Source organism: Oncorhynchus kisutch, linkage group LG2 (assembly GCF_002021735.2).
Source record: "Oncorhynchus kisutch isolate 150728-3 linkage group LG2, Okis_V2, whole genome shotgun sequence".
NCBI classification, from domain to species: Eukaryota; Metazoa; Chordata; class Actinopteri; order Salmoniformes; family Salmonidae; genus Oncorhynchus; species Oncorhynchus kisutch.
The window spans coordinates 28,948,422-29,020,510 of NC_034175.2; the positions used below are offsets into that span (position 1 = coordinate 28,948,422).

Below are 72,089 nucleotides of genomic sequence, written 5' to 3' on the forward strand. Positions count from 1 at the left end.
ACACACGATCCATGGGGTCTGTGACCCTCTCCAGTAAGAACTGTCCGCCCCGTTTGAAAATCCTGCAGTTTCATAGCTGTCAGGCTGCATGTTGTGGCAGATAGGAACATCGTTGAGACAAGTCCAATGGCTCTATTGAACAAGGACAACCATATTTACGCACTGCTAGTGTGATTGTGTAATCGGTGACACACAATCGGCCTCCATAATTGCTACAAAAACATGACTCCATTCAATTTGCGATCATACTGCTATGGTGGACAATTATGTATGAAACACCTCTCATCACTAAAGTTATGTAGGTAGACTGAAAAAAAACCCATTCCAAATAGTTTTGTTTAGCGGTGAGGTTTCCGTTTAGCCCCTAACCCACGAGGGAAAATGTCCCTTGTTTTACTATCCTTGTGGGGACTTTTGGGGATTTCCAGTACCCATACCCGGCCAGGTCGCAATTGTAAATGAGAACTTGTTCTCAACTGGCCTACCTGGTTAAATAATAAAGGTGACAAAATAAATAAAAAATTAGGGTAGCAATACAAGCACACACATGCGCGCGCACGAACACGTGCAAGCACGCATGCACACACACGCACACACAAACTGTCAACAGACATACATTTTCTGACAAGTAGCCTGAGATTTTCTCTGTGATAATCAGGGCCTGTGCATTGCTTCATGCTGATGTCACCGTTCAGAGTGCCTCTCTCTGATTTCATATTATTGTGTGCCGCCAGCTGCGGCTGAATCACCAAATCGCTTTACTCCCTCAGGAGGAGGAGCCCTTTCACCCCAAAACCCCTCGCTCTGATCTGCTGGATACTCTCAGCCTTTCACTCTGTGTGTGTGCATGAATGCCAAGGAGGGAGAACACTTCTGAGGTATTGCAGACATCTAAAAGTGTGTGGTGTGTGCAGTATGGGTGTTTGCAGTATGGGTGTTTACAGTATGGGTGTGTGTGTAAGAAAGACAAATAATGCATGTGTGTATACGTGTGTGTGAGAAAGATTGAATGTGTACGTGTATGTGCATATGCATGCGTGTGTGTTTAGAGCAGAAAAGTGTGCATGTGTGTGTGTACGCTTGTTTATGTGTGTGTCAGCGGGGGGGAACGTGAGAAGCAGATAAGACATTAAAAGGTGTCTCAGAATTGCATGTGATATCTCCAGCATTCCCCCTATGTTACAAACCCTGAGAGAGAGAGAGAGAGAGAGAGAGAGAGCGAGAGAGAGAGAGAGAGAGAGAGGCCACACCTGGACACAGTAAGACGCGATGTGGAGAATCAAAGAACAAAGAAGAAAATGACAACCCAGTTAGACTCTGCTGTTCACTGCTCGTCCTGCCGCCACAGCTGGTCAATGTCTAAAGCCCAAGAGCACTATACTCACTGAGCTGTGTGTTAGTGTTTCTCAGTTGAATCCCATAGCCCTGCACCTGTCAACCATTGGTAATCTTGTGCTGTTGTTCATCATGTTTATGACTGCCTATAACAGATGTCATAATGTCTTATGTAGCTATTATAAAGACTTTATGAATGCATACATATGGGAAGATGCATTAAAGTGGTCCCAACCCTAACAGGTTAGAAGTTCTTAGCTACTGTAGGTCTGGCAATGATCGAAATGCTATCTACTACTTTAGAAGAAAAATTATTATTTCTAATGGTTTCAACGGTTAGTCACTCGGTTGTCCTCCGTTTGACAATAATTCCTGAGTAATTATGATGCCATCTTGATGCTTAGGAATGATTAGGGTGGGCAGGGAGGGACTGCTGGAATAAACTCAGTACTGTTCAGTGATTTTTGCACTGCTGTGACCTGTGACATCATCAGTTAGTGGAGCATTTATCTTTCCAAGCACAACTCTGTCTCAATCCCAGGAAGTTCCCGTTTAGCTTCAAAACATGTTATTCTCTACAGCCTATGTTCTCCATAAAGACCATAACACTACTATGGATGGTATCCTATACACGTGCCTAAGAATTGGTTTGTAAATATTTGACTATGAGTGATAAGGTTGTTGTGTACTGTAGTTGGTGATATATTGTTGCATATTATATCTAAATAGTTGTAAATAGTTAATTGAATAACCCATGTTGCAATTTATTTGTTTCAAGTTTTAATGTTACTTGCACAAGTGCAGTGAAATGTCTTTCTTGCAAACCAATAACCCAACTATGCAATAATCAATAACAACGTATTACTAGAAAAAAAACACGAGAAATAAGAATAAGAAATATGAAATACACAATAAAGTAAGTAAGCATACTAAACTCAGCAAAAAAAGAAACGTCCTCTGCGTTTATTTTCAGCAAATTTAGCATGTGTAAATATTTGTATGAACATAACAAGATTCAACAACTGAGACAAAAACTGAACAAGTTCCACAGACATGTGACTAACAGAAATTTAATAATGTGTCCCTGAACAAAGGGGGGTCAAAATCAAAAGTAACAGTCAGTATCTGGTGTGGCCACCATCTGCATTTAGTTACCGCAGTGCATCTCCTCTTCATGGACTGCACCAGATTTGCCAGTTATTGCTGTGAGATGTTACCCCACTCTTCCACCAAGCACCCGCATGTTCCCAGACATTTCTGGGGGAATGGCCCTAGCCCTCACCCTCCGATACAACAGGTCCCAGACGTGCTCAATGGAATTGAGATCCGGGCTCTTCACTGGCCATGGCAGAACACTGACATTCCTGTCTTGCAGGAAATCACTCACAGAATGAGCAGTATGGCTGGTGGCATTGTCATGCTGGAGGGTCATGTCAGGATGAGCCTGCAGGAAGTGTACCACATGAGGAAGGAGGATGTCTTCCCTGTAAGCACAGCGTTGAGATTACCTGCAATGACAACAAGCTCAGTCCGATAATGCTGTGACACACCGCTCCAGACCATGACGCACCCTCCACCTCCAAATCAATCCAGAGTACAGGCCTCAGTGTAACGCTCATTCCTTCGACAATAAACGCGAATCCAACCATCACCCCTGGTGAGACAAAGCTGCGACTCGTCAGTGAAGAGCACTTTTTGTCAGTTCACTCCTGTGTTCCAATGGCACGTTATGTTAACGAATCCAAGTTTATAATTTTAAAAGGCTAATTGATCATTAGAAAACCCTTTTGCAATTTTGTTAGCACAGCTGAAAACTGTTGTTCTGATTAAAGAAGCAATAAAACTGGCCTTCTTTAGACTAATTGAGTATCTGGAGCATTAGCATTTGTGGGTTCGATTACAGGCTCAAAATGTCCAGAGACAAAGAACTTTGCGAGAAATTGCCAAGAAACTGAAGAGGTGACTCCGGGATACTGGCCTTCTAGGCGAAGTTGCAAAGAAAAAGCCAAATCTCAGACTGGCCAATGAAAATAAAACATTAAGGTGTGGCAAAAGATCACAGACACTGGACAGAGGAAATCTGCCTAGAAGTTCAGCATCCTGGAGTCGCCTCTTCACTGTTGACGTTGAGACTGGTGTTTTGTGGGTACTATTTAATGAAGCTGCCAGTTGAGGACTTGTGAGGTGACTGTTTCTCAAACTAGACACTCTAATGTACTTGTCGTCTTGCTCAGTTGTGCACCGGGGCCTCCCACTCCTCTTTCTATTCGGGTTAGAGACAGTTTGCGCTGTTCTATGAAGGGAGTAATACACAGCGTTGTACGAGATCTTCAGTTTCTTGGCAATTTTAAAGCAATATCAGTGGGTTTTGTGACAAAGGAACCATCTGATTCAATGAATGATGGAGCGGAGTTTGCCTTTTTGCCCAAAATTTAAGTTAAGGTGCTCCAAAGCTTTTTACTATCATTCTTTATGTAATTTATCTTTGTTTCATAGTGTATTCCTTCCTCTTATCTAAGTGGGTGAGGGCACCGTGGAGAGCAATTGAAATTGCGTCATCTATGGATCTGTTGGGGTGTATGCAAATTGGAGTGGGTCTAGGGTGGCTGGGATGGTGGAGTTAATGCGTGCCATAACTAGCCTCTCAAAGCACCTCATGATTACAGAAGTGAGTGCTACAGGGCGGTAGTCATTGTGGAATGAAGCCTTAGAGTTCTTAAGAACAGGGATGACTGTGATCATCTTAAAACGGGTGGGGATTTACAGACAGGGAGAGGTTTAAAATTACTGTGAATATATATGCCTCCCAGCTGTTCTGCGCATATGCCTCCCAGCTGGAACGCGCCCTGGAATACTGCCGGGGTCCGCGGCCTTGCGGGTGTTGACCTGATTAAAGACCTTTCTCACGTCGTCCTTGGAGAGCGAGATCACCCAGTCCTCTGGGTCGGTGACGGCCCTCACACCCGGCTCGATGTTGTGGTTTTCAAAGCGTGAATAAAATGCATTGAGAACGATGTTTTGAACATTGCAGTCGTATCCAACTTGATCATTTGAGAATATAACTGTCCCCCCCCATTGGTTCAGGCTCAGATGATGCCAGAGTCTCGTTGGGTCCAGCAGAGATGTTGAGACATGTTTTATGAGGGGCCAGATGTCTTTAGAGTGGAGCCAGGCACTAGGTTGGTCTAGAGGGTGTGTGCGTGTGTGTCTTCCTGAGTTACCATACAGAAAGTCCAGCTCTGCCTAGGACCACACTGTCTTTATTTATCTCAGCGGTTACTTAGATATCTGCCATGTCATATTTCTACCTGGGCAGCCTGCCTGTCTCCCTTTCACTCTCAAGGTGAGAAGCGTCATACCAGAACGGACTGACTCAAACCTCCCACGTCCTATTAATACTGTTCATACTCCTTCCATCTCTCTTTCCTTTCCTGCACCCTATCTGTGCACACACTCCCTATTTTCTCCTCATCTGCAGACTCCCTTTCGTTCCCTTCTGAGTCCATCTCTGGTAGTTACCCTTCTGGAGAGTTATTCAATTCTGACAGACACTGTAAATGTACATTCGTGGAGTACTAACAACGTGCCATTCTAGCTTAACTCCGTAGCTTTTCACAGTAAGAAATAGAGAGAGATGCATTCGGTGCTTGTGTTGGAGATGTAAATGACAGCCCACTCATGCAGCATAAGAAAATCATACGGTTATTGTTTTGCTCAATGGGAGTGGCAAATTCATCTGTTTTTGAAACTTCTCTCTCAAGGTTTGATAACATTTATGTAATATCCTGCTTTGATTAACACAGATTAACAGCAAAAAGGAAAGGCGAATTGCGTTATTCCCTTGTAATTTAAATAATTTATTTACCACTAGAGTACAACAACAATAATGTGTTACAATACATCATAGTGGGTCAACAACAACAAAAACATAATCATCGTAAACAACAACAATGAAAAATAATAGCTCTATCATGACAATATTGGTGCCTCGCTCCTCTTCCTGGTTTTCCAGGAAGTCCTCTGGCGCGGGTGCACAAAGGGGGGTGGGGTTAGGGGCGGGGTAGTGTCACCTACACTTCCTGCTCTAAGTCACATCATCAACACTCCTCATTTAATAAGGGGGAAGTAACGACTATTAAAAAATACAAAAATAAAAAACAGAATCAAAATAGCGTCAGTGCAATTCTTTGTATGCAAAAATATTTTTATTCCACAAAAGGACAAAAACCTATGACTGAATAATGGCTTTACACTATGAGGGAGGCGGGCGAGACAAAGCTTTTCGGATACAAATGAGCAGATACAATGCTGGTGTCCATAACAACTACTGCACACCTGTAAATATGACCTTTTGACCTCTGACCTAAAGTAATCTCAGACCTAATTGAATGGTCTCAAAGGGACATGGATAATCTCTGAACCAGGTCACATCTACTGTCCATTCTCACCTATTGTATCCCTTCTCTCTAATTGTCACGACAACACTAGTATACCTCCCTAACTAACATACTTCCACATTCCCATACCACTGCATCATATAGACAACGACAACCCGGTTCTACTCAGAACAATCCAACATATCCACAGAAATCTTAAACCTGTGTTTATGATGACATACCTTGTGTAGTTGATGGAATCACTGTTGGGCTTCCTAAAGCATTCAAGATTCAATGCACAAGGTAAACAGAGTTCAACATTACTTTGGGACACTTTTCTTGTTTAGTTGTTTTGTTATCAAAATGTCAGAACTGTTCATTCCAGCAGAGTTTGAATATGTTGCCTGCTGCAGTGTTTGGGATGGGTGTGTGTGTGTGTTTTCTGAGTATGCCTGTGTGAGGATGAGTCTCTGTTGAAAAGGTAGGCATGCTAGGTGTGCTTATTTTCTTTTGTTCTCTGTCTCTCTCTTACAGTCTCCCTCTTACAGTCTCCTAGCCTCTTTCTGCCTAAAGTGGCTGTTACAGCACATATAAACAGCATATGGGATGAGATTATAACATTACTATGTTATAACATATTAGTAAACTGACATTGGGAAGTGGATTCATCCACCACTTCTCGAGAGAGTTGAAAACGTGTTGGGGGCTAACCATAAAACACTGGATATTAAATAGGCAATACAATTATCAAAAATCTAAACAAAATATAAAATTACAATAGTTTCAAAAGGATGCAAAACGAGACAAACAAAATCAAGGAGATGGCTTGCTTTGAATGTTGAAACCGGGGGGGTCGTCTTTGTTTCTCAGACGTATTATTTCACATATAGACACATATACTTTTTTCCAGTGTTTGCCGTACTCTTGTGTCTTTGTGTGACAAGTGTGTGAGGTGAGGCATGTTATCAGGGCCTTTCTAAACACAAAAACACAGGCACACCTGTACAAAAGCCACAGCTGTGTGTGTGTGTGTGTGTGTGTGCGCATGGATGTTTCGGGAGACATGTTTTCTGTACCTAGATCTGCTCAGCACCTTTTCCACTTGTGCTTGTAGGAGATCAAATATGTCTGTACAATAGTGCAGGAGACTAATAGTGCAGGAGACTAATAGTGTGACTGACTGTGTGAATGTACAGTATGTGTTTGTTGATGAATGTGTGTATGTGTATATGTACAGTATGTGTATTTATATGTGTGGGTGGGTGGGTGCATACACGCGTGTGTGCATGTGTGTGTGACTGAATGTGTGTGTATCCAAGTGTGTGTGTGTGTGTGTGTGTGTGACTGAATATGCACAGTTCCTAGCTGCACTTGCAGGACTTGACGATCATGTTGGAGAGCTGCTCTATCTTGGGGGTCTTGCCGATGTAGTAGAGGATGGTGAGAGGTTCCAGATCCTGAGACACACAGCAGGGCGATGCTGACGCCTCCGGGTTGATGGTGTTGTACAGGCCTAGCACCTGAAGCGAAGAATCACACACAGAGGTATGAGTATGAGGCTTGATGTTGACAAAGGCAATGGTCTTTGACCAGTGCTGCTTTGAAACTATGAAAAAACTCAAACGAGGAATGAGACGATCTACAGAAGAACTCCACTGCACAATGCTGCCACAATGACCACTACTCCACACTGCTACTCTCACCACTTCTCTACTACCACTCAGACCTCTGCTGGCTCTAAACCAATCCCTTTGGATTATTTAACCTTTGACCCTTGACTTCTCACCTTGGAATGCTGGGTGTCAGCACTCCATAGATAGGGACAGGCCCCGGCGCAGAAATTAGCATTGTAGCCCTTGGGCTCATGGATCCACCTCCAGCCCAGATCTTTCTTGAAGTCGATGTAGAGCGACCGCAAGCAGCAGTTATCCTGGACATTTCTGTGCGTAGGAAGACAGAGAGAGTTAGGAGTGAGGGATGGATACGGTTCTGTGGGAGCCACACGTGTGTTTGTTTGTATGTGTGTGTGTATGTGTGTGTGTGTGTGTGTGTGTGTGTAAGAGAGAGTGAATACATGCATAGCTGTGAGCAGAGAGAGTTCTGCAATAAGAACAACTGCCAAGTGTGTGTGTGTGTCACTGAGGGTGAGCTGCTGACAGAGAAGGTAACAATTTACTCGGTGTGTACAGTATCTATTAGCTGTGAGTGTGCATGCGCACATGCTTGTGTGTGTGTGTTGAGTTCCCGCCAGCAGAGTGGTGTCGAGGTCAGGTGAGGATCAGTGGGGTCATTATGGGTCACTACCTGGAGCAGAAGGCAGCATCCAGGGCTCGTTTGGAGCGGTGGCTCTTGTGCTGGGACTCTAGGCGGTAGGAGGGCAGCAGCATCATGAGCAGGTGTGGAGCCTGGGCGCTGTGGCGCCGCTTCCGATACACCTTCAGGTCTCCGCTGTGGTGGAAGCTGTCATCTATACCTGTCAATCACACATACATATCATCAAAATCCATCATGTTCATACAATGTCAAATCAAGTTAGGGGAAATCAAGTGTGACATTTTAAAGTGGAAATGACACTTTTTAAAAGCTTTTTAAAACCTTTGGAATATACTACAATTTGCATTTCCTGCTGTGCAGGAAAATTCTCTGCGACAACAGAGTGATCAAATTAAGATAGAACATTTGTGTAGGACCCATAGGGCTCTGGTCAAAAGTAGTACACTATATAGTGACTAGTGTGCCATTTTGGACATACTCCAAATCATCTGTACCAGTGAATCACACAAACTGCATATCTGCTTCTTATTTACACTTGCCAAACACATTGCTGCATAAGTATTCATGTCAGTTAGTTACATATGAAGGAAAGTAAAATACAATGTACTTATCTCTCAATGTACAGATATTCTATCTTTATTTGATCACTCTGTTGTCGCAGAAAATGGAAATGCAAATGGTAGTGTTCAAGGCTTCTAAAGTTTTTAATTTCCACTTAAAAATTTCAGACTTGATTTTCACGAATGAAAAATGTATCATCCCCTTCAAAAATGTCCAGAATAATTCACATTTCCTTTAACTGCATTTCCCCTGCCGTGAGAAATTAGTCGAATTAAGACAGCATCTGTATGCCTGTAGAGTAACACACATATACTGTGCAATACATACCTGCAAAGCGGGTTTCCAGCTCCTCACTCTTATTGGGGATGATGTAGTTGTTTGAGGGCACAAACGTACAGCATGGACAGTGCAAGCTGATCTTGAATCCACTGTTTCTGTCTGGGGGGAAAAATAGACAGGATTGTTCATATACAACAGGCCAATGAGATTTCAGCATCATGTATGATCAGTGATTCAGCTGTAGTATAGGAGGTCAAAACCTCTGCATCCTACCTCTATGAAGCAACCATTCACTGACTGCCTCTGTCACGTCAAAAGACAGCCACTCTCCCTCCGTGCGCGTGCGCACCACCTTGCTGTCAATGTAGCGCTGCGTCGGGGACGCCAGGTCCTTGTGACTCAAAATCTGTGGAAACAACACGTGTCCTATGTATGAGAACAACCTGGAGGGAAATTCTGGCAAGAGTCCCAGAAGTCGCTCCTGGTTCAGTTACTCGGGTCTAGTAGTGGTCCCCCCAGTCTCCAAGACTGCTCTCTCCCTGATCGATTGAGCAGGTCTAGGAGGAGCTGAGCTGGGCCGGAAACAGATGCCGGACAGAGCGTTGTTATTCTGCTGTCCTTCATAACCATGTATTTATGTTGGCCATGCTCTCCTTAATGTTAGAAACACTGCTTCTCTACTCTACCACTGTCTGCTACACCACTGTGATCTACTGCTGCTACAGGGAAGCCTAACGAGAGAGGGAGGGAGAAGAGATAGGGGAAAGGCAAGAGAGAGGCAGAGAGAGATAGAGTGAGAGAAAAAGAAAAGAGAGGTTGAGACTAGTCAAAATCTCTGAAAAGTAAGCTTACAGAGACTGGGGCCAATTGCTTACAAACCCTTGAGATGAGAGACCGACAAGGGGGCCCATCTACCTGGATGGTCACTTACTTCAACATATATAGGCCCTAGCTATCTTTCCTCTAGGCCCTGGCTAGTTTTCACTAGGCCCTGGCGAGTGAACCATCTCAGGGCCCGATCACTCCTCAACAGTCAAGGCAAAGAGAGAACCTTCCTAGTAGTTAATGTATAGTAACACTGTATCTCTGAGACACACATCATCGTGTATCGGCTCAATTCCACTCTGTATCTGAATGTGTGTGGAACTACACACGTCCGTGTAATGTTTTGGGTGTCCAGTTCATGTACAGCACGACTTGAATGTATTACTGAAGGTTATCAGTTCATCTCCTTGGAGAAACTCTCCCTGGTTGCACCGGCTCTATCTGTCCTCCCTCACACGCTTTCAACCGCCTGTGTTGGCGTGAGAAAGTCCTCCATGTTGAGCTGTGTTTAGGTCACCTGTCATTCCCCTGGCTGGACATAAACACCACCACGCCCTGGGAATGGGCTGGTGCCGACGGTCCTACACCGTGTGGAGGCAGGAGACGCTGGGCCGGAGCGCAGCCCCCGGAGACTCAGCACCGGCTCTAAATCACCTCTCTGCATTCCACACTCCTCTCTCCACTCACAAATAACGCTGGACTGATCCATGCGCCGCCCGGCTCCCGACACTACTGACCCACACTGAACTTCATAATGTGTGTGTGTGTGTGCACGCATGTACACTCAAGTATGGCATATACTCATTTAGTGGTAAGCATTTAGTCATCTATTTCATACTGGTCTCAAGTGGTAAAACTTAAAAAACAAAAGTAGTATATTTGTGGAATACACCATATTATCATTCATCCTGTGTCAGGTGTGCTAATAGTGCTAATTGTTTTTATTTGTCAAATGGCAGCCAAGCATCGATGATCATGTCACCAGAATAAGACCCTCAATGTTTATTGGAAAGGAGCATCAAGCTCATCACATTGCACTTTCACAAACCTGTGAAGTTCATCATCATTTATTTAATCTGTAACCTAATGACTCCGGTTCTATTTTGTGGGTTTTTCTTCTGAACTGGGGCCATGATTGAGAAGGACGGCCGGGGGCATATGTATTGTGCAGCTCGAGGTGAAATTCTTGGACCTGCGCTAGACAGACGAAAGCATTTGCCAAGAATGTTTTCATTAATCAAGAACGAAAGTCGGAGGTTTGAAGACGATCAGATGCCGTCGTAGTTCCGACCATAAACGATGCCAACTAGTGATCCGGCGGCGTTATTCCCATGACACGCCGGGCAGCGTCCGGGAAACCAAAGTCTTTGGGTTCCGGGGGGAGTATGGTTGCAAAGCTGAAACTTAAGGAATTGACGGAAGGGAACCACCAGGAGTGGAGCCTGTGGCTTAATTTGACTCAACACGGAAACCTCACCCGGCAGGGACACGGAAAGTATTGACAGATTAATAGCTTTCTCGATTCTGTGGGTGGTGGTGCATGGCTGTTCTTAGTTGTTGGAGCGCATTTGTCTGGTTCATCCTGATAACGAACGAGACTCCGGCATGCTAACTAGTTATGCGGCCCAGAGCGGTCGGCGTCCAACTCCTTCGAGGAACAAGTGACGTTCAGCCACACGAGATTGAGCAATAACAGGTCTGTGATGCCCTTAGATGTCCGGGGCTGCACACGCGCCACACTCAGCGGATCAGCGTGTGTCTCCCCTTCGCCGAGAGGCGTGGGTAACCCGCTGAACCCCACTCGTGATATGGATTGGGGATTGCAATTTTTTCCCATGAACGAGGAATTCCCAGCGCGGGTCATAAACTCTGGTTGATTAAGTCCCTGCCCTTTGTACACACAGCCCGTCGCTACTACCGATTGGATGGTTTAGTGAGGTCCTCGGATCAGCCCCGCTGAGGTCGGTCACGGCCCTGGTGGAGCGCCGAGAAGACGATCAAAAACAAAGTTTTCCGGATCATTAACGGATTGCCAGCCGCAGGCGTGGGGCTGTGCTCCAAGAACAAAACTGCTGTCGGTTGGGTAGGGTGCTCACGACCCCTGGCTCTTCCTTCCCTCGGCATGGGGCTCTTGACCTGGAGGGTGGCTTCGGCCCCAGCCTGAGCCCGGTTCCCCGCATCACCATTTCGCCTGGGTTGCACCCGACCGGCTCCATCCCCCCTTTCCCCGTTAGGCACGGCCACATGGCGCACCTCGGTCACGTCCGAAGGGGATTGGGGGTTGCCGGTGAACCAGGTCTTCATGACTCGGTCTCCATATTTAAACTGCTTGGGTCTCACCCAGGGCCCTCGCGAGGCTCTGGGAACCTAGCCAACCGCTCTGCGCCCCGGTGCAGGTTTATTGTCTCCCCTCCCGGATGTTTTTCGTTCAACCTCAAACCTTTTTGCTCCGTAAACTGTGGCCTTTTTCTCTGGCGGAGGGCAATCTCCTCAACACTGCCTAGCCACTAGCCTCTGCGTAAAACAAGAGTACAACTCTCAGCGATGGATCACTCGGCTTGTGCGTCGCTGAAGAACGTAGCTAACTGTGAGAAAAAATGTGAATTGCAGGACACATTGATCATCGACACTTCGAACGCACCTTGGTCCTCAGGTTCCTCCTGGGGCTACGCCTGTTTGAGGGTCGCTTTGCCATCAATAGGAACTCCCAGGTTTCCGCGGCTGGGGCAGTCGCAGGCCGCCCCCGGGCCTCGGCTGTCTCCTCTCCCCCGTGCTCTCTTCCTTTCCCTTCCCACCTTGGCGGGAGGCGCCCACGTTCCCAGCATGGTCGGGCGTGGCTGCCGGTGGACTCTGTCTTTCTGTGCTGCCCACATTACGCATGCAGTTCCCGGGGTAGCGCTCGGGGTTAGGTTTGGACCGTGGAGCTCCGACCGCCGACCTGATCTGGATTGAGAAGGTGACCCCGGAAGCCCGGCCACACTCCATTCACTTTGACTACGACCGAAGATCAGATGAGACAACCCGCTGAATTTATACATATTACTAAGTGGAGGAAAATAAACTAACCAGGATTCCCTCAGTAGCAGCGGGGGAAGAGCCCAGTGCCGAATCCTCGTCCATCCGGCATGCGCGGGAAATGTGCATGCTTTTCCGGACAAGTCGTAGTGGGAGTACCACACAAGTTTACTTCGATATGATGGTTATTATATCAATATTTGTGAATAAAAGCATTTCCACTGACAGTTCTCGCATAATTAATTATACTGACACAAAAAGATGCCAACTTGTCTAGCATATTTTGTTTAGTCTACATCTGGAAAGTTTACCGACAAATTTTCTGTTTACATCAGGCTGGTCGTAAAAAAAATTATCCAACATGTACTTCACTCACGTCAAAAGGTTGGATTGGCCTCCCGAGTGGCGTTACTACAGACCTAGGTTTGATCCCAGGCTGTATCACAACCTGCCTTGATCGGGAGTCCAATAGGGCGGCACATAGTATCCGGGTTTGGCCGGGGGGGGGCTTTACTTGGCTGATCGCGCTCTAGCGACTGCTTGTTGCGGGCCGGGCGCCTGCAGGCTGACTTCGGATGTCATTTGAACGGTGTTTCCCCCCCCCGACACATTGGTGCAGCTGGTTTACAGGTTAAGCGGACGGGTGTTACGAAGCGCGGTTTGGCGGGTCATGTTTCGGGGGACGCATGACTGGACCTTTGTACTTCCGAGCCCGTTGGGGAGTTGCAGCGATGAGACAAGATCAAAATTGGGGAGAAAAAGGGGGTTAAAAATGTTTTTACTAAGAAAATAAAAAAAGGTTGGATGGAAACCTGGTTAGAGATGAGGACAGAAGGGAGGTTTACCTGGTACAGTTCAATCCTCTGTTCAGACACGCGGGCCTTGGGGTTCTGGAGGCGGAAGACTCGTAGCTCAGCCTTGACCAGGTTAGAGGCATTCTTCTCCATGGAGGTCACGTCGAAGGTGAGCCGTCTGTAGTACGGGTTGTAGTGCGTGGGAGAGATAACATCTGAAACAAAGGAAGGAGGACGGAGTTTAGCAACACGACTGACGATTTTGTTTATGTGTGTGTAAAGACAGACCAATCCAAATGTAATGGCTGACAGGGTGGAAATTCTTCCCTACTTATACCCTTCCCCACTCACTGTGTTCAGTTGAGAGGTTATAAAAAGGCAAAGAATGGTCAAATTCTCATAGTTTCACAGCAGTTATCAAAATGGCTCACACACCAGATTAGAATTTGATGCCATTCGCTCACTAGCAATTTTAACACACACATCTCCCTGTCTCCCGCGTCGGTCACTTGGGGGTAATGCTGCAGTTCACATGGTTCCTATAGGAACCCGGTACCATGGTAACGCTCACTGAATACTCCCGAACATGTGCGTAAGTATCTGATACGGGACCTGCACAGTAGTACTGTAACGCTCACACAACTCAAAACCATGTGTGGTGGAAGCGTGTGTTTGACAGAAGCTTACACAGTAGAACCGGGTGACACGCTTAGCACTGACAACCTTGTGTGTAGTGGTGAGCCTGACAGTCGTGTGCTTGGGCGCAGAAAGTAATGCAACACACGTAATGCTGGGAACCATGTGTGCGGTGATGTGTGCTTGACAGTTCCCTACACCACGGTGTATTAGGAGGCCCGTAGCCTTAAATTGATGGCTGCAACGTTAGGCAGAAGCCCAGGATTAGCCAGCCACCATGGTTTGTTTAAAGAGAGTATACAACCGCAACGACCATCAGGACAGGATGGAGAGAAGGGGGAGAGAAACTGCTAAGCAGTTGTACTTGGAGCCAGACCTTAAAGGACAACGACAGCCAAAATACCATTTACTTTACTCAACACTGAGATAAATTAGTTGAATTATAATAGCTTGCTTGTGTGCGGTTTGTGTGCGTGTTAAACACAAAGCTGTGACAATGCTCTAGTGTCAGAGGGAGCATGTGTGAGGTGACTGTGTCTAATGTGACCTTTGACCTTCTTAGTGAGAGACCCATTCAGGTCTCTCACAGGCACCTACCAAATACCCGTCCCAGGGTCATGTTTCAGAGCAGATCCTGTCTTTTTTTTATCAGTCTATCAATCTTTTTTCTCTCTCTCATTTTCTCTCTCTCTGTGTTGCACCAGTGACCAATGGACTGGGCGCGCCAACACTAACCCTTCTCTGTGTGACCAGAGAGTCAGATGAGCCAAGACTAACTACGCTCTTGCTCGCTTCCTTCCCATCTGTCAACAGAGAAAGTCACACTTCCAAGTCCCAATGGGCCAGCTTAAGGCAGTGTGTAACTTCTACACAGCGGCGCTGCCTCATGAATGATGCCGCTGTGCTTAACACAACACTGGCCGCATTGACTGAGGGCACAGGAAATAGGGCAGCTGGACTAACCACAATGAACATACACTCACCTAATGTACAGGTCTGGATATCCATTCGCACACATATAATCTATTTGCATACACTTCAAACAGACATATACTACAAGTCAAAAGTTTTAGACCACCTACTCGTTCAAGGGTTTTCCTTTATTTTGACTATTTTCTATATTGTAGAATAATAGTGAAGACTTCAAAACTATGAAATAACACATATGGAATCATGTAGTAACTAAAAAAGTGTTAAACAAATCAAAATATACTTTATATTTGAGATTCTTCAAATAGCCACCCCTTTGCCTTGATGACAGCTTTGCACACTCTTGGCATTATCTCAACCAGATCATGAGGTAGTCACCTGGAATGCATTTCATTTAACAGGTGTGCCTTCTTAGAATTTAATTTGTGGAATTTCTTTCCATCTTAATGTGTTTGAGCCAATCAGTTGTGTTGTGACAAGGTAGGGGGTATACAGAAGATAGCCCTATTTGGTAAAAGACCAAGTCCATATTATGGCAAGAACAGCTCAAATAAGCAAAGAGAAACGACAGTCCATCATTACTGTATGACATGAAGGTCAGTCAATAAGGAACATTTCAAGAACTTTGAAAGTTTCTTCAAGTGCAGTCGCAAAAACCATCAAGCGCTATGATGAAACTGGTTCTTATGAGGACCACCACAGGAATGGAAGACCCAGAGTTACCTCCGCTGCAGAGGATAAGTTCATTAGAGTTAAAAACCTCAGAAATTGCAGCCCAAATAAATGCTTCACAGAGTTCAAGTAACAGACACATCTCAACATCAATTGTTCAGAGGAGCCTGTGTGAATCAGACCTTCATGGTTGAATTGTTGCAAAGAAACCACTACTAAAAGACACCGATAAGAAGAAGAAACTTGCTTGGTCCAAGAAACACCAGAAATGGACATTAGACCGGTGGAAATTTGTTCTTTGGTCTGGAGTCCAAATTTGTGATTTTTGGTTCCAACCGCCGTGTCTTTGTGAGACGCGATGTGGGTGAATGGATGATGTGTATTTCCCACCGTAAAGCATGGAGGAGGAGGTGTTATGATGTGGGGGTGCTTTGCTGGTGACACTTCAAGGCACACTTAACCAGCATGGCACAGCATTCTGCAGCGATACGCCATACCATCTGGTTTGGGCTTAGTGGGAGTATCATTTGTTTTTCAATAGGACAATGACCCAAAACACCTCCAGGCTGTGTAAGGGCTATTTGACCAAGAAGGAGAGTGATGGAGTGCTGCATCAGATGATCTGGCCCCCACAATCACCCGACCTCAACCAAATTGAGATGGTTTGGGATGAATCGGACCACAGAGTGAGGGAAAAGTGCTCAGCATATGTGGGAACTCCTTCAAGACTGTTGAATAAGCATTCCAGGTGAATGCTTATTCACCTGGAATGCTTATTCCAGGTGAATAAGCAGCTGGTTGAGAGAATACCAAGTGTGTGCAAAGCTGTCATCAAGGAAAAGGGTGGCTATTTGAAGAATTTAAAATCTAAAATGTATTTTGATTTGTTTAACACTTTTTTGGTTACTACTTGATTCCATGTGTGTTATTTCATAGTTTTGATGTCTCCACTATTATTCTACAATGTAGAAAATAGGAAAAATAAAGGAAAACCCTTGAATGATGGGTAGGTGGTCTAAAACATTTGACTGGTAGAGTACATACCTCACCAGACACGCCACAACGGGTTTCTTCACGGTACACAAACCAAAAACAGATTTAATGCATTGCTCATTTATGTATGGAGCCATGTCATCGTGAAATGCTCTGCCACCAGATGTTACTCAAGCAAAACGCCAATTAAGCTTTAAAAAAACGGATAAAAAATACATGGTGTATCACAGCACCTCCTCTTTCTAAAGATGTAATTTAACTGTACTGTATATAAGAATATGAATATGTATATATGAATTGTGTGTAAATAGTATTTTTTGTTGTCTCCATGTGTCTTTCCTATATAACATGTATTTAATATTTTTTTATATATAATTTCATATATCTCATGTTGTTCTTGTCTATAACTGTTCTGTACTTCGTTACGTATTTGTACGTTTTATATGACCCCAGGAATAGTACCTGCTGCATGTACAGTAACTAATGGGGATCGTAATAAACTAAACACCACACGCAAGCACGCACACACACAAAGCTACTGTATATCCGTTATATACATTTGGAATGCTCTCTCACACACAACTACTGCACAATAGGTCATTTTACTCAACAAAACGTAAACAGTCAAGCAGACACACACACACACACACACACACACACACACACACACACACACACACACACACACACACACACACACACAATACAGTAATACATCCTCCCTCAAGTCAACTGGGGAATTCTGGGTGACTCAATAAGCCAACCACTGGTTGACATGAGGTTCAGTGGCAGAGAGAGCGAGAACGAGGGTCAGTCAGACCACGGTAACACTGATTTATACAAACGTGACACCAAAATGATCCACCACAACTGGCGCCGCTGTGGTCTGTCTTTGTGCACTGCACCCGGGCTCATTTAGGGAATTGAGAAGCGAGGAGGCAGTGGTGATGTCACACACGGGAACGGAACACACCAAGCGCAGGCTCATTGGGAGGGGGTGAGTAGGTTGGTTAGAGGGATGGCACTATACTTTCATTAACCAGACCAAGGCCTCCGTTCCCTCTTTCCTCCCAGAGCAGCCTGATGTCACATGAGAGCTGTCACACACAGCGTATAGACAGCCCCCTGATCCCTCTAATCATTCCCTTCATTCATTACTCATCACTTCCATGACATCACAGGCCAATGGCAAAATAGTCAGGCATGTGCTGCTGGGAGAAAAAGACTATACTGCCCCCATGTATATTCAGAAGCCAAGCAATGATTGTCACAGACTTTTCAAAAATAAACAACAAGCACATACTCTTTACATATTATCAAATTTTTCAACCAGGCAAGTCAGTTAAGAACAAATTCTTATTTTCAATGTTCGCCAGTGGGTTAACTGCCTGTTCAGGGGCAGAACGACAGATTTGTACCTTGTCAGCTCGGGGATTTGAACTTGCAACCTTCCGGTTACTAGTCCAACACTCTAACCACTAGGCTACCCTGCCACCCTGGCAAGTGGCAAGTCACACAAGCAACTGAGGGAGGAAAAAAAACTAGGCCCACCTTTCAGGGATCATACTGTTTCATAATAATACAGCAGGAATGTCTTCCTGCGCGGGGAGGAAGAAACTTGTCCTAGGATACTTCAAACATCAGCTTCCTTCCTGAGAGGAAAGAGAGGGCAGTGTGCTGGGCATGGCTGGACTCTCTCTCCACCTTGTGCTGCCGACACAGAGTATTGCCATGGCAGGTTAAAGCAACACCAGTGGGCTGGTGTGGTTACAATGGCTGAGTTAGCTAGAAGAGGGTGCCTGTGACACCAGGGTTGTGGGGTGGGTTCTTGTATATTAGGCCACATCCAAGACTTAGACAATTTAATGTGCCCTGTTATAACATGTATTGATTCCAACCTATATACGGTGCCTTCAGAAAGTATTCAGACCCCTCGACTTTTTCCACAGGAATTGTAGAGCTCCAAGAATGGATTGTGTCGAGGCACAAACAAATGTCTGCAGCATTAAAGGTCCCCAAGAACACAGTGGCCTCAATCATTCTCAAATGTAAGAAGTTTGGAAACACTGAGACTCTTCCTAGAGCTGGCCGCCTGGCCAAACTGAGCAATCAGGGGAGAAGGGCCTTGGTCAGGTAGATGACCAAGAACCTGATGGTGACAGAGCTCTAGAGTTCCTCTGTGGAGATGGGAGAACCTTCCAGAAGGACAACCATCCCTGCAGCACTCCACCAATCAGGCCTTTATGTTAGAGTGGCCAGACGGAAGCCACTTCTCAGTAAAAGGCACATGACAGCACGCTTGGAGTTTGCCAAAAAGGCACCTAAAGACTCTCAGACCATGAGAAACAAGATTCTCTGGTCTGATGAAACCAAGATTCTGAATTTAGTCCTGAATTCCAAGCGTCACGTCTGGAGGAAACTTGGCACCATCCCTACAGTGAAGCATGATGGTGGCACCATCATGTTGTGATGGTGTTTTTCAGCGTCAACGACTGCGAGACTAGTCCGATCGGGGCAAATATGAACGGAGCAAAGTAGAGAGATCCTTTATGAAAGTTTGCTCCAGAGCGCTCAGGACCTCAGACTGGGGCGGAGGTTCACCTTCCAACAGGACAACGACCCTAAGCACACAGACAAAACAAAGCAGGAGTGGCTTCGGGACAAGTCTCTGAATGTCCTTGAGTGGCCCAGCCTGGACTTGAATCCGATAGAACATCTCTGGAGAGACCTGAAAATAGCTGTGCACTGAGCAAAGGGTCTGAATACTTATGTAAATGTGATATTTCCGTTTTTGTTATTTATCTAAAAACCTGTTTTTACTTTGTCATTATGTGATATTGTGTGCAGATTGAGGGAAAAAAACTATTCAATACATTTTTGAATAAGGCTGTAACTTAATTTTAAAAAGTCTAAAACCCATTAAAAACCGAATAAAAGTCAAGGGGTCTGAATACTTTCCGAAGGCACTGTATATACTTGCTCACCAAAAATCTAATTCCAAAATTATGGGCATTAATATGGAGTTGGTCCCCCCTTTGCTGCTATAACAGCCTCTTCTGGGAAGGCTTTCCACTAGATGTTGGAGCATTGCTGTGGGGACTTGATTCCATTCAGCCACAAGAGCATTAGTGACGTCGGGTACTGATGTTGGGCGATTAGGCCTAGCATGCAGTAGGCGTTCCAATTCATCCCAAAGGTGTTCAATGGGGCTGATGTCAGGGCTTTGTGCAGGCCAGTCAAGTTCTTCCACAACAATCTTGAATAACCATTTCTGTGTGGACCTCGCTTTGTGCACAGGGGCATTGTCATGCTGAAACAGGAAAAGGCCTTCCCCAAACTGCTGCCACAAAGTTGGAAGCACAGAATCAACTAGAACATCATTGTATGCTGTAGCATTAAGATTTCCCTTCACTGGAACTAAGGGGCCTAGCCGAGCCATGAAAAACAGCCCCAGACTATTATTCTTCCTCCGCCAAACTTTACAGTTGGCACTATGCATTCGGGCAGGTAGCGTTCTCCTGGCATCCGCCAAACCTATATTTGTCCGTCGGACTGCCAGATGGTGAAGCATGATTCATCACTCGCGTTTCCACTGCTCCAGAGTCCAATGGCAGTGAGCTTTACACCACTCCAGCTGAAGCATGGCATTGCGCATGGTGATCTTAGGATTGTGTGTGGCTGCTCAGCCATGGAAACCCATTACATGATACAACAGTTATTGTGCTGACGTTGCTTCCAGCTACACCATGGTGCTACCCTAGAAGGTGCTGTTGAGTCTTCTGTAGACATTCATTGCAAAACAGTGAGTTGTATCAGTTATTTGGTGATGTGATTATATTTAGTATAGTTTTATCTAATAAGGATAACTTGTTATTCAGCCACACTATTTAAATTTCTATGAAATTCACTGAATATGATGGTGCCCCCCTTTCTCCTTTGAAGAGCCTCCAGGAGCGTTAATCTTGGGGGAATTACATTAAATATGCATCTTTCCCACGGCTCCAGAGCCGGGAGGCCTGTGAGCTGCTCAATGTCTGCCGTGCAGTTATCAAAACAGCAGAGTCACAGGTTCCTGTGCCAATCAATGCAACCCCTCCCAGCGTCCTTCACTCCTCACACTGTCACTGACCTCCACTGACCCTACACACACTTCCTGCGCCCTGGCTCCACCCACTTGCTTCCTGTCCCCGGAGCGGTTCCAGAATTGCAGCCAGCATCATCTTTGTCCTTTAATGCACTCCAGACATGCAGGTTTTATACAGTACACCGTGTGTGTGTGTGTGTGTGTGTGTGTGTGTGTGTGTGTGTGTGTGTGTGTGTGTGTGTGTGTGTGTGTGTGTGTGTGTGTGTGTGTGTGTGTGTGTGTGAGAGAGAGAGAGAAGAAGTTAGACTAGCCTCCAGCTGTCAAAACTCTCTCAGTTTATATTGAAATGACACTAAAACTGGCCTTAAGACCGACATTAAGGAGATTTTGTTTTACATGAAAGGGACTTCACGGTGCTTGGCACAGCTCAGTGAAACACCTGCAGTGGGCAAACATTTGACCTTCGAGAAAGAAAAAAGCAATTTAAGGCCAAACTGTTTCATTTGGAGTTGGTCTGTGCTGGTTTCGGCTGAGCCCACTGCTCCAGCAGTACTAGACTCCTTTTGCTAATGGTTAGCCAATAAATATGTCTGCACCGTTTTTTACTTAGGATCTACACACTATATTAAAATCTCATTCAACAAGCTCTTTGAATGAAAGATTTTTCCTGCCCTTACTCCCTGATAATAAACAGTGCAAATCAGTGAAAAACAGCTGAAGAGTGCCTACAAAAGTTAAAATACCTAACTCACAAGGTTCTGCTCCGGAGAAAACTTGCCTGGTCCCAGATATGTGTGTGTTGTCTTGCCAATTCCTATGATCATTGTCATGCTAAACATTTAGCATGACAACAACCAGAAGTTAGCTATACAGCACAAGCAGATCTGGTACCAGGCTAAAAACTGCGGTTTCAATAAAATCCTGTGATATTAGCACAGGCTATTAGGATTTCATAACAACACCTGCAAGTGTTTTAGCAGATAAATTGGCATGGCGCATGCAAACACAGTCACACACACACACTGGGGGATATTACAGGGTGTTTTGTGTAATATTAAAACATTTGAGTTGCCTGGAGACCTTTATGGCATAACATATGGCTTTAATAAAATATGACATTAAGTGGTATATATTTTACGAGGAGACATTCATTTTCTTCATTGTTGGAATGGTCCTACAAGCCATGAATTACGAGGAAAATATCAAAATGTTTGTTCAAATTCCCCAAAAGTCTGCTTTATGACTTTTGTCAAATTACCGGATGCAACTGTTTGCTACCTCAGAGTCATTTTTACCATTTGAAAATGGAAATTGAGACCAAATATTGGTTTGCAGGGCTGAGATATCCCAGGACAGACCGAAGGGGAAATTATTTGACCTACTTTGGAGCATTTCTCACTTCTATAAGACATGCTCTCAGATTCCCCAGGTTTCCTCTATGCACGGACAGTCTGTTCTCTCTCTCACACACTCTGGACCGGCAAGTGGTACCGATGCACCGAGTCTGGAACCAACAGGACCCTGAACAGCTTCTACCGGGAGTAAGCCATAAGACGACTTAATAGTTAACTAAAGAGCTACCCGGACAATCTCAGGACTTTACAGTGCGACCATTTTACTCACACATGTGCCTAAACATTTTCCTGTGCAACCTGGAATTTTTATTTTAGGAGCACCAGTGCGCCTCGAAAAATGAAGGAATCTAGCGTTATTACCTTAAATATTTATCATTGTGCTCCAACATTTCTTTGTGCCAGTCTACCTTTTCCCACTTAGGCACACACATGTTCCTTGTAAAAGAAAAGTCAGTATAGAGCCCTGTATCTGCATTTGACTCTCTTCGCACTAACTCTTTTGACTCATCACATACACTGCTGCAGTTACTGTTTATTATCTATCCTGTTGCCTAGTCACTACCTATATGTACATAAAGTGCATTCAGAAAGTATTCAGACCACTTGACGTTTTCCACATTTTGTTACGTCACAGCCTTATTCTAAAATTGATTAATGTTTTTTCCCCTCATCAATCTACACACAATGCCCCAAATGTATTACAAAGAAAAAACTGAAATATCACATTTACATAAGTATTCAGAACCTTTACTCAGTACTTTGTTGAAGAATCTTTGACAGCAATTTCAGCCTCGAGTCTTCTTGGGTATGACGCTACAAGCGTGGCACTCCTGTAATTGGGGAGTTTCTCCTATTCTTCTCTGCAGATCCTCTCAAGCTTTGTCAGGTTGGATGGGGAGCGTCGCTGAACAGAAATGTTAGATCGGGTTCAAGTCTGGGCTCTGACTGGGCCACTCAAGGACATTCAGAGACTTGTCCCGAAGCCACTCCTGTCGTTGTCCAGTTGGAAGGTGAACCTTCACCCCAGTCTGAGGTCCTAAGCGCTCTGGAGCAGATTTATTTCATTTCTGTTTATTCAGTTTTACACACAAGACAATATAAATAATATACTCAACTAGAACAAATACAAATAAAAAAGAATAGCTTTAAAGATACCGTACCGACAAGTTAACCACACCGGGCAGAAGGCTACAAAGGTTAAAGGGCAGTAGTACAGGGACAGAGCAGACACCTCACCATTGTTCCTGTAAGCAGGCAAGGGATAGGGGTGGAGAAATGCAGTCACTCACAGACAGTCATGGCCACAGACTGACCATCCACTGGAACGAAAACAAAGTTGACAATGCTTTAAAAAAAAAAAGTTATTATAATTTTTAAAATGTCTAAGCGTGAACAAAAATAAAAATAGAGAAAAACAAGCTCACATTTTAGTCTCTGACCGGGCAAGATGAACAAGGCATCCGCAGGTCACAAGCTCATCATCAACCTTAATGCCCCCCCCCCCCTCACAGGGGACTCAAATACAGTCTTATTTTGTTTTAATATGAATGCCATCAGAGGATGGACTGTTTAAAGTAAGACCGGAATGGAGCCCAAGCCTCATAAAACAGTTTGGGGTTCCCACGTGTAGTGAATTGAATTTTTTCTAGTTTCAGAGAGCACAACACATCTCTCACCCAATATTTATAAGATGGGGGAGCTGCCATCTTCCAGTTCTGTAGTATTAGCCGTCTAGCTAAAAGAGTTGTATAAGCAACAGTGTCCGATGGATTCTTGACAGGGGGGTACCTATGGGCAGTACTCCAAAAAGGGCTGTAAGGGGAGACGGATCTATAACAGTGTCATATATATCAGAGAAACATTTAAATATTAATTCCCAGAAACCTGACAGTTTGTGTCAGCCCCAAAACGTATGATACAGTGTGGCTGGTTCCGTTTTACATCGGACACAGGTAGGATCAAAATCTGAGAATATTCTTCCTAGTTTGGCCCAGGACCAGTGGATACGGTGAACCACATTGAATTGAATGAGGCTGTGTCTAGTGCTTAAAAAGGACGAATGCACCCTGTGCAGCACAGATTCCCAGGTGACTTCCCCAAGTTCCTCCCCTAAAATCCTTTTCCCATCGGGTCTTTAAAGGCACCAAACGGGGGTTCTGTAAGTCATTAATCATTGCATATACATCTGATATTGCGCCCCTAGGAAGCTTGTTCAGCTCCAAGATGCTCTCTGTAGCTGTATTCGCAGGCCTATGGGGAAATTCAGGTGTGTTAGCTCTAATAAAGTTCCTAGTCTGGAGATAGCGGAAAAAAGTGGGATTGGGGAGGTTGAACTTTTCCTGTAGCTGAGCAAAAGAGGCAAATGTATCATCAAAGAATAATTGGGCGGGCGAGGAGAGGCCTAGTGAGTGCCGGATGCCAAAAGCCACATCATTTAAAGATGGAGGAAATAAAATGTTCTGATTGATTGGGCCTGATAGAGAAAAGCTTCAGAGGCTGAAGGCTAAAAGGAACTGATACCAAATTTTAAGAGACTGCTTTACAATTGGGTTGACACACCTTTTGCCTGGGGACACTGGGAGAGACGAGCACAACACAGAAGAAAGTGCAGCAGGTTTTTACACGATTCAGACTCCATCTGGACCCAGAGTGGTCTAGGGCCAGTAGGCTCAGTCTGCAGCCAGTACAAAAGGGCTCTGAAATTTGCAGCCCAATAGTATGTCTGAAGATTTGGTAGAGCTAAACCACCCAATGCCTTAGGCTTCTGTAAATGTTTTCTACCAATCTGGAGCAGATTTTCATCAACGACCTCTCTGTGCTCCATCCATCTTTCCCTCGATCCTGACTAGTCTCCCAGTCCCTGCTGCTGAAAAATCCCCACAGCATGATGCTGCCACCACCATGCTTCACCGTAGGGATGGTTCCAGGTTTCCTCCAGACATGACGCTTGGCATTCAGGCCAAAGAATTCAATCTTGGTTTTATCAGACCAGAGAATCTGGTTTCTCATGGTCTGCGGGGCCTTTAGGTGCCTTTTCGCAAACTCCAAGCGGGCTGTGCCTTTTACTGAGGAGTGGCTTCTGTTTCTCCCAACTCCACAGAGGAACTCTGGAGTTATGTCAGAGTGACCATCGGGTTCTTGGTCACCTCCCTGACCAAGGCCCTTCTCCCCCGATTGCTCAGTTTGGCTGGGCGGCCAGCTCTAGGAAGAGTCTTGGTGCTTCCAAACTACTTCAATTTAAGAATGATGGAGGCCACTTTGTTCTTGGGGACCTTCAATGCTGCAATGCTGCATTTGGTACCCTTCCCCAGATCTGTGCCTCAACACAATCCTGTCTCGGAGCTCTACGGACAATTCCTTCGACCTCTTGGCTTGGTTACAAAAATGATCTAAAAACCATCATTATGGGCTATGGTGTATAGATTGATGAGGAAAATGTTTTATTTAATCCATTTTAGAATAAGGCTGTAACATAACAAAATGTGGAAAAAGGGAAATGGTGTAAATACTTTCAGAATGCACTGTGTCTTCCGCAATTACCTCGTACCCCTGCGGATCAACTCCAAAAAGTTCTGGGACACCGTGAAGTCCATGGAGAACAAGAGCACCTCCTCCCAGCTGCCCACTGCACTGAGGCTAGGTAACACGGTCACCACTGATAAATCCATGATTATCGAAAACTTCAATAAGCATTTCTCAACGGCTGGCCATGCCTTCCGCCTGGCTACTTCAACCTCGGCCAACAGCTCCGCCCCCCCCCGCAGCTCCTCGCCCAAGCCTCTCCAGGTTCTCCTTTAACCAAATCCAGATAGCAGATGTTCTGAAAGAGCTGCAAAACCTGGACCCGTACAAATCAGCTGGGCTTGACAATCTGGACCCTCTATTTCTGAAACTATCTGCCACCATTGTCGCAACCCCTATTACCAGCCTGTTCAACCTCTCTTTCATATCGTCTGAGATCCCCAAGGATTGGAAAGCTGCCGCAGTCATCCCCCTCTTCAAAGGGGGAGACACCCTGGACCCAAACTGTCACAGACCTATATCCATCCTGCCCTGCCTATCTAAGGTCTTCGAAAGCCAAGTCAACAAACAGGTCACTGACCATCTCGAATCCCACCGTACCTTCTCCGCTGTGCAATCTGGTTTCCGAGCCGGTCATGGGTGCACCTCAGCCACACTCAAGGTACTCAACAATATCATAACCGCCATCGATAAAAGACAGTACTGTGCAGCCGTCTTCATCGACCTTGCCAAGGCTTTCGACTCTGTCAATCACCATATTCTTATCGGCAGACTCAGGAGCCTCGGTTTTTCGGATGACTGCCTTGCCTGGTTCACCAATTACTTTGCAGACAGAGTTCAGTGCGTCAAATCGGAGGGCATGCTGTCCGGTCCTCTGGCAGTCTCTATGGGGGTGCCACAGGGTTCAATTCTCGGGCCGACTCTTTTCTCTGTGTATATCAATGATGTTGCTCTTGCTGCGGGCGATTCCCTGATCCACCTCTACGCAGACGACACCATTCTATATACTTTCGGCCCGTCTTTGGACACTGTGCTATCTAACCTCCAAACAAGCTTCAATGCCATACAACACTCCTTCCGTGGCCTCCAACTGCTCTTAAACGCTAGTAAAACCAAATGCATGCTTTTCAACCGGTCGCTGCCTGCAGCCGCATGCCCGACTAGCATCACCACCCTGGATGGTTCCGACCTAGAATATGTGGACGTCTATAAGTACCTAGGTGTCTGGCTAGACTGCAAACTCTCCTTCCAGACTCATATCAAACATCTCCAATCGAAAATCAAATCAAGAGTCGGCTTTCTATTCCGCAACAAAGCCTCCTTCACTCACGCCGCCAAGCTTACCCTAGTAAAACTGACTATCCTACCGATCCTCGACTTCGGCGATGTCATCTACAAAATGGCTTCCAACACTCTACTCAGCAAACTGGATGCAGTTTATCACAGTGCCATCCGTTTTGTCACTAAAGCACCTTATACCACCCACCACTGCGACTTGTATGCTCTAGTCGGCTGGCCCTCGCTACATATTCGTCGCCAGACCCACTGGCTCCAGGTCATCTACAAGTCCATGCTAGGTAAAGCTCCGCCTTATCTCAGCTCACTGGTCATGATGGCAACACCCATCCGTAGCACGCGCTCCAGCAGGTGTATCTCACTGATCATCCCTAAAGCCAACACCTCATTTGGCCGCCTTTCGTTCCAGTACTCTGCTGCCTGTGACTGGAACGAATTGCAAAAATCGCTGAAGTTGGAGACTTTTATCTCCCTCACCAACTTCAAACATCAGCTATCTGAGCAGCTAACCGATCGCTGCAGCTGTACATAGTCTATTGGTAAATAGCCCACCCTTTTTCACCTACCTCATCCCCATACTGTTTTTATTTATTTACTTTTCTGCTCTTTTGCACACCAATATCTCCACCTGTACATGACCATCTGATCATTCATCACTCCAGTGTTAATCTGCAAAATTGTAATTATTTGCCTACCTCCTCATGCCTTTTGCACACATTGTATATAGACTCCCCCTTTGTTTTCTACTGTGTTATTGACTTGTTAATTGTTTACTCCATGTGTAACTCTTTGTTGTCTGCTCACACTGCTATGCTTTATCTTGGCCAGGTCGCAGTTGCAAATGAGAACTTGTTCTCAACTAGCCTACCTGGTTAAATAAAGGTTAAATGAAAAAAAAAATGAAATGAAAAAACTGGTACCCTGTGTATATAGCCAAGTTACTGTTACACATTGTGTATTTATCCCTTATTATTTCTTCTATATTTTTCTCTGCATTGTTGGGAAGGGCCCATAAGTAAGCATTTCACTGTTAGTCTACCCCTGTTGTTTACGAAGCATGTGACAAATAAAATGTGATTTGAGATGAGGAGACGTGGAGAGGAGAGAAAAGATAGAAGGGAGGAACGCAAAGGTGAGCGGGAGAGAGGGAGAGACAGATCCTGTGTGGAATCAAGACGACCATCTGAGGATTAAAAAAAAAAGCATGCGCAATAGGAAAGGAGAGAAACATTAGTCAAGAAATGGTAACGAAGAGGTCGAGGAAAGGAGAGGAGAGAGGAGAGGAAAAGGCGACTGGCTGAAAAAGTCGAACTCGTCAGGCGGAATAGGAGAACAACGAGACAGCGATAAAGAGAGAAGTCGAGAACGAAACAGGGACAGACAGACAGGAGATCACAGAGGAAAGAGTGGGGGAAGAGTGAGAGTAAAGGGGGGAAGAGTGAGAGTAAAGGGGGGGGAAGACGACAGAAAGAGCGAGAGGGAATGTGAGACGGAAGAGAGCTCCCGCCTGTCTCGTTCCCTGCAGACGCCTCCGCCCAGCCACTCACCTGCCAATAGCAAATTGAAAACAACTCTGCACATAATCCCTGGGAACTAAAAATACCCGGTGCTTTGAAGCCCCTTCCACGAAGGCCTGTCAGTCTCCACAGGCCTCTTTCCCAGCAACAGACCAACACACACACACAGAAACGTATATACACACATACACAGAAACACACAGTGTGAGAGTGTGTGTGTGAGAGAGAGAGAGAGAGAGAGAGAGAGAGAGACTCAGATGAGAGGGGCTTTTGGGCTTCAGCCAAGAGACAGACACATGGTCCCTCTCCACTGTTGCTGTATGGCAACCAGAAAACAAGCAAGCAGCATAACAGAGCAGCGAGGGAGGAAGATGAGGAGAGATAGTGTAAGAGGGAAGGAGAAAGAGAGAGACCCCATGGCGGTGTGTGTATGTTTGTGTTTAAATGTGTGTATGAGAGAGAGAAAGCGAGAGCGAGCAAGAGAGAGTGAGAGTGAGAGTGAGAGAGAAAGAGGGTGTGCATGCATGCTGGGTAGCAGTGGCCTGGTCCAAACTCAGTGGGAGAATACCTCACCTCATTAATTGCTGAATACATAAACCTTCGGAACACTATGACACACACTGCAATTCACTATCCTCTGCTCGACGATTGCATAACATTACAAACCGCAATCACACATTCAACAGTCCCATAAAACGTGCCCCTCTGCAGTACACATTCACTAAACTGCCCTCCACTAACAACAGCACTAGCTCTCACTCCCTTCTATCACTGTCATGTTAGAGTAGCATCTTACATGGGAACCTGTCCCATTGTTGTAAACAACACCAAACGTCGTTGGAGGAACCGTGGTTACTCTTTCTCTCTCTTTCCCCCGTTTCTTTTTCTCTCTTTTCCTCGGTTACGCAATGCTACTTGGCCACGGTTGTCCTCCAATTCAAATGGCAGCAGCGTCCAGGTCTTGCGTAAGTTTAGCGGAGGATCAAGCCCCATTCTCAACAACAACCCCACAGTGCTGCTGCTGCTGATACCTCCTGGCTCTGTCTCTCTCTCTCTCTCTCCTTCTCCCTCTCCAAGAGCACCAATGAGACATCAACAGGGTGCACAACAGCAGAGAAACTGAACACAGACAAAGACCTACTGTAGACCTCAAAGAACTACACAACACCAAGGCTACATGGCATTATGATTACATAGCAAACACAGTTTCATTATGATGGAACTCAGCTCCATGACACAGCAACAATAAAGCCCCCAGTACAAAGAAAGACATAGGATTACCTATCACAGCCATATACCTGACAACAGGGATACAGGGGCAACACGTTGACTATAGGAGTTGCTTTCGGACAATATCCCTTCAAGACCGACGTGCAATTGCTTGAGGTATCGTGGCACCAAACCCAGGAAAGTCCCTCTCCCTTGAAACAGCTTGGTGAAAGTCAGATGCGGCTAAAAATAGTGGCAAACAGCGTGAGGCTTTGACCTGCCCTAAAATAGTTCAAACGGGCCCGCTCTCCACAGTGTGTTTGTGTTCATCTGTTTGGCTGTTGTTTGTACAGCCCTCTCCTCACAAAGCAGCAACACGCGCGCGGACGCACACACGGACACACGCCCATGTTTATTTACAGCAGTGCAGGGGAGATAGGCAAGAGTGTTCACTTACACTAAACACAATCCATCACACACACCAGGATCAACACATACGAGGCCTTCAGCATACTGAGCTAACACATCCGAACACACAAACACCAGGAGTCAAACACAAACTAACAACGATGCTGATATTATAGAAAAGGTCCAGTGCAGAGTCAAAATCTAGATTTGTCTGTACTTTATATTTCTGCACTACGAGGGAATAATACTGTGAAATTGTGCAAATAGTGTAAGCGCTGTTTCAAAAGACCGCCTGAAATTTCTGCCTGTTTTGGTGGGATGGAATTTTGGCCTGCCTGGTGACATCACCAGGCGGTAAATTAGTTAATAGACCAATAAGAAAGATAGTTTAAAACCTCTCTGCCAATAACAGCTTGTTTTCCCTCTCCCCTCTCAGCCCACTGCCAGACAGTCCTAGCGAAAATCTTGCTTGAGAAATTGCTCTTTGCTAAGACGCTATTTTAGTTTCTTTTGACCATTTTAATTTAAAACAATCTTAGTAACGTACCTAATTGTTACCCAAGAATGATTTGATGAGATAAAAAACGGCTGTATTGGACCTTTAACATACTAGACAGGCACACAGACATACTGTACACACAGAGACAAGAACACAAGCACATACAGTACCAGTCAAAAGTTTGGACACACCTACACGTTCTTTATTTTTACTATTTTATACATTGTAGAATAATATTGAATAAATCAAAACTATGAAATAACACATATGGAATCATGTAGTAACCAAAAAAAGTGTTAAACCAAAATATATTTTAGATTCTTCAAAACAGCCACCCTTTGCCTTGATGGCAGCTTAACACACTCTTGGCATTCTCTCAACCAGCTTCACCTGGAATGCTTTTCCAACAGTCTTGAAGGAGTTCCCACATATGCTTGAGCACTTGTTGTCTGGTTTTCCTTCACTCTGCAGTGCAACTCATCCCAAACCATCTCATATGGGTTGTGGAAGAGTGATTGTGGGGGCCAGGTCATCTGATGCAGCACTCCATCTATCTCCTTCTTGGTCACATAGCCCTTACACAGCCTGGAGGTGTATTAGGTCATTGTCCTGTTGAAAACAAATGATAGTCCCACTAAGCGCAAACCAGATGGTATGGCGTATCGCTGCAGAATGCCGGGGTAGCCATGCTGGTTAAGTGTGCCTTGAATTCTAAATAAATCACTGACAAAGTCAGTAGCAAAACACCTCCACACCATCACACCTCTTCCTCCATGCTTCATGGTGGGAACTACACATGCGGAGATCATCTGTTCACCTACTCTGCATCTCACAAAGACACGGTGGTTGGATTAAAAAATCTCACATTTGGACTCATCAGACCAAAGGACAGATTTCCAATGGTCTATTATCCCATTGCTCATGTTTCTTGGCCCAAGCAAGTCTCTTCTTCTTATTGGTGTCCTTTAGTTGTGGTTTCTTTGCAGCAATTCAACCATAAAGGCCTGATTCACACAGTCTCCTCTGAACTGTTGATGTTGAGATGTGTCTGTTACTTGAACTGTGTAAAGCATTTATTTGGGCTGCAATCTGAGGTGCAGTTAACTCTAATGAACTTATCCTCTGCAGCATAGTTAACTTTGGGTCTTTCTTTCCTGTGGCGGTCCTCATGAGAGCCAGTTTCATCATAGAGCTAGATGGTTTTTGCGACTGCTCTTGAAGAAACGTTAAAAGTTCTTCTAATTTTCTGGATTGACTGACCTTCATGTCATAAAGTAATGATTGACTGTTGTTTCTCTTTGCTTATTTGAGCTTTTCCTTTCCTTCCTTTTCCTTGATCCACACCTGTATACCACCCCTACCTTGTCACAACACAACTCATTGGGTCAAACACACTAAGAAGGAGGCACACCTGTTAATTGAAATGCATTCCATGTGACTATCTCATGAATCTGGTTGAGAGAATGCCAAGAGTGTACAAAGCTGTCATCAAGGCAAAGGCTACTTTGAAGAACCTAAAAAAGAACATATATTTTGATGTGTTTAACACTTTTTTTGGTTACTACACGATTTCAAGTGTTCATTCGTAGTTTTGATGTCTTCACTATTATTCTACAATAAAGAAAACAGTCAAAATAAAGAAAAACCCTTGAATGAGTAGGTGTGTCCAAACTTTTGACTGGTACTGTACATGCTTGAATGCACATAAGCACACATGTAAGAAAACATGGACACACACACATGCATGCCCACAATACACACCATTACATCTTAATAAAAGCAGTGCTATTCATAAATGTGCATTTGTCTTTAAGACCTATGTAAGTCTGACATGCTTCCCATAACAAAAGTGACACATCCTTCCTGCAGAAAATGTAAAAATCTGATTAGATGTCATTATGTAACTCAAACACTTGGCACACACACACTGGGCCTTTCTTATTATCTGGTCCCTCTGCAAACTCTCACCAGAAGAATGTCTCTACACAGCGCTAGGCTAGCTAGCTCACCTTAGGAGAGTTATATTATGAAGAACAAAAAACTGGACAAAAGCAAAATATCAAATCAAATCAATTTGTATTTGTCACATGCTTCGTGAACAACAGGTATAGACTAAGTGACATGCTTACTTACGGGCCCTTCCCACATTTGATTATGTTAGAGCCTTATTCTAAAATAGTTTTTTTCCCCACTCATCAATCTACACACAATATCCCATAATGACAGAGCAAAAACAGTTAAAACTGAAATATCACATTTACAGAAGTATTCAAACCCTTTGCTCAGTACTTTGTTGAAGCACCTTTGGCAGCGATTACAGCCTCGAGTCTTCTTGAGTATGATGCTACAAGCTTGGCACATCTGTATTTGGGGAGATTCTCCCATTCCTCTCTGCAGATCCTCTCAAGCTGTCGGGTTGGATGGGGAGCATTACTGCACAGCTATTTTCAAGTCTCTCCAGAGATGTTCAATCGGGTTCAAGTCCGGGCTCTGGCTGTGCCACTCAAGGACATTCAGAGACTTGTCCTGGAGCCACTCCTGCGTTATTTTGGTTGTGTGCTTAGGGTCGTTGTCCTGTTGGAAGGTGAACCTTCACACCAGTCTGAGGTCCTGAGTGCTCTGGAGCAGGTTTTCATCAAGGATCTCTCTGTACTTTGCTCCATTCAGCAAGGTATTTCTGTTTTTTAAATTTTTTAATACATTTGCAAAAATAAAATGTCTTCCTGTTTTCGCTTCATCATTATGGGAAATTGTTTGTAGATAGATGAGAAGAAAAATGTATTTAATCCATTTTAGAATAAGGCTGTAACGTAACAAAATGTGGAAAAGGGGAAGGGGTCTGAATACTTTCCGAATGCACCGTACACATACAGTAGGTAGGGATAAAGACAACAGGATAGATAATTAAACAGTAGCAGCAGCGTATGTGATGAATCAAAAGAGCTAGTGAAAAAGGGTCAATGCAGATAGTCTGGGTATCTATTGGTTAACTAATTTACTAATTTAGCAGTCTTATGGCTTGGGTGTAGAAGCTGTTCAGGGTCCTGTTGGTTCTAGACTTATTAATCAGCATCATAGTTTGTCACAGATTAGCAACATGGACATTGTTCTATCAGGTTCATTTTCAATTAATTTACCTTAGTAGAGTTGTGTTTACTGCACCCCAAAAAATTGTTACTTAACTATACTAAACTACAGCGTATATCAATGAGGCTTTCTGAGCAAATAACACCGGTGCACTCCAAATCTAAAGTGATTCAAACTAATTGCCTTTTATTTGAACCATGTAAAGTTTGATTTTCAGAACCTGTTTGAAGTGTAATGTACTGACGTGTTGTTGAAAGGCTAGGTAATTAGTGCTCCTTTGAATCCACATGACTGAAGAAAAGGCAGAATCAACATGTGGTCTCTATTTACGCTGGTACAGCACTCACTGTGTTAGCTCCTTATTAACAGCTGACCTCTCTTAAAACACTTTGAAATATTTGCCCAACAACGACTCATTAAATTGCAAATATGTCTAGTGATTTGCTGTGAGTACAACATATCAATGTCTACTGCATTGAGTGTGGTTTAGATAGTGTAGTACAATTTACTACACTATATACAATGCAAACGTGTTTTCTACAATGTACATTTCCAAAGTTAACGTTAATGTAAATCAAATGCCACATATAGTTTAATACAAAACACTTCCAGTGATATGACTAAAATGATGGGAGGAGTAGGCTGCTCTGAACGAGGATTGCACTTCTATATTGTACAAAAATATAAACGCAACATGTAAAGTGTTGGTCCCATGTTTCATGAGATTAAATAAAATATTATAGAAATGTTCCATACGCACGGAAAGCGTGTTTCTCTCAAATTTTGGGCAGAAATTTGTTTACATCCCTGTTAGTGAGCATTTCTCCTTTGCCAAGATTATCCCTGCACCTGACAGGTGCGGCATATCAAGAAGCTGATTAAACCGGCATGATCATTACACAGGTGCACCTTGTGCTGGGGACAATAAAAGGCCACTCTAAAATGTGCCGTATTGTCACATTTTTGAGGGAGTGTGCAATTGGCATCATCACTGCAGGAATGCACACCAGAGCTGTTTCCAGATAATTTAATGTTGATTTCTCTACCATAAGCCACCCCCAATGTCATTTTAGAGAATTTGGCAGTACGTCCAACCGGCCTCACAACCGCAGACCATTTGTAACCACGCCAGCCCAGGACCTCTACATCCGGCTTCTTCACCTGAGGGATCATCTGAGGGGTGCTGAAGAATATTTATGTCTGTAATAAAGCCCTTTTGTGGGGAAAAACTCATTCTGAAAGGCTGGGCCTGGCTTCCAAGTGGGTGGGCCTATGCCCTCCCAGAACTAACCGCGGCTGCGCCCTTGCCCAAGTCATGTGAAATCCATAGATTAGGGCCTAATTTATTTATTTCAATTAACTGATTTCCTCATATGATCTGTAACTCAGTAACATCTTTGAAATTGTTGCGTTTATATTTTTGTTCAGTATATAATGAGCAGAATGTTCTACATTCAAGTACAGCTGTAACAGTTTGCATTGTAAAGTTTGCATTGTAAAGTGTAAAGTGCCTAAGTAAAAAATACTTTATAGTTTTTTTTGGGGTATCTGTACTTGACTTAACTATTTATATTTATATTTTTGACTACTTTTACTTTACTACATTCCTAAAGAAAATAATGTACTTTTTTACTCCATACATTTTCCCTGAAACCCAAAAGTACCTGTTTACATTTTGAATGCTTATCGGGACTGGAAAATGGTCCAATGCATGCATTTATCATCCCTACTGCCTGTGATCTGCTGGACTCACTAAGCACAAATACTTTGTTTGTAAATGATGCCTGAGTTTTACTTAAAATAAGGGATTTTAAATGATTTATAGTTTTACTTTTATTTTGATACTTAAGTATATTTTTGCAATTACATTTACTTTTGATACTTAAGTATATTTAAACCAAATACTTTTAGGGAAAGGGAAAGGGGGACACCTAGTCAGTTGTACAACTGAATGCATTCAACTGAAATATGTCTTCTCAACCCCTTTTACTGAAGTAGTATTTTACTGGGTGACTTTCACTTTTACTTGAGTCATTTTCTATTAAGGTATCTTTACTTTTACTCAAATATGACAATTGGTACTTTTTCCACCACTGCTAAATATGAACCAACCAGCATTCCTGTCTTATCACAAGGACAAGACAGCATAGGTGATGCTACTCTCACGATGCCACCCTTCTAAGTCTAGGCTATAATGCTTTCTTCTCTCTAACCATTTATCATAGTCAATAAACGTTTGCACATGAAGAACAAGTCAGAATTAATGTGCGGATAAATGAATAAGGTCATTCGTTTAACCCCTGACTTTGAACGATGCTGTGTGCATGACATCATCTAAATCCCATTTTATAAAAGCAAGCAACACATATAGTTTAAACATATATACACCCCGGTAAAAGGGAATGGCAAAACTATCCCCAACAGACACACACACACACACACAAACACACACACACACACACACAAACACACTAGGGTCACTGTGAGAGCTCTAGTCCACAGGAGAGCTATAGCACACTGGAGACATACAATAACTTAGAGAGCAGGCAGGGCAAATGCTAAACAAGCATTTCTGTATAGGGCAATGAGGGCATGCTAACAGGCCAATGTTGTATCAGCTTGTACAGTGGCAAGAAAAAGTATCTGAACCCTTTGGAATTACCTGGATTTCTACATAAATTGGCAATCAAATTTGATCTGATCTTCATGTAAGTCACAACAATAGACAAACATAGTGTGCTTAAATTAGCAACACAAATTATTGTATTTTTGTTGTCTATATTCAATACATCATTTAAACAGTTACGGTGTAGGTTGGAAAAAGTATGTGAACCCCTAGGCTAATGACTTCTCCAAAAGCTAATTAGAGTCAGGAGTCAGCTAACCTGGAGTCCAATCAATGGGACGTAATTGGAGATGTTGGTTAGAGCTGGCTTGCCCTATAAAAACCACTCACAAAATTTGAGTTTGCTATTCATAAGAAGCATTGCCTGATGTGAGCCATGCCTCGAACAAAAGAGATCTCAGAAGACCTAAGATTAAGAATGGTTGACTTGCATAAAGCTGGAAAGGGTTACCAAAGTATCTCTAAAAGCCTTGATGTTCATCAGTCCACGGTAAGACAAACTGTCTATAAATGGAGAATGTTCAGCACTGTTGCTACTCTCCCTAGAAGTGACTGTCCTGCAAAGATGACTGCAAAAGCATTGCGCAGAATGCTCAATGAGGTTAAGAAGAATCCCAGTGTCAGCTAAAGACTTACAGAAATCTCTGGAACATGCTAACATATCTTTTGATGAGTTTATGATATGTAAAACACTAAACAAGAATGGTGTTGATGGAAGGGCACCACGGAAGAAGCCACTGCTGTCCAAAAAGAACATTGCTGCATGTCTGAAGTTTGCAAAAGTGCATCTGGATGTTCCACAGAGCTACTGGCAAAATATTCTGTGGACAGATTAAACTACAGTTGAGTTGTTTGGAAGGGGCTGCTTTGCTACCTCTGGGGGTGGACAGCTTGCTATCATTGACAGAAAAATGAATTCCCAAATTTATCAAGACATTTTGCAGGAGAATGTTTGGCTATCTGTCCACCAATTGAAGTTCAACAGAAGTCGGGTGATGCAACAGGACAACGACCCAAAACACAGAAGCAAATCAACAATATAATGGCTTCAAACAGAAGAAAATACGCCTTCTGGAGTGGCCCAGTCAGAGTCCTGACCTTCTGGAGTGGCCCAGTCAGAGTCCTGACCTTCTGGAGTGGCCCAGTCAGAGTCCTGACCTTCTGGAGTGGCCCAGTCAGAGTCCTGACCTTCTGGAGTGGCCCAGTCAGAGTCCTGACCTTCTGGAGTGGCCCAGTCAGAGTCCTGACCTTCTGGAGTGGCCCAGTCAGAGTCCTGACCTTCTGGAGTGGCCCAGTCAGAGTCCTGACCTTCTGGAGTGGCCCAGTCAGAGTCCTGACCTTCTGGAGTGGCCCAGTCAGAGTCCTGACCTTCTGGAGTGGCCCAGTCAGAGTCCTGACCTTCTGGAGTGGCCCAGTCAGAGTCCTGACCTCAACCCGATTGAGATGCTGTGGCATGACCTCAAGAGAGCAGTTCACACGAGACATCCCAAGAATATTGCTAAACTGAAACAGTTTGGTGGTCCAAAATGGTCCAAAATTCCTCCTGACCGTTGTGCAGGTCTGATCCGCAACTACAGAAAACGTTTGATGGTCAACCAGTTATTAAATCCAAGGGTTCACATACTTTTTTCCACCCTGCACTGTGAATGTTTGCACAGTGTGTTCAATAAAGACATGAAAACATGTAATTGTTTGTGTGTTATTAGTTTAAGCAGACTGTGTTTCTCTATTGTTGTGACCTAGATGAAGATCACATTCTATGACCAACTTATGCAGAAATCCAGGTATTTCCAAAGGGTTCATATACTTTTTCTTGCCACTGTACAGTCCATAATGCAGCATCATGAGAGACTGTCGCATAGCCTAGGTGACAATGTTGAAAAAGATGCAGCACACCTACACGCAATGCATGCAGCACGCACACACACACGCATACATACCTGAACATATGAGATTGGGAAAGGGGGCGTGAGAGAAGACAAACATTGCGAAGAGTTTAAATGGGGGCCAATGAGTATCAATGAGGGGCAAAAATGAGTGGGGAGATGAGGAAGAGCTTGGGATGGGGGAAGGATAGGTTATCTTTCTACCAACCACTCCACAGCCCAGAAACAGTGCGTCTCCTGCTGGAATTTTCCATGCAGCAAGTGGCAGAGCAGAGCCCAGGGCAGCATTCGGCATTATATGTATAATGCCTGCTTGCTGGTTTAAATAGTGTACTGTGGGCCTGCCAGGCTTATGTCTCTGCCCCCACTACACCGCCCCTCAACCCCACCCATCTCCCCCTTGTCCACTCCACTCCACAGCCCATCCTCTCCCCCGTGCACATTTTAGTGTGAGTTCCAGTGCCATGGTGCCCCACAGTGCTGCCTCTGAGGACTTCCTGGCACCCTACCAGATAAGATTGGTACCCTTGTGTGTATGTGTGTGCATTATTAGCTGGCAAAGACATTCACACTTTGACACTGGATCACACACACACACACACACACACACAGTCGACTGTTAAAAAAATAGCCATCCGTATCGTCTTTGGCTGTGCATTTTGGGACTAACAACTGGTGGTTTGACTCCCTCTCCCTCTCTCCTGTCTCTCTCTTTGTCATCTTTCCTCCCAGGAGCTAAAGAGTAGAGCAGCGTCAGAAGAAGATTAAAAAGGATAAATAAAATAATTCAGCCTTTTTCTCTGAATGTTAACTCAGGATTATTTATACCCTGCAAATGCCTTCCTGACTGCGCTTGGCACATCGCCTGATCTATACATATTTAGGTGTATTTATACAACGGGCAGGGCCAAGGATAATATTTAATGCAAAATATACCTTGGGGCATATAAAATATCTCCTAATTATTTTTTTCTCCGTGCCGTGTACTCACATTTGATCTGGAGGAGAAAAAAATGATTACAGAATAAATGGCACAATAGCAGTGTTTAATATGATTATGTTTAGGCAACCATGACTTTGAAAACATGAATGTGTGTGTAAAAATGTAGCTAGAAACACAGTGGTTTATTACTTGAAAGCAGTGAGGGGAAAAAAACAACTTTAAATTAGGTAATTGTAGTGACTCTGGGAGCCCAGGGTTAGCCGTCTAAGACCCCTATTAATCCAATCCAATTTGGGAGTGTAGGTCTACACATAAAACACACACACACCACTTTCTCAATATCACCCCCTGCCTCCTGAGATGAAAGGAATAAAACCTGATGTCTCAAACCTGTTCTGACAATATTTTAGATTGCCCTGCTCTTCATGCTTTTGACATGTAAACAATGAAGAACTTGCCGTGGGAGTGTATTATCAATTTTGATTGGGTTTATAGCAGTCAGGGAAAACGGGAATTCAGAGGCGGTCCACTGAGAATAAGAGGTTATCACTGATAAAATCCACTCTTTCAATGTGATAAATACTCATAGGCCTCTCTATGAGGTCAATGAGTCCTTGGAGCTCACCCTGTCCCTATCTACAAAGCAGCTCCAGGCTGGAGAGACTCAGGCAAGGACACGCTGAATTAACATAACATTAGGGAAAACTTGCGTGTTATGTTACAAATGTACCAACATACACAATACGAACTCTTTCTTTAGAGTGAGATGGGGGGAGGGGGTAAATATTGAATCCGTGTTTCATTGTAGTCTGCTTCTACTACCTCATAACTATGCAATAACACATTGTCAAGGCGGCGCCGGGAGTCAGCCTGGGAGGAAATCGATCCCCCTATCCCACGAGAGGTTCATGTCAGGCTACTTTTTTCGATGACAGCTCTAGCAGCACAGGCCGACCTGCAGGTTTCGCATTATCGTTGTTTTGCTTGCCTGGCTGCAACAGTGCCAGGAATAGTTTGTATAGTTTCCCCCAAAATAATCACAAACACACATGACGTACATAAAGGGAATGGGGATCTTTGAAAAATTTGCAGATAATACTACACTGAGCAACAACCTGCTGAATCAACGTTGTTTCCATGTCATTTCAACCCCAAAAGGAACAGGGGAAAACGGATTGGATTTGCAACTTTTAACCTAAATCCAATGACATGGTGACATGTTTTGTTGATTTCACTCTAGCTGTCAACTCAACCAAATGTACGTTGAACTGACTTCTGTGCCCAGTGGGTAATTACTGGTTATTGGAGCTTTTCAATTATGCATTAAACCGTTACACAGGTGCGCGTGCGCTCTGGCACGTATTCAGGCGCGCACACACACACAAACACACACTTACTCTCAGAGGGGTAGGGGGGTTGCATGTCGATTTTGTGAACCTCTTTTGCGTAGTACTCCTCCTCGCTTCGTTGGCGCTCACACGTCGCCGCCCGATCGTTGGCTTTCTCCTGCAACAGGTCTCTCGTGCTGTTATAGATGGCGATGATATCCCGCGACACCTCCTCGGGCTTGGGGTATGTCTCCGGTGGGCTCGTGAGCTTCAACTTGCTCAGTATCTGTCCACGGATGGCTTCTATGCGCTTTTTCATAAACTGATCCATGTCCAGCGTACTGCATGTAGACAAACTGACGGCCACAGTGGCTAAATCCATGGTCAGGAGAAGACTTAAAACGCAGTAGTTCATTGTGAACTCTAAAAGTAGACTACAGCAGCGTCTTGAAATCTTGACCAAAAAAAGACAAAAGCGGCCTTGGAAAGGCTATTTAAAGATAACGGAAAGGCAATATAAACATGAAAAAAAAGTCTAAATATTGGATATATAGGCTTACACACTTAACTACTTGTGGCCTAAATATTGGGAAACGTGGTAGTTTTGTGATCCCAGTTTCAGCACAGTATTTCAAATTGTACCTGGAAATCCATTCAACCATGGAAGTGAACTAATCTGTAAAATCCGTTATACGGGCTGCGGGGAGCAGACAGCAGCAGTAGGCAATGTATGATATTACCAATCACTTCACAATAAACGCATACTAAACGCGCGTAAAGTTACAATTGTCCAAACGAAAAATACCGAATTGTGGCCATTAAATGCCAATCAAGGTTTAATATAAAAACCTTGAAGTAAAAACAAACTACAACCAGCTAGCTCGCTATCTCCAGTTGTGCAGAACAGACGTGTAGCCTGTGGGTTAGCGCACACCTCTACCGCATCAGAGCGCTGCGAGCTTTCCAACTGTGGCCAGTACCGCGCTCAGCACAAGTCCGTCTTTGATTTCTCTATCTCAAGATCAAGGTGGGCTTCGCTGAGCAGTTGCATCGCGGTTCTTGACAGAAGAACATACAACAGTGCAAAAATCAACCCGTCCTGGTACTCGCAAGGTGTCGTCTCGACGAGATATAACCTATTAAAGTTGTTATAACGCATGTGTTGGGTCAATGTAAATTGAGAAAATGCGGGGAAAAGTGTATCAAAAGTATGGCAAGTAGGTTGAAGTATAAAGATAATCGGTATTTCCTTTTAATACAATGGTAGACCGTTGACGCGTTCCTCCATCTCTTCTTGCTCTGAAAATCGGTCCGCAGAGCTGATGTTGCCAGTGGCACAACAGCATGCGGCCGGTTGTAGAGGGATATTTATAAGACGTACTTAACCACGTGCTCCTTCTTCTTCAAATGGATGTTGTGGTCGTCACTTTCAGGCCGGGGGACTCCTTCAACTTCAGGTTACGAGACGATTTATTGTAATGAGTGTTTAGTGTGCCCATCCGGACAATGCAGCGGGCAATGTCCCTGCGCGCAACCACGGGGTCCTAACGCCAGATGTATAATTTGGCGTCCACTAGCTCAATAACCATATCCACAAGTCCGGTGTAACAACATACGCTTATTTTGGTACCGTATTTTGCAATGGATAAAGTAGACAATAAATATTTCAGATTCGAGCTGGGATGGTTCTAAAGAAACGTCTTGCAGATGAAAACTTACAAGAACATTACAAGAACATAAAATTGAGCTTCCTGAGAAATGATATGAACGGGATAAATACGTGAAAAAGGCTGATTTGATTTGTGGGTTCCGGGTATGCATGCTCTTTTCGCAATCCTCCTCAATAACACGATAGAAGTTGGCAAGAATACTGCTTCCCGTAAAGTTTGAATAACTTCAATAAAAACAACATCACCACTACAAGTAATTTTCTATGCCCATTATTTTTAAAACCCTTTATCCAGCTCTTAAATGGGGGATGTTTAGAATGGTTCTCCCCTGGGTCTTTGTTAGGGAGTGGTACACTACAGCTCTCTTGTCATCCCTGCACCTGTTTTAGGGGGACTGCACCATTTCAGCCATGAGAGTTTATGGACATTCCCGCATCCACTCTGTTTCTATTTTCTTGGATTCTCACTCTCACAGTCATAATGCGCCAGGTTGATTTACATTTACGCTCCCAAGAAAACCCCACTGTTTTCATCCTTTGCCAAGGCTTTTTTTTCCTGTCTCTGCTAAAACCTCCCTCTCTCTCACCCTGCCCCCACACCTCCGACCCCACTCCACCCAAACCAAAGCCTGCAATTCATCAGCAATGACAGGCTCTCAGAAACTCTCTCAGAGCCCGGACTTACTGGTGTAAACCAGATGTTGTCACTAAATCAATACCCACACAGACATCTTAGGCCAACAAGAGGTGTGAGTGTGTGTGTGTGTGTGTGTGTGTGTGTGAGATGCATTGGGAATAGAGGTAGATATCTCACACATGGAAGGCAGTTCCTGCATGTCCTCTCCGACACCTGCTCACTGTGTTGAACACACCATGACCGGTCAGAGTATACGGTACAGTAACACAGACAGAACACCATTATTACTTTAAAGCCCTCTAAACATATATAGTGAGTGACCCTGTCATGTTTAATCTCCTTCTGCACCTGTAGATATCCCTATATCATTATTTTACACCCAGTGAACCTGTATTAGTAACTCCATCTCTACAATCCCTGTACACCGGTTCAGGAAAACCCTTGGGTCGTGTTCATTTGGGCACAATGACAAAATGACAGAAAACAAGTGTGTTTTATTGGGCACATTCAGGTCGTACCTCACTAGATTCCTACATTTTCTTCTACTTTGTGCCTAATGAACATGGCCCAGGTCAGAGCAGCAAAGGGACAGCTGGACCTAATAGAGAGGGACAGAGGACAATACCATATAGACTGAAGAGGATGAGATGACATAGCAGGCTGGTTCTCTAGCAGTGTGTCAACAGAGCCAGGAGAGCCCTGGCATTCCATAGTGGCAGGTCGCAGTGTTGCCATGACGAATGGGCGCTCTAAGCAGTGGAGACAGGTCGGCTGAGACGTGGCGGCATTCTCCTTGCGGCGATAGGGGCGCTTTGCAAATATTTCCACTACTTGTGTGAGTGTGGCAAGGGTCAGACAGGAATATTATTATTATTTTTTTTTTAAGAAGCGAAAGGGAAAGAGAAAAGAGGAGTCAGCAGAACTTCCACTGGGCAGTCGCCACATCAACTTGGCGCTCAGGGTCACTCCGATGTGAGGGCTGTCACCTTGGCAACCGTCCAGTAGACACACGCAGGCAAGCAGTGTGTAAAACGGGGTGGGCGGCACAAAACGAGAGGTTCATGTAGTGGGACAGCATCTCAATGTCACCAGCTGTTCTATGCTCTCTGGCACACACTTTTCCTCTCCGAGGGGTCTTCAGTAGGGCATCTCACATTCTCTGACAGTCAGGGAGCATGTCTACTACATCTTTTGTTTGTCATATGATCACTACAACCATACCACATAAAAACCAGTGGTGTCAAGTGCTTAAATAAAAAATACTTTAAAGTACTAAAGTAGTGTTTTGGAGTATCTGTACTTTACTATTTATATTTTTGACTGGTACTTTACTACATTCCCAAAAGAATGTCTTACTTTTTACTCCACACATTTTCACTGACAACCAAAAGTACTAGTTACATTTTGAATGCGTAGGACAGGAAAATTGTCAAATTCATGCACTTATCAAGAGACTCACTAAACACAAATGCATCTTTTGTAAATAATGTGACCCTTGCGACACATACATTTTAAAAACAAGAAAATGGTGCTGTCTGCTTTGCTTAACACAAGGAATTTTTTATTATTTATACTTTTAATACTTAAGTATATTTAAAACCAAATACTTTTTACTCAAGTAGTATTTTACAGGCTGACTTCCACTTTTACTTGAGTAACTTTCTATTAAAAGGCATCTCCACTTTTACTCAAGTATGACAATTGGGTACTTTTTCCACCACTGCATAAAATAAATATATAAAATTTATGAAATAAACTAGATAAACACAGTGTACAAAACATTAAGAACAACTTCCTAATATTGATTTGCAGTGCTATAACTCAGTTCACCAAAAAACTATTAAACACAAAACTGAAAAGGGAAAAGTTTATCAACTGGCTTTTTATTGAGGGACATGCAACTGTTAGGGGGGAAAAGGGTCTATATACACAGCAGAGTTCAGATGGAAAAATGTTCAGTGGGACCTTGACAAGCCAGAGGGCACCAGCATTACACAAACTAGGTATCCTGACCCAAAGCATTGTGGGCCAGAACAGGACCTGGACCGCAGTCTTTCTTCAGCTCCTTGTTCCATATAGAAAATTCAAAAGAGGGGTCTTTGGGCCTGGTAGAGCTGCCTCTGGGGGAAGAGGAGAGGGAGGCTGGGTTGAGCCGATCTCAGCGATGCAGGACCCTTCAGCTCCATTCCTCACAGTGGACTCAAAAGGCACGGTCTTGTGTACACACACAGTCCTGGGCGTGCTCAGTCATACACACACTTAGATGGGCCAGTCTGCTCAGTCCGACTCGCTGTTGTCGTCCTCCACACCCTCTGGTGCCTCCTGCTCACCCCCCTCCTCGTCGCTCTCCTTGTCCCAGTCCTTCATGGAGGCTCCCATCATAAAGTCGTCTCTCAGCACGCTCCAGGCTGGCTTCTCTTCTGCCTCCCTGCCAGTCTATACACAAACAAAATATATCAGCTTTTTACAAAGATGGTACTTATTACCCATACATGATCCGTTTCTTATAGAATAGACCACCACTATAACTCCCAACTCCTAAGTCTCATAACAATAGTCTCCAAGAAAGTTTCACAAGATCCCACAGCCAACAGTGCCACCATGTGGACATCAAGGGAAACTACACTTCACAACAGGCCACTCCAGATAATATTTATTAAATTATTACATTAAATAAGCGGTTATGGTGGCAATTATTACAGACCTGCCCTATACAAGACGCATTTTTTAAATGTTAAAATCCCATGTCAATCACCAGAAAAATATCCTGGGTTTGGGTGTCTGAAAAATTTCCTAGACACAATAGATGGTAGTTTGATGCCAATCCCCAATCTAAACCCTTCAATCTCCAGTGCCAGCCCAGCTATAACACTGATCCTCTAACCCTGAAGCTGAGAGGCCCTGTTAGTATGTCAGACTGTCCCTATGGTGCTGCTCAGAGTATGACAGCAGCAATTTTCTCTCTATATTTATTAGAGGTTGGCCGATTAATTAGGGCTGATTTAAAGTTTTTATAACAATCGGCATTTGTGGACGCCGATTACATTGCATTCCATGAGTTCACTGCGTGGCAGGCTGACCACCTGTTACGCGAGTGCAGTAAGCCAAGGTAAGTTGCTAGCTAGCATTAAACTTATCTTAGAAAGAACAATCTTCATATAATCACTAGTTAACTACACATAGTTGATGATATTACTAGGTTAATTAGCCTGTCCTGTGTTGCATATAATCAATGCAGTGCCTGTTAATTTATCATCGAATCACAGCCTACTTCGCCAAACGGGTGATGTATTAACAAAAGTATATTGCTGAACAAAGCACAATCGTTGCACAAATGTGCCTAACCATAAACATCTTTTGCCTTTCTTAAAATCAATACACCGAAGTATATATATTTTTAAACCTGCATATTTAGTTAAAATAAATCCATGTTAGCAGGCAATATTAACTAGGGAAATTGTGTCACTTCTCTTGCGTTCCTTGCACGCAGAGTCAGGGTATATGCAACAATTTGGGCCGAGTGACTCGTTGCAAACTAATTTGCTAGAATTGTACATAATTATGACATTTTTTATTTTACCTTTATTTATACAGGTTTTTTCTCATTGAGATAACATCTCTTTTCCAAGAGAGACCTGGTCCAATAGCAGCAGGGGGAACAACGTTTCAGACAAAACAACTTACATACACTACCAGAACATTAAACAAAACTATAAACACACATACAGCACAACAATTACATATTACATTAAAACAAACATCTTGACCAAAAACAGCTGGCCTAATAACAATTACACTCTTCTATGATTATATACATCAATCAAGTGTTTAAACGATCAAGTGTTTTAAAATGTTCAGGAGAGAATTCCAGGACCACGGAGCTAAGTAACTAAAACTATTTCTACCATGAACATAAACTTGGCACATATTGCACTTTTACTTTCTTCTCCAACACTGTTTTTGCATTATTTAAACCAAATTGAACATGTTTCATTATTTATTTGAGGCTAAATAGATTTTATTGATGTATTATATTAAGTTAAAAATAAGTGTTCATTCAGTATTGTTGTAATTGCCATTATTACAAAAAAATTAAAATATCTACCGATTAATCGGTATCGGCTTTTTTGGGTCCTCCAATAAATCAGTATCAGCGTTGAAAAATCATAATCGGTCGACCTCTACTTTAATGTACTTGACAATGTTAAGGTATTTGACAACTTTTACTTCACTACAATACCTAAAGAAAATAATGTATTTTTTACTCCATTCATTTTCCCTGACACCGAAAAGTACTCATTATATTTTGAATTTTTTATTTATTATTTATTTATTTTACCTTTATTTAACCAGGTAGGCAAGTTGAGAACAAGTTCTCATTTACAATATGCTTAGCATATATATTTACAATATGCTTAGCAGGACAGAAAAATTGTCCAATTCACACACTTATCAAGAAAACATGCCTGGCCATCCCTACCGCCTAAGATCTGGCAGACTCACTAAAAACAAATGCTTAGTTTGTAAATTATGTGTGAGGGTTGGAGTGTGCCCCTGGCTATCCGTAAATGTAAAAATAAATACAATTATGCTGTCTGGTTTGTTTAATATAAGGAATTTGAAATTATTCATAGTTTCACTTTTATTTTTGATATTTAAGTACATTTAAAACCAAACACTAAGACTTTTACTCAAGTATTATTTTACTGGGTGACATTCACTTTTACTTTTTTATGAAGGCATCTTTACTTTTACTCAAGTATGACAATTAGGTACTTTTTCGACCACTGCATATTCGAACATTTGGATGTAGCCTACTGCTGTGTGCGCTTTGCTTATAATGTAAAAAATAAAAAAATTATTTAAAAAAGTTCATCTAAATTAAGCTAAACTTGATCTATTGCTTAAAAAAAATATTTAAAAAAATATGTGTAGTGGTTGTATGAATATGGGATCCATCGTCCTACAGCTGCCCCAGAGTCTGATTCAAATGTTGTTTTCCTCGCACAGAACGACAAGCTAACCAATAGATTAGGTTAACATTCCTACTATGGGGTATAGAACATTGACATAGGCGAGTGATATTGCTGTTTCTTTACTTGTCTTGTTGGCTGAGGAAAAGCAAATGTGGACAGTTTTTTTAACATCTTCAAAGTGCGCATCAGAATTTGATAAGAAGTGTGTCTGTCTTCACTTGTAGGCTACTTCAGAGCTGCTAGGCCTGTGAGAAGGACCCGACTAATAAGAATTGATATAGCTGAGAGAGCCATGTGAGTGAGGTGCATTGGTGCACAGCGACTGGCATCCGGGAGAATGGAATTATAAACTATTATATTCAGCACAACTACAACTGGCTGCAATTGACACTTTAGCTGCAATAAATCTTTAGGGGGGGGGGGGGGGGGGGGTGAATCTAGCACCTGCCTTAAGACCAACTCTGGGAAAACAACACATCAGTGGGAGAGAGAGGTATCGGGGATGAAACTCACCATCTGTCTCTCTGTCTTGGTGACAACCTCGCTGCCTCCCTCTGTGCCACGCAGCACGTTGATGAAGTCTTTCTTGGAGACAGAGGAGAGGAGCTTGGCCTTCTTCCTCTCCGAGCCGCCCGCCTCCTTCACCTTCTCATCCACCGTTTTCTGGTGTTTCCTCACAGCGTTGAACAGCTGTACTACCCCCCTGTGGAGAGGTACACACATCACACTGTCATTCTGGTAGAATTTAAAGCCAATTCACTGTAAGATTAATTGTAATATTTTGTGGCGCTTATATTTAGCACAAAATCATAAATGCATGGGATTTTTTCCTGATCTAATAATTTTGTTATCGCCATCCTCAAATGGCAGGCATTGTATCATCTTTAAGCGATATGCTGTTGAATTACACCTTTTGTTGTGTTACAGTGTGAATTCAAAATGGTTTAAAGGTGTTTTTTTCCCCACCCATCTACACACAAACCCCCATAATAAAATGGAAACAGGTTTAGAAATATTAACCAATTTTAAAAATAACCAATTTACATAAGCATTCACACCACTAAATCAATACATGTTAGAATCACCATCGGCAGCAATTACAGCTGTGAGTCTTTCTGGGTAAGTCTCTAAGAGCTTTGCACACGTGAATTGTACAACATTTGGCCATTATACTTTTCAAGATTCATCAAGCTCTGTCAAGTTGGTTGTTGATCATTACTAGACAACCATTTCCAGGTCTTGACATAGATCTTCAAGAGATTTAAGCTGAAACTAACTCGGCCATTCAGGAACATTCACTGTCTTCTTGGTAAGCAACTCCAGTGTATTTGGTCAGATTATTGTCCTGCTGAAAGGTGAATTCATCTCCCAGTGTCTGGTGGAAAGGATTTTGCCTGTGCTTGGCTCCATTCTTGTTTAGTTTCTCTATGCTTGAAAATATGGCGCATGGTACTCAGTAATGTGTTGTATTCAGGACAAAAAGTTAATTGCATTTTTTGCAGTATTACTTTCGTGTGTTGTTGCAAACAGGGTGCATGTTCAGGAATAGTTGTATACTGTACAGGCTTCCTTTTCACTCTGTCAATTAGGTTAGTATTGTGGAGTAGCTACAAAATTGTTGATCCATCCTCAGTTTTCTACTATCACAGCCATTAAACTAACCGTTTTAAAGTCACCATTTTAAAGAGAAATCCCTGAGACGTTTCCTTCCTCTCTGGCAACTGAGTTAGGAAGGACTCCTGTATCTTTGTTGTGACTTGGTGTGTTGATACACCTTCCAAAGGGATATTAAATGTCTGCTTAGATTGTTTTTTTTTGTATAACTTAAAGATAATTGTATGCATGCGGTACAGAGATGCAGTAGTCATTAAAAAATTATGTTAAGCACTATTATGGCAGAGTGAGCTTATGCAAGTTATCATGCGACTCCTTACAACAATGGGGTTGAATACAGTACATTCAGAAACTATTCAGACCCCTAGACCTTTTCCATGTTATGTTACAGCCTTACTCAAAAATGTATAAAATTAAAATCCCTCAATCTACACACAACACCCCATAATGACAAAGCAAAAACACCTTATTTACTTAAGTATTCAGACCCATTGCTATGAGACTAGAAATTGAGCTCAGGTGCATCCTGTTTCCATTGATCACCTTTGAGATGTTTCTACAAATTGATTGGAGTCCGCCTGTGGTAAATTCAATTAATTAGACATGATTCTGACAGTGCATGTCAGAGCAAAAACCAAGCCATGAGGTCAAAGGAATTGTCTGTAGAGCTCCGAGACAAGATTGTGTTGAGGCACAAATCTGGGGAAGGGTACCAAAACATTTCTGTAGAATTCAAGGTCCAAAAACAGTGGCCTCCATCATTCTTAAATGGAATAAGTTTGGAATAACCAAGACTCTTCCTAGAGCTGGCCGCCAGGCCAAACCGAGCAATTGGAGGAGAAGGGCCTTGGTCAGGAAGGTGACCAAGAACCCGGTGGTCACTCTGGCAGAGCTCCAGACTTCCTCTGTAGAGATGAGAGAACATTCCAGAAGGACAACCATCTCTGCAGCACTCCACCAATCAGGCCTTTATGGTAGACTGGCCAGACAGAAAGACATTCCTCAGTAAAAAGGCACATGATAGCCCACTTGGAACACCTAAAGGACTCTCAGACCATGAGAAACAAGATTCACTGGTCTGATGAAAACAAGATTCAACACTTTGGCCTGAATGCCAAGTGTCATGTCTGGAGGAAACCTGGCACCATCTCTACAGTGAAGCATGGTGGGGGCAGCATCATGTGTGGGGATGTTTTTCAGCAGCAGGGACTGGGAGACTAGTCAGGATTGAGAGAAAGATGAAGGGAGCAAAGTACAGAGAGATCCTTGATGAAAACATGCACCAGAGTGCTCAGGACCTCTGACTAAGGCGAAGGTTCATCTTCCAACAGGACAACGACCCTAAGCACACAGCCAAGACAATGCAGGAGTGGCTTTGGGACATGTCTCTCTGAATGTCCTTAAGTGGCCCAGCCAGATCGGGCTTGAACCCGATGGAACATCTCTGGAGTGACTTCAAAATATCTGTGCAGCAACGTTCCTCATCTAACCTGAAGGAGCTTGAGAGGATCTGCAGAGAAGAATGGGAGAAACTCCCCAAATATAGGCATGGCTAAGCTTGTAGCATCATACCCAAGAAGACTCAAGGCTGTAATTGCATCAACAAAGTACTGAATACTTATGTAAATAAGGTATGTGTTTTACTTTTAATACTTTTGCAAAAAAATCTAAACTTTTTTTTCTGTCATTATGGGGTGTTGTGTGTAGATTGAGGGGGGTAAAAACAATGAAATCAATAATAGAATGAGGCTGAAAAGTAACAAAATGTGGGAAAAGTCAAGGTGTCTGAATACTTTCCGAATGCACTGTACTTATTGATCCAAGACATTTCAGCTTTTCATTCATTTGTAAAAAACAAAACAAAAAAACAACATAATTCCACTTTGACATTATTGTGTGCAGGCCAGTGACCAAAAATAGAAATTGAATCCATTTTAAAATCAGGCTTTAACACGACAACATTTGGAAAAAGTCACATGGTGTGAATACTTTCTGAAGGCACTGTAGGTTTGTAAGCGGCACACGTGTGTTTGTACCTGGTAGCAACTCTCTGCAGGTTCCTCTCATTCTCTCTGTCTTTTACAACGTCTGGTTTCTCTCGACACATCATCTCCCAAGCTCGCCTTTTATCAGTCTGACGGCCAGGGGAAAAAAAGTTATTAAGCATGTACATACAGGCAAGCTGTACTGAATAAATGCCATGGGTGCAATTTAACGCCAGGTGAACTGGTCTAAGGACATTTCTGTTATCAGGCTATCATCTAATTTCAATAACCAGTTTAATACCTGTGTTCATTAAAGTGAGAAATTGACACAGGTACAGACACACAAACATGTACAGACATGAAAATAAACAGTACCTGTTTCTTCCTCTCCAGACTCTCCTTCTTCTCCTTCTCCTTCATCTTGTCCAGCTCTTTGTTCTTCAGCAGGATGCTGGGTTTGCTCGCTGGCGTTTTCTTCTGCAGAATCTTGGCCATGGCCTCCGCCCATCCAGCATTGGGGTTGGTGTCTACATCATCTGCTTCTCTGTTGCCTTCACCCTCTTCTTTCTCTCCTTCGCTCCCTCCATACTTAGCCTGCTCCCCATCACTCTCTCCATCTTCTTCTCCGTCATCGCTCCCTCCATCCTCTGACCCCTCTCCATCGCTCCCTCCATCCTCTGACCCCCCGCCATCGCTCCCTCTGTCAGAATCATCACTCTCAGCACTGTGGTCCTCCTGGGGCTCAGAATCCTCTTCTGATGTGTGAAAATAAGGCATTTATCATATTGACTTATACAAATAATAGCGAGGCTTAAATAGGTTGCAAATTCAAAACAATTTAGCTCTGTCATTTCAGATCTAGCTTAACCCAGCAGACAGTTAATTAACACCTAATGTTAGCATTGTTCATGCTTCTCTATAAACACTAGCTACAATCTAAGGCTGGGCATTAAGTATTAATTCGATCAAATGTTTAGCTTACACAGACAGCTTGCTAACCAATTATCTAAGTTAGCTCCCTAAACTAGTCAAGTTACGTCACATAGGCTAGCTACTTTTTAGGTTTTGGTTTATTATTTCACTTTATTAACTAGGCAAGTCAGTTAAGAACAAATTCTTATTTACAATGGCGGCCTACACCGGCCAAACCAGGAAGACGCTGGGCCAACCTATGGGACTCTCAATCACGGCCGGTTGTGATACAGCCTGGATTCGAACCAGGGTGTCTGTGACGAATCAAGCAATGAGATGCAATGCCTTAGACCGCTGCGCCACTCGGGAGCCCCCCCAAAACGGGGACCTTTCGCGTGTAAAGCGAACGTTAATGCCATTTGATATTTCAAATGCAGAGCGAAGACGAATAAAAGCAAGTACCATAGTTAGCTAGTACGTTGATCTGCCTACTTAAGACTCCACAGGGTTTAATGTAACTTTTTAGATACATAACGTACAGCCATAGATTATCTGATCATGCTAGAGTGCCAATGCTATAGCTAGCCTAGCTACCAGGCTTGAGTCCAGTCTATTGAGTCTGGGAGAGACCATCGATACAAGGTTAATCATCTAGCTAGCTGCCTATACTTATTTTGAACAATTCTAAGAAAAACGATTAAAGCTTACCTAATATCACAGCTGAGTTCTCCACATGTGCCTTTTCCACAGATGCCATTATTGTGCAGCACTGAAACCATTCCGTGAACAACGTTCCGTGATGTTTAGTTCCGTATAAAAAGTTCCAACTTGACTTGACTGTAGTCCAAAGGCCGGCAGATGGCGATATTGAGCCGTTTCATCTTACCATCCAAATGGACTGCATGCAGCCAGCTATACACTTGTATCCCCTGTGGACCGGTTCATACGTAAGACATTCTCCATTCAGGCTACGAAGGTGTCGATTTCCTCCTTAACTCGATTTAATGGTGAGAAGGCAGGATTTTTTGGGGGGAAATATATGTACTTTCTTTATGAAACCACCATCATGCTTGGCTAATGGATAGGAATGCTCGACCCAGATGTTGCGTATCGCGCTCAGCGATTTGGTCCAGTACGGACCGACAAAATTTGGTCTTGTTAAGTGCTGGAGCTCATTAAAAAAAAAAAAAATGTGCTTTGCAAGTGTTAATTTTTACATTTACATTTGTCATGTAGCAGATGTTTTTTTTTATCCAGAGCGATTTACAGTCAGTGCATTAAACTAAGTTGCTATAGCTAGCCGACCTACCTACCTACCATTAGCCACTCTAGCATGGTGGTGGAAAATGGTGTTTCACAAACAGTATGCAGCCTGAATGGAGAATGTTTTATGTACGAACTAGGGATATGAGTGTATAGCTGGCTGTATGCGTACCCTAATATCGCCATCTGCCGACCTTTAGGCAAACTTGACTGAAGATTATTACTGGCTAATTTAACTTTAACATTTGTACTATACAAAAAACACTGCCTGCAAGCCACCCCGAGGGTCCTTGACTGCTCCAAACATGCACGCACGCACGCACACACACACACATGCAATTTTGTCAAGTATATTGCGGTGGCAGGTAGCCTAGTGGTTATAGTGTTGGACTAGTAACCGAAAGGTTGCAAGATTGAATCCCCGAGTTGACAAAGTAAAAATCTGTTGTTCTATCCCTGAACATAAGAATGTGTTCTTAACTGACTTGCCTAGTGAAATAAATATTGCACAATCCAGATGTGCACAGCTCTTTGGGATTTAGGCAAAAAGACTCACAGCTATAATGGCTGCTAAAGGTGTCTCTAACATGTACTTGAAAATGTTTCCGCTTGGAATATTTTGTGAAGATCATGAAAAGAAAAATCTAAATTAAATCAATTTGAATCCACTTTGTAACACAATGAAATGTGAAAAAGGGGGTTAATACCTATGGGCACTGAAGGCTAATACCCTACACATATATTATGTGTTGTACTTTGTTAAACCGGTGGACTCTGTGAATATGTGAGAATATGTATATAGAACTATAACCACAGATGTTGCTTGGTTCAGATTTGGCCCAAACATAGATCTGTCTAGGGTTGGTTCCGATTTGGTCTAACCCGAAAAAAAATTGGTCTCGTTTAGGGATGGAGCTGATTTAAAAAAATAAACAGAGTGCTTTGCAAGTGTTCATTTTTGTATTTACATTTTGGTCATTTTAGCAGACGCTTTTATCCAGAGCAATTTACAGTCAGTAAATTGGATCTAGGTGTGACTGTTGGCATGAGTGTCATTTAATGTTTGTGTTCTCATGCCACTTACCTGAGGTCCTCCTGTGTGTTTCAGTCTCTATGATTGCTTTGTTACTCTGCGACCAATCTCGAATCATATCCTGTAGTCGTGTAAAGTGGAGTTCCTCCTCCACCAATCCCTCAGGGTTGCAATGTTAAATGTCGAACTACATCCTCTTATAAGCGGAGGTGAACTGACAAGACAGTGGACCAGCAGCTATCAGTATGTAACCTGACACCACTGGAAGTCTTGATGGTATTTGTCTGGAACAAAAAAGAAGTTGATCATTCAAATTGAAAACTTTATTGAACTATTTACAGATAACACATACAAAAGAATACAAATAAATAGGATTAGATTAGCATATATGCCTTCAGAAATTATTTCCACATTTTGTTGCTTTACAATGGATTAAATTACGATTTTTTTGGTCACTGGCCTATGCACAATACCCTATAATGTCAAAGTGGAATTATGTATTCAGACATTTTTGCAAATCAATTATAAACAAAAACTGAAATGTCTTGAGTCAATAAGTATTAAAATCCTTTGTTATGGCAAGCCTAAAGTTCAGGAGTAAACATTTGCTTAACAAGTCACATAATAAGTTGCATGGACCTACTCTATGTGCAACAATAGTGTTTAACATGATTTTTGAATGATTACCTCATTACCCCACACATAAAATGATCTGTAAGGTCCCTCAGTCAAGCAGTGAATTTCAAACACAGATTTACTCGCACAGACCTAAGACCTCGCAAAGAAGGGCACCTATTGGTAGATACATAAAAAATCAAACATTGAATATCACTTTGAGCATGGTGAAGTTATTAATTACACATTTGAGGGTGTATCAATACACCCAGTCACTGCAAAGATACAGGTGTCCTTTCTAACTTAGTTGATGGAGAGGAAGGAAACCGCTCAGGGATTTCACCATGAGGCCAATGGTGACTTCATGACACTTACATTGTTTAATATCTGTGATAGGAGAAAACTAAGGATTATATTGTAATATTGTAATTTCTCCACAATTAGTAACCTAATTGACAGAGTAAAAGCCTGTACACGGAAAGCCTGTACAAAATTCTAATATTTTATAACATGCATCCTCTTTGCAATAAGGCACTAAAGTAATACTGCAAAAAATGTGTCAAAGCAATTCACTTTTTGTCCTGAATACAAAGTGTTATATTTGGGGAAAATCCAATATTACTGAGTACAAACTCTCCATACTTTCAAGCATAGTGGTGGCTGCATCATGTTATGGGTATGCTTGTAATCGTTAATCGCTTTCCACCAGACACTGGGAGATTAATTTGCCTTTCAACAGGACAGTAACCTAAAACACAAGGCCAAATCTACACTGGAGTTGCTTACCAAGAAGACAGTGAATGTTCCTGAGTGGCCGAGAGAGAGTTTTGAATTAAATTTGCTTGAAAATCTACTGCAAAACTTGAAAATGGTTGTCTAGCAACGATCAACAACCAATTTGACAGAGATTGAAGAAATTTTAAAAATATTGTACAATCTAGGTGTGCAAAGCTCTTAGAGACATACCCAGAAAGACTAACAGCTGTAATAGCTGCCAAAGGTGATTCTAACATGTATTGACTCAGGGGTTTGAATACTTATGTCAATGAGATCTTTATGTATTTAATTTTCAATACATTTTTTTAAAATTCAACAAATATGCTTTCACTTTGTCATGATGGGGTATTGTATGTAGATGGGTGAACAAAATAAATACATTGAATCCATTTTGAATTCAGGCTGTAACACAACAAAATGTGGAATAAGTCAAGGGGTATGAATACTTTCTGAAGGCAGTGTACCATTTGAATTTGTGTACATTTTGTAAAAATTACTGATTATTTGACTGATTAATTGTGACACAGCTCGAATACTTTTCATTTTGTAACAAGTCATATGTATTGTTGTGATTGCATTGTGTTGAATAGAAAATATCATACAACTGCAAGGTCTCCTGAGGTGCATCCACATCCCTGGCAACACTGGCAGAATGCCTAAAAGCTTCATGTGCTCATGCTTGTGATGAAGTTGCTACTCGGGCTAATGCTAGTGCTGTTCCTGTACTAGTGCACAGACAGAGTAGTCCCAGTAAAATCGGAACTAGCAAGATGGCAGCAGCCACGAATTGGTATATGCGACCGTGAGTAGATTACGTTGTAAACAACAGGCTGCCTTCAAGACAACTGGGAACTCTGGAAAAAAACTCCAGTTTTCTGTGGGTTAGGAAAATATTCCATCAACGTCCAACCAAACAAATACAGAAACTGGTTGCCATGTTCTCAGAACATTTATTTTATTTATTTATTTCACCTTTATTTAACCAGGTAGGCTAGTTGAGAACAATTTCTCATTTACAACTGCGACCTGGCCAAGATAAAGCATAGCAGTGTGAACAGACAACAACACAGAGTTACACATGGAGTAAACAATAAACAAGTCAATAACACAGTAGAAAAAAAGAGTCTATATACATTGTCTGCAAAAGGCATAAGGAGGTAGGCAATAAATAGGCCATAGGAGAGAATAATTTCAATTTAGCAGATTAACACTGGAGTGATAAATGATCAGATGGTCATGTGCAAGTAGAGATACTGGTGTGCAAAAGAGCAGAAAAGTAAATAAATAAAAACATTATGGGGATGAGGTAGGTAAATTGGGTGGGCTATTTACAGATGGACTATGTACAGCTGCAGCGATCGGTTAGCTGCTCAGATTGCAGATGTTTAAAGTAAGATATTCATGTTCTAGACGCGTTAAATGAGAACTTTGCAAGAACATTCACGTGTCCAGTTTTATGTGGGTTAGGAGAATACTCCATCAACGTCCCAGCAAACATACACAGAACATGGTTGACATGTTCTCAGAATAGAAGATAAATGTTCTAGACACGTTTCATGGGAACATTGCAAGAACATTAATGTGTCCAGTTTTCTGTGGGTTAGGAGAATATTCCATCAACGTCCAGCCAGGTCACCCGTGATACTAGCCAGTGTTCAACGTCCATCCATATGGATGGTCTGAGGACGTCGGGAGATGATGTGGAAACCGGCCATTAGGGGCAACAGTGAGCACTGTTACCTTCAAGTAGGTTTTGGTTTTGCTAGGGTGTTGTGGTTGGGGATAGAGGACAGTTGTAAACATCTGCCTCTGGTGCCAAAGGTTGGATATTTGAATCCAGCGATATATATTTTTTATATATTTTTGTTTTAAGCCTATCCCAAACCTTAACCCTTACCTTAATCATTCAGAGTTAATGCCTGACCTTAAGATTTCCAAATTAATGCCTACACTTAACCCTAACATTAAACATTTGGAGTTGATTCATAAATGTACCCTAAACACTTCGAAATTTGACGTTTGGAACAACTTATATATTTTACGTTTGAGAAACACGGATGAACACGGTCTAATTTTGACGTGAGACTGTGAGAGCTTGTTACAACATCCCACCAAATAGTTTTTATTTATTAATTTTTTATTTCACCTTGATTTACCCAGGTAGGCCAGTTGAGAACAAGTTCTCATTTACAATACACAGATCATGTTTGCCAGGTTCTCAGAAAATAAGATATGAATGTTCTAGACATGTTTCGGGGGAAAATTGCATGTGCCCAGTTTACTGAGGGATAGGAAAATATTCCATCAACGTCTCACCAAACATACACAGAACATGGTTGCCATGTTCTCAAAATATAAGATATTAATGTACCCTGGTCTGTACCCTTGTCCATACTCTAGTCTGTACATTATGCCTTGAATCTATCCTTTCGTGCCAAGAAACCTGCCCCCTTTACTCTCTATTCCGAACGCACTAGACGACCAGTTCTTTTAGCCTTTAGCCATACTCTTATCCTACTCCTCCTCTGTTCCTCTGGTGATGTAGAGGTTAACCCAGGCCCTGTAGCCCCCAGCATCACTCCCATTCCCCAGGCACTCTCATTTGTTGACCTCTGTAACCTTAAAAGCATTGGTTTCATGCATGTTAACATTAGAAGCCTCCTCCCTAAGTTAGTTTTATTCACTGTTTCAGCACACTCCGCCAACCCGGATGTCCTAGCCGTGTCTGAATCCTGGCTTAGGAAGGCCAACAAAAATCCTGACATTTCCATCCCTAACTATAACATTTTCCGATAGAACTTCCAAAGGGGGCAGAGTTACAATCTACTGCAGAGATAGCCTGCAGAATTCTGTTATGCTATCCATGTCTGTGCCCAAACAATTCAAGCTTCTTCTTTTAAAAATCCACCTTTCCAGAAACAAGTCTCTCACCGTTGCCGCTTGCTATAGATCCCCTTCAGCCCACAGCTGTGCCCTGGACACCATTTGTGAATTGATCGCCCCCAATCTATCTTCAGAGTTTGTGCTGTTAGGTGACCTAAATTGGGACTTGCTTAACACCCCTGCCATCCACAATCTAAGCTAGTTGCCCTCAACCTCACACAACTTTTCAAGGAACCTACCAGGTACAACCCAAAATCTGTAACCATGAGCACCCTCTTAGATATCCTCCTGACTAACTTGCCCTCTAAATACACCTCTGCTGTCTTCAACCAGGATCTCAGCGATCACTGCCTCATTGCCTGCGTGCGTAATGGGTCCACGGTCAAATGACCACCCCTCATCACTGTCAAAAGCTCCCTAAAACACTTCAGCGAGCAGGCTTTTCTAACCGACCTGGCCCGGGTATCCTGGAAGGATATTGACCTCATCCCATCAGTAGAGGATACCTCTTCAAAAGTGCCTGGTTGCTCTTAAAAAAGCATGCTAAGAACAGATGTAGCCCTTGGTTCACCACAGACTTGACTGCCCTTGACCAGCAGAAAAACATCCTGTGGCGTTCTGCATTAGCATCGAATAGCCCCTGCGATATGCATCTTTTCAGGGAAGTCAGGAGAGGAACCAATATACTGTACTCAGTAAGTTAGGAAAGCTAAGGCTAGCTTTTTCAAACAGAAATTTGCTTCCTGTAGCACTAATTCCAAAAGGTTTTGGGACACTGTAAAGTCCATGGAGAATAAGAGCACCTCCTCCCAGCTGCCCACTGAGGATAGGAAACACTGTCACCACTGATAAATCTACAATAATCGATAATTTCAATAAGCATTCAATAAGCATTTTTCCACGGCTGGCCATGCTTTCCACCTGGCTACCCTTACCACGGCCAACACCTCAGCACCCCCTGCAGCAATTTGCCCAACCCCCCCCACTTCTCCTTCACCCAAATCCAAACAGCTGATGCAAAATCTGGATCCCTACAAATCAGCTGGGCTAGACAATCTGGACCCTCTCTTTCTAAAATAATCAGCCGAAATTGTTGCAACCACTATTACTAACCTATTCAACGTCTCTTTCGTATCGTCTGAGATCCCCAAAGATTGGAAAGCTGCCTCTCTTCAAAGGGAGCGACACCTTAGACCCAAACAGACCTACAGTTGAAGTCGGAAGTTTACATACACCTTAGCCAAATACATTTAAACTCAGTTTTTCACAATTCCTGACATTTAATCCTAGTAACAATTCCCTGTCTTAGGTCAGTTAGGATCACCACTTTATTTTAAGAATGTGAAATGTCAGAATAATAGGAGAAGTTTACATACACAGTGGGTCAGAAGTTTACATACACTCAATTAGTATTTGGTAGCATTGTCTTTAAATTGTTTAACTTGGGTCAAACATTTTGGGTAGCCTTCCACAAGCTTCACACAACAAGTTGGGTGAATTTTGTCCCATTCCTACTGACAGAGCTGGTGTAACGGAGTCAGGATTGTAGGCCTCCTTGCTCACACACGCTTTTTCAGTTCTGCCCACAAATTTTCTATGGGATTGAGATCAGGGCTTTGTGATGGCCACTCCAATAGCTTGACTTTGTTGTCCTTAAGCCATTTTGCCACAACTTTGGAAGTATGCTTGGGGTCATTGTCCATGAGATGTTGCTTCAATACATCCACCTAATTTTCCTCCCTCATGATGCCATCTATTTTGAGAAGTTCACCAGTCCCTCCTGCAGCAAAGCACCCCCACAACATGATGCTGCCACCCCTGTGCTTCACGGTTGGGATGGTGTTCTTCGGCTTGCAAGCTTCCCCCTTTTTCTCCAAACATAACAATGATCATTATGGCCAAACAGTTCTGTTTTTGTTTCTTCAGACCAGAGGACATTTCTCCACAAAGTACGATCTTTGTCCTCATGTGCAGTTAAAAACCGTAGTCTGACTTTTTTATGGCGGTTTTAGAGCAGTGGCTTCTTCCTTGCTGAGCGGCCTTTCAGGTTATGTCGATATAGGACTCGTTTTACTGTGGATATAGATACTTTTGCACCTGTTTCCTCTGGAATCTTCACACGGTCCTTTGCTGTTGTTCAAGGATTGATTTGCACTTTTCGCACCAAGGTACGTTCATCTCTAGGAGACAGATCTCCTTCCTGAGCAGTATGACGGTTGCTTGGACCCATGGTGTTTATACTTGCATATTATTGTTTGTACAGATGAACGTGGCACCTTCAGGCATTTGGAAATTGTTCCCAAGGATGAACCAGACTTGTGGAGGTCTACCATTTTTATTCTGAGGTCTTGGCTGATTTCTTTTGATTTTCCCATGGTGTCAAGCAAAGAGGCACTGAGTTTGAAGGTAAGCCTTGATGGGGCAAAAAAGTATTTAGTCAACCACCAATTGTGCAAGTTCTCCTACTTAAAAAGATGAGAGAGGCCTGTAATTTTCATCATAGGTACACTTCAACTATGACAGACAAAATCAGAAAAAAAATCCTGAAAATCACATTGTAGGATTTTTTATGAATTTATTTGCAAATTATGGTGGAAAATAAGTATTTGGTCAATGACAAAAGTTTATCTCAATACATTGTTACATACCCTTTGTTGGCAATGACAGAGGTCAAACGTTTTCTGTGCTAACAAACTTTCAAACGAGCTTCAATGCCATACAACACTCCTTCCGTGGCCTCCAACTTCTTTTAAATGCTAGTAAAACTAAGTGCATGCTCTTCAACCGATTGCTACCCGCACCCTCCCACCCGACTAGCATCACTACTCTGGAGGGTTCTGACCTAGACTATGTGGACAACTACAAATACCTAGGTGTCTGGTTAGAGTGTAAACACTCCTTCCAGACTCAAATTAAGCATCTCCAATCCAAAATTAAATCTAGAATCGGCTTTCTATTTCGCAACAAAGCCTCTTGCACTCATGCAGCCAAGCTTACCTTCGTAAAACTGACTATCCTACCGATCCTTGTCTTCAGCGTTGTCATTTACAAAATAACCCCCAACACTCTACTCATCAAACTGGATGTCGTCTATCACAGAGCCATCTATAAGTCTTTGCTAGGTAAAGCTCCGCCTTATCTCAGCTCACTGTTCACCATAGCAACACCCACCCGTAGCACGCGCTACAGCAGGTATATTTCACTGGTCATCCTCAAAGTCAACACCTACTTAGGCTGCCTTTCCTTCCAATTCTCTGCTGCCAATGACTGGAACGAATTGCAAACATCTCTGAAGCTGGAGTCTTATATCTCCCTCTCTAACTTTTAGCATCAGCTGTCAGAGCAGCTTACCGATCACTGTACCTGTACACAGCCAATCTGTAAATAGCACACCCAAATATCTCATCCCCATATTATTACTTACTCTCTTGCTCTTTTGCACCCCAGTATCTCTACTTGCACATCATTATCTGCACATATCACTCCAGTATTAATGCTAAATTGTAATTATTTTCGCCTCTATGGCCTATTTGTTGCCTACCACCCTACTCTTCTACATTTGCACACACTGTACATAGATCTTTCTATTTTTCTTTTATTTTGTGTTATTGACTGTACTTTTGTTTATATGTAAGTCTCTGTTGTTGTTGTTGTCGCACTGTTATGCTTTATCTTGGCCAGGTCGGAGTTGTAAATGAGAACTTGTTCTCAACTGGCCTACCTGGTTAAATAAATGTGTTTAAAAAAAAAATATTATGTTCTAGACATTTTTCATGGGAACATTGCAAGAACGTTTATGTGTCCAAAGAGAAATGTATTACACATCACATCTTGTTACCGAGCCAATCATGGCCCTGATTGGTGGGCCACTGATCCAGTCATAGCTCCAAGTCTGTTGGTAAGGTTTGGGATACTCACACACACATACACAGCACTTTTAACATATATTGTTATCAACTTGCATATTTACACACGTTGACATACATGTCTATATTGTGCATGTTCATTTATACAGTAATTATTATTCAATATGTCCTCATCCGGGATTTGAACTCTTGTTTCACGGTACTTTGATCTTCCTGCTATGCCACCAGGTCTGTGTCAGGTATCAGTTAATCTGACTATTCTCTAATCATTGATTTGATTTACTTATTTCAGCAATTGAAGGGCTATCTGTATAGTTGTCTAATGTTGGTGGGGCATATTAACCTGTTTTAATAATACTTCTGAATCACTATGATCAATAAAATATTTTCTTGAGTATACTTTTAACCAGTGGCGGTCAGTGCTGTTTTAGATGAGAGAGGATGATTTTATTTCTATACAGCATTTTGGATGACTGTCATTCATATTCCATTCACCCAGTTCAATGTAACAGCGATTAGTAAAACCAAATGCATACCTTAACTTGGAAGAGTTCCAGTGTTGTGTTGGATAGTCATAGCCAGCTAGCTAACTGTTTGAAGTGTTTCAGTAGGCTAATCTAGCTAGCTGCATTTGCTAGCTAAGTAAGTGAAACTGAAAAAAACCCCAGAAGAAATCTCTCTCTATATATTTCTCTGTAGCTTTTCCTTCATTTGGGAATAAATTTATTTGTTCAAACATGTTCAACTATTGTCTTTCTCTCACATTGTATGCACTGCCGTGCTAGCTAGCTTTAGCTTATGCTTTCAGTACTAGATTCATTCTCTAAACCTTTGATTGGGTGGACAACATGTCAGTTCATGCTGCAAGAACTCCGGTAGGTTGGAGGACATCCTCCGAAAGTTGTCATAATTACTGTGTAAGTGTACGGAAGGGGTTGAGAACCATGAGCCTCCTAGATTTTGTATGGAAGCCAATGTACACAGAGGAGGACGGAAGCTAGCTGCTCTCCAGCTACAACATGGTGCTACCCTACAGAGTGCTGTTGAGGCTACTGTAGACATTCTTTGCAAAATAGTGTGTTTTAATCAATAATTTGGTATAGTCTAGTATAGTTTTATCTAAAAAGGATACATTTTGAAATGTTTTACAATATTTATTTTTTATGAAATTCACTGAGGAGGATGGTCCTCCCCATCCTCCTCTGAGGAGCCTCCACTGCTTTTTAACAGAATTGAGATTTTCTTCAAAGTGAATTTCACCCTATTGCTTACACCTATTAAGTTGTTTCGGATCGACACAAGTGCCTATAGGGAGGAGGGTTTTAGGGTTTCTTCTGATCAGAGTCTAACCATAGTGACTCTATAAGCACATCCCCTATTCCTAGAGATATCCTTTATTGGAACAGTGTTTAGGCTCTTCGTCATTGGTGCTGGTGGCCTGTGTTCAAGACCCGCGAGGGGAGTTACCCTACTCTCAAATTCCAAGCAATGTATTGTGGCAGACCAAGGGGTTTGGTCAAAATGTTTTTACAGATCAGACACAGACAGAGTTGGATTAGCTTGTTTTCAAGGGTGTTTATTTCAATAACAAACAAAAATAAAATCATCCTCTGGGATACTGTCTTCTGGGTCTCCGGGTCTTGCTGTATCCTGGGGGGAACAAAACTGAGCTCCCTCAGTTATCTCCGGGACTGAGCATGACTATAAGGGAGTAACCTCTTTTCCCCCAGTCCCCTCTCCCGTGTGCTGCCCTTCTGGCAGCTTTATGGGACTTGTCCAGCTGGTGAGCAATCAACCCCTTGATTACTCACCAAACACAATTACTTCCCGCCGGAGAGCCCGTCGAGACCTGGCACGTCCAGCAGAGGGAGCCATCGCCTTGTGATGTAGACGCCGCCTGTCACCAGGCCTCAACGAGTCTCCCCCTGGTGGCTGACCTGCTGTATGCCACAGTATGTTAAAGTCATTGCCGCTTTGAATTGCATTTGTCAGACACTTCGATTGTTTGTATGGACATTTCGTTAGAACACATATATTATTTATGCATAAATAGTATTTATGTTATTATAGTATTTATGTTAGTATCTATGTTTATTATCATAATGTGTATAGATTTGTCCTCTTTAACAGATTTCTGGATTTTTATGGATACCAGATGCTTTTCAGGTTTGGATTTTGTGTTTCTGGAGGAAGACATCAATGCTGCCTTTGCAGTTTGCATTTGACTAAAATGTTGTTCTCTTTCACCTCGATTAACTCAAAATTAGTGTGAGCATTCCCATAAGGAAAATGTTAAGCAGGGTACAGTTGTTGAATCTTAATATGACAAATGTCATCGCAGGATGAAAATAATCCTGCAGCAGGAGGATTAAATAGGTTAATAAATACCATACCCGCAGCAGGTTAATAAATATCTCAAATGTATAATCGCCCCAAGGGGGCAGCTGGAAGCAGTGTTTGTAGGTTATACAATGCAGTACCTACCTAGAGGGTTATGGTTTGGGGAAGGCTCTGCAGTGTAAACCAACCGACCTCATACCATCATCAAGTACTCTCACGGCCTGCTAGAGCATTGTGAACTGCATAGTGCAGTGGTCTGAGTGTCAGGAGTTCACACCTGGTGCTGAGAAATCATTTTGACAGTTTGTATGAATGGAAACTAATATTGGTGTAGCATACGGTCATGCACAAAGTAGATGTCCTAACCGACTTGCCAAAACTATAGTTTGTTACCAAGACATTTGTTGAGTGGTTGAAAAACACGTTTTAATGACTCCAACCCAAGTGTATGTAAACTTCCGACTTCAGCTGTTTGTGTTGTGATAATTGCATTGTTTGCTCTATAACCTGCTAGTTCATATTTCTAGCCACCGTGATATATAGGCATAAGCCAAGACAATAAGACAGTGGCAGAATAGACACACCTTTGTTCCATCACGAAACCAGAGAACAACATCTGTATAGTGAAGTCCACAAAGCATATTGTACGTAACAAACAGTTACATGATCTACAACATGGTCAAGCAAGCTAATGTTCCTGACATTTTCAGACTCTAAACAACTTTAGATTTAGAATCACGGAGAGTTACCACTAGTTGCAAAGAAAACAGGAGCTTCCTCCACTATTCCAGCACAATTTCAATTTCAGCAAATCACCTATGCTTACAGTGACTACTAAAATATACCAAAAACGATTTAGTCCAATCAACGTAAACTAAATATGTTATGGCTGTCCATGGTTCTGATTTGTTTGTTAGTGCATTTATAGGAGTAGAAAACACATGTTGACTCACCCTACTACAAAGCCATCCTCCTATCTTTCATGTTGACGAAAGGTCTATACAGTACAGAATTACATTTTTTGTTGTCCTAGGCTACGTGGCTCAAATGTTTGGTTGCTAGCCTAACTTCCTTTCATGGGCAACATTAGCTAGTTACATTAGCCTTCTACATCTAGCTACAAATTGAACTTCCATCCTCTTAGGTCAGGGGCACAATGTATGAATTTGTGGTTGTATCAGAATCGCCTTTATAATCATTGGCCTGTACGGAGAATTAAGTAAAACCAGAAGTCCAAATGTTTATCTCCATCCCATGGTTAATTTCGGAAAGGGACAATTTTAGCTAGCTAGCCACTGGAGGACAACACAACGAGATGAAACAATTCAAGTTGTTTCTGTCAATGACGTGTTGCTCTCAGTGTGATTTGGAGTGAAGCCAAATCCAAACTGGATTTCCTTGACACTTTCTTTTTTGGTGCTCCAGGACCATTCACAGTTGAGCTTACTCTGTTTAGCTCAACACTGATTGGATATGATTTAATACTTTTTCATCAAGGGAGGCCAAATGCTCTTTTTGACCAGACGCATCAGATAGATGGCCTACACAGGGACAGAGGGGGCGCTGTTTCGCTCGCTCTGATACTTTCTCCAGTGAGATACATTCAGCCTCTTTTGCGAACTAAAGGAAAATGATGAAACAGAGAGACGAAAGATTTAAAAAAAATATTGGTCAATTTTAAGGGAAAGCCTGGCTTTCCTTGGCATCCATGAATAGACACCACTGCATACAATGGCCAGATGTAGTTAGCTAATATTTTTTGTTTGTTTTTCATTTTCTAAAATGTACAGTATTTACTCATTTGAATACCTACGCTCACAAAGCGGCACATTTTTGGAGTGAAGAGTTGTCAAGAGGAGGCCGCTTCTGTAAAAAAGCGCACTGCACATGCAAGCGGTTTCATGTGACACAGATGTATATATCAGTTATGAAGAGGGGAGATCTACAGATGTAACAAGCAACATGGGTTGCTAATATGACCAGGATTGTGAATGCGGACTGCCACCGCTCAGATTGTAAGGTGGGTGATGTGTGCAGGGCAAAAACAGGCACCATCCTTTCTCTCCGCTCCCTTCTCTCTGCTCATGACCATTTGATTGGAATGAACTGTGCCTCAAGTAGGCCTATGTCAACAGAATCAATCCTTTAGATGTTAATGTTAATTATCCTACATTATAGTTGTCAAAGATAACTGGCATTTAGCCTATATTTTTGTAATTAAAAGTCTCAATGTTTGGCTAGATTTGGTTGCCTCCCTCATGTCAGCGTCAGTGTGGACATGAGGCTGAAGCCAATACACAACCTAGGCTGCAGTTTTACATTTAGGATAAATTATGTATGCTACATTTATGCTAAATAGATTTAAATATGATTCCAATGTTCTTTTTAGAGGTGTTCATTTTCATTAGAATTTCTGGCTCAGTTGACAGCCCATTTAGCCCTCTCTCACTATGCTTTTAAATCACTATGAATGACCTATAGGTCATAGAGTAGACCCGACCTGGCATATAAAAAATATAGATGTATATTGGGATGCTGATGAAAAAGTTAAGTCTTGAGCCATGCTAACATTGGCCAGAAAGTTTAGGTCAAAGGGGGGTGAGGACAGAGAGGAACCGATTAACTCCATTACGATCAAATTATAATACAATATAATATAGATTCATTAAAAGTAGAATTGGATGTCCATCTATATATATATTTTTTAGGGGGTAGATTGCCGGTCCAATAGCTCGTTGCGTCAGGCCATCGTTGGTACATGTTGCCTTGCCACTGGGACAAAGACCAGAGCAGGTGGGAGGGGCTAGCATTCTCTCTGTAGCACTTAATCTCCACTCAGTTCAGGAAAGACCGTCTGGGCTTTGTGCATTATAGCACTCATTCATTCAGCTCTGTCCTCCATCGCTCCTCTAGGTGACAGCATGACTCTGTTGTGGTCGTCTAGCGGTCAGGGGGCAGCGGCAGCCTCAGGAGTAGAGGTTGTTCTCAACATCAGCAGTGGGCTGAAGTGAGCTGGGAGCTCCTTTTTGAACAGGGCACATGACTCATTAAGGGCATTAGTCTCAGGTGTGTCAATTAAGGGTGTGCTGATCCCCATGGAGACCAGCCAAAGGGGAGGAGACTATAATTAGGAGACACACAAATGAAAGGCACAGCAAACCAAGGAAATGCAAAGGCTAAAATAATGCATGCCAATAAAGATAGTAGATGTAGAATAAAGATCACTGCAAACTCAAAATAAAGAATAAGTATACACAAAACGGGCTGGTCTCCAACTAGGGGTAAACAAGGGCGAGCAACACATGGGGGCGATGAGAATGGGGGGCGTGCTCGGTCCTCCTTTTCCTGTAGTCCACAATAATCTCCTTAGTCTTGGTTACGTTGAGGGATAGTTTGTTATTCTGGCACCACCCGGCCAGGTCTCTGACCTCCTCCCTATAGGCTGTCTCGTCATTGTCAGTGATCAGGCCTACCACTGTTGTGTCATCTGCAAACTTAATGATGGTGTTGGAGTCGTGCCTGGCCATGCAGTCGTGGGTGAACAGGGAGTTGGATGTCACTCTGGTCATGGTCCCTGATGAACTATTTCCGAGTCTAATTTGCCATAATGTACTTATACAATGACATATTTTGTAATTTGAGCTGCCTTTTTAAAAATTCAAACCAATTTCTACAACAGCACAGGCACTCACTCTATTACACTCATGAAAGAAAGCAATTGATTAATAAAGATGAATACTTTACTACTGTAGCGTGTGTGTATATCTTTATCTTATTTCACCTTCACAAACTACAGAATAGTTCAACTCAACTTGCCCGCACCAAGACAGTAGGGAATGGATGAAAGTCAGGATAGGGACAGGGAGGAGTCAGGGCATATGCCAGATAAAGGAAGAACATCGATGCTCATGTGAGTATTGATACTAATTTGATGTAGTAGAGATCCTGGAGATGAATTAGCATGAACAGAATGATGGGGGATTTCGTGAAACAGTTAACGGGCATATCCTGTCCTGGTCAGGCTCTCGGGAGCAGAGTACTTTCACCTGTATCACACACAGACAGAGCTAGGGTCTCACCTGAGACAAAGAGCTGGTGGAGAGGCTGCACTGTAATTGCTGGAAGAAGAGTGAACTCATCTACTGTGCACAGAGCTTCCTGTATCATCATGGTTCCATCAAAGCTGAGTAAGTCACCTGCATTTTACTGAACCGTTAATGTCATATAGTGGGGGTGGTGGTGAATGATTTCTCCATGCTGTATAAGGTAGTGTTCAACACATTTAGCATATGAGGCAAATAGTTTGATAGGTGGTATTGAATTGACATGTTTGGCATTAAGTACTACACCTTGGAAGATGTAAATTATTCTATTTATCAATGAGATGGAAGCTCATGTTTTGTCTTGGCAATCACGTGCAGACAGCACACTGTGAATAATGTTGACCATGTACTTATTTTGGGACATCTTATAGCAAACAAGTAAGCAAACAGAGAGAAGGTATTGGGACATAAACAGTATATCCAGTAAAGTGCTTGAACATTAGCTAAATCCTAGTATTGCAAGTGTTGGAACCATGTGAGCAACGTGAACAGTATATACAGTACATATCATGGCACCATGCATGGCAGTTCTGCTGGTTAAACCTGATCAGCAAGTCTGTTGACAGTCACTTGCTACAGGCACTTCACGGTTGAAGTGACAAATGGTGGTTTCATTCAGTTGCATGGTACAATACAAATACGATAGGCCTCCAGTATAAATACTGTCAATACTGTTAGTACAATTGAAAAATATGATTAATGTACTCAAATTGCCAACCACTTAACAATTACATATCAGGGATGATTGGATATCTTTACTTACTTTTTCATAATATTTCATTGTTACACATCTTCAGGCAATATATATAAACTATAGCACAACGCTGTTATACCACATCCAGTGTTTTTGTAAGTGACCCTCTCTTTTCCTGCTTTGTTTCATAGGCCAGGAGCCCCATGTTGGAAGCAGCTCTGGGATTTGTCCTGGGAGTGGTGGGAGGCTGTGTGCTGGGGGCCACTGAGAAGCCGGTGAATGCCAGTGATGACCTCAGGGTCCCTGCTTCAGCCTGTGTCTGACGGAGTCCAGACTGTGAGGCCCTTGGGACTGGGTACCCTCCTGGGAGCAATGGCACTAACTACAGTCATGACCTCAGTGGTGGCCGGGGTCATATTCGCAGCAGCTATGGCTTCCATATTGCTGGGTGCCAGGAGCAGTGGTGGTGGAGCATCCCAGGCAGAATTTGTGGTTGTGTGAATCGCAGTTGGGCTAGCTGGTGCTCAGGACCACAGCCAGTGGAGCAACATTTGGAGTCGTCATTGAGGCAATCGTGGTGGGCTCAGGGATGGTGGGACTTCTCTGGGCACTAAGCATGTTCACCCTGCTCACACCTGCTTTGCACTTCCTTTTCAAGTTGATATGGAGACAAAGAGAGTCCTGTGTCCGCCTGGGACAGAGCTCTCTGGAGGCCAGGGAGTGAGAGCTCAGAGAGATGGAGGCGAGGGAGGTGAAGAAGAGAGACATAATGACAGAGGAGATTGAGCAGAGGATTGTCACATTGGAGAAGGAAGGAGAAAGGACAGAGGGCCTGGAGCACAGAATAACCTCAGAGGCACAGCGCAGGGAGAGAAAGGAGATGGAGAGAAAGAGGAGAAATTGGATGGAGGTAAATGAGCAAAGGACCATTCAAGAGCAGATCAACAAAGTGGTGGTGAAATACGTGGATTTCCTGACGTTTTCGTGGATACCCATGATTATGACCGCCATGGTCACAGCAGGATTTGGGGTGTTTGCATTCGGGGACTACCGGTTTGTGTTTGTGGTCCTTTTAGCTTTGGTCCTGTTCATGTCCTTCATGTTCATGAAATCGTCAAATTTAACTTCTGGATGTTCGCAGGGTGCATGGGAATGTTTGCCACGTTTGCCATAGCGGTGCTCACTGTGCACGCAGGTCAGGAAGTGGTGTCGGAATCTATCAAAATGCACAGGGTTGGTTAGGATACTGTATATCAAGAGGGAACATTAGCACCCGGATGAACCACAGATCTTCTCTAGATCTTTTCTGTGAGCAGTCTTTTTTTTGACAGAGCATCCAATAGGAGAATGAGGTGTGGTGTTGTGGCTTTGTGGTATGTGTCGCAATCACGAGCAATGCAGTAGAACCTGTTTCATGCCAGCACTCCCACTTGCCTCGATAAGCTAATCAAACAACCTATAAAAAAATCACGCTCAGGCATTTAAAAAAATGTTTTTAATTAAATGTTCATCGTCAAGCAAAGACGATACTGTCAAACAAGTGGACACCATTTAATTTCATCACAGATTGTAATGATTCATTGTGTTAACGTTTCATTTAATGTAAGTGTAAATAGAGAAATGCCTCTTAACAAATGTCATTTTCAGATGAAAATGTAATTACACTTCTCAAATAGGCTACTGAAGTGAAACATTGTTAGTTGGAGTCAAATGCACTTATAGCTATGGTAACAGAACCATTCTATTGAAAAGCTGAAGTGAAAACACCAGCTGTATGTCTACACTTCATGAAAGTACAGAGATAGAGATGCTACTCCTCCATCACACACTGGTTCCTCAGAAGGGTTCCAGTCATGGGCTCCCTCTGGCTCAATGCAGGACCTGGCAGACTGTCACGATTGTTGTAATAACATTCGGACCAAAGAGCAGCGTGATATGAGTTCCACATGTTTATTGAATGAAACGCACAAAAACAGTAAAGAACGAACGAAACGTGAAGTAAATGAAGTGCTCACAGGCAACTACACATAAACAAGATCCCACAAAAACACAGTGGGTGAATGGCTGCCTAAATATGATCCCCAATCAGAGACAACGAAAAACAGCTGCCTCTGATTGGGAACCATACCAGGCCAACATAGAAAAAACAACCTAGATTACCCACCCTAGTCACACGCCAACCTAACCAAAATAAAGACTAAAAATGCTCTCTATGGTCAGGGCGTGACACAGACATACTTCTCTCCAGACTCCTAGGTGGAGCTGGGTAAAG

General features: G+C 43.0%; 2 protein-coding genes and 1 non-coding gene across 3 annotated transcripts; 1 reads left to right on the forward strand and 2 right to left on the reverse strand.

Moving 5' to 3' along the window:
* Positions 1 to 5,176: 5,176 nt before the first annotated feature.
* LOC109864860 (transforming growth factor beta-2 proprotein-like) lies at positions 5,177 to 41,925 on the reverse strand. Its single transcript, XM_020452878.2, has 7 exons — positions 40,520 to 41,925; positions 13,511 to 13,674; positions 9,099 to 9,231; positions 8,874 to 8,984; positions 8,016 to 8,184; positions 7,498 to 7,651; positions 5,177 to 7,231 (listed from the first exon to the last, which is right to left on the reverse strand). The coding sequence occupies exons 1-7, from the start codon at positions 40,863 to 40,865 to the stop codon at positions 7,073 to 7,075; spliced, it is 1,236 nt and encodes a 411-aa protein (XP_020308467.1). The 5' UTR covers positions 40,866 to 41,925; the 3' UTR covers positions 5,177 to 7,072.
* Positions 12,184 to 12,336, forward strand: LOC116356948 (5.8S ribosomal RNA). Its single transcript, XR_004205229.1, has one exon. It is a non-coding gene; the product is annotated as a 5.8S ribosomal RNA (ribosomal RNA).
* Positions 41,926 to 44,619: 2,694 nt separating the features above from the next.
* LOC109864867 (RRP15-like protein) lies at positions 44,620 to 53,062 on the reverse strand. Its single transcript, XM_020452891.2, has 5 exons — positions 52,952 to 53,062; positions 51,707 to 52,086; positions 51,383 to 51,480; positions 48,246 to 48,435; positions 44,620 to 45,192 (listed from the first exon to the last, which is right to left on the reverse strand). The coding sequence occupies exons 1-5, from the start codon at positions 52,998 to 53,000 to the stop codon at positions 45,034 to 45,036; spliced, it is 876 nt and encodes a 291-aa protein (XP_020308480.1). The 5' UTR covers positions 53,001 to 53,062; the 3' UTR covers positions 44,620 to 45,033.
* Between the last annotated feature and the right edge of the window lie 19,027 nt (positions 53,063 to 72,089).

Coding starts and splice junctions, on each gene's coding strand:
- LOC109864867 (XM_020452891.2), bottom strand. CDS start 53,000: ATGGCATCTGTGGAAAAGGCACATGTGGAGAACTCAGCTGTGATATTA. Junction 52,087..52,951: donor GAACTCAGCTGTGATATTAG/GTAAGCTTTAAT, acceptor TTCACACATCAG/AAGAGGATTCTGAGCCCCAG. Junction 51,481..51,706: donor GTCTGGAGAGGAAGAAACAG/GTACTGTTTATT, acceptor CCTGGCCGTCAG/ACTGATAAAAGGCGAGCTTG.
- LOC109864860 (XM_020452878.2), bottom strand. CDS start 40,865: ATGAACTACTGCGTTTTAAGTCTTCTCCTGACCATGGATTTAGCCACT. Junction 8,185..8,873: donor GCTGGAAACCCGCTTTGCAG/GTATGTATTGCA, acceptor TGTGATTGACAG/GTATAGATGACAGCTTCCAC. Junction 7,232..7,497: donor CTGACACCCAGCATTCCAAG/GTGAGAAGTCAA, acceptor TCTTCGCTTCAG/GTGCTAGGCCTGTACAACAC.